The sequence below is a fragment of the Mesoplodon bidens genome, assembly GCF_964165515.1.
Source record: "Mesoplodon bidens genome assembly, chromosome: 20".
NCBI classification, from domain to species: Eukaryota; Metazoa; Chordata; class Mammalia; order Artiodactyla; family Ziphiidae; genus Mesoplodon; species Mesoplodon bidens.
In genome coordinates this window covers 5,388,996-5,461,084 of record NC_138181.1, presented here as the reverse complement: position 1 = coordinate 5,461,084, position 72,089 = coordinate 5,388,996, and positions in this window count along the sequence as shown.

Here is a 72,089-nt window from a genome sequence, read left to right as displayed (position 1 = left end):
TCTCTCCTGTACCCAAAATCTTACCTTTCGCTAACCCTAACCCTACCCTTAAAGCTAAATCTAACTACAACCCTACACCTTACCCTAACATGTAAACTAATCTTAATGCGTACACTAACACTAACCCATTCCCGCACACTTACTTTGACACTAAAACATTTCCGTACACTCACCTGTAACCTAAACCTTATTCATTTGCTAACCCTAAACCTAGCCATAACACTGCACATAATGCCAACGCTACCCATTGGGCTACCTCGTACCCTAATCCTAACCCGTACACTAACACTAATCCGTGCGTTAACACTTACCCTGACCCTAACGCTTTTCCATTCCCACACCTAAACCCTAAACCTTATCATTCACTAACCCTAACCCTATGTCTAAACCTAACCCTAAACCCCACCCCAACCCTACACCAAACCCTAACATGTACCCTAATACTAATCCTTAAACTAACACTAACCTGTGCCCTAACACGAACCCTGTCCCTAACTCGTTTCCATACGCTCACCTGTACTCTAATGTTACCTATTCGCTTACCCTAACACTAGCCCTAAACCTAAACCTAACCCCAACCCTACACATTACCCTAACGCATAACCTAATCATAACCCATACACTAACACAAACTCGTGCCCTAACACCTACCCTAACCCTACCCCTACCCCTAACCCTAACACTTACACTAACCCTAAACTTTACCATTTGTTAACCATAACCCTAACACCGAACCTAAACCTAACTACATCTCTACTCCTTACCCTAACACGTACCCTTATCTTAACCCGTACACTAACACTAACCCAATACAACACACGTACTCTGACAATAAAACATTTCCGCACGCTCAGCTGTAACCTAAACCTTACCCATTCACTAAACTTTACCCTACCCCTAACACTAACCATAACGCCAACCCTACAAATTACCCTAAACCGTACCCTAATCCTAACCTGTAAACCCACACTAACGCCTGCCCTAACACGTACCCTGACCCTAACACTTTTCCGTAACCTCACATGTACCCTAAACTTTACCGTTCGCTAACCCTAACCCTAGCCCTAAACCTAGACCAAACCCCAACCGTACACCTTATCCTAACTAGTATGCTAATCCTAATCCATACACTAACACTGAAATGTGTCCTAGCACATACACTAACACTAACACTTTTCTTAAACATCACCTGTACCCTAAACCTGACATTTCGCTAACCCTAACCCTAGCCATAAAGCTAAACCTAACCACAACCCTACCCCTTACCCTAACCCGTACCCTAACCCCAACTCATACACTAACACTAACCCATGCCCTAACACGTACCCTGACCCTAACACTTTTCCGAATCCTCTCCTGTACCCTAAGTCTTACAGTTCGCTAACCCTAACCCTAGCCCTGAACATAACGCTAACACCAACCCTACAGCATACCCTAACCCCTACACTAAACTTAACCCTTACAAAAAAATTAACCCATGCCCTCACATGTACTTTGACACTAACACGTTTCCGTACCCTGCCGTGTACCGTAAACCATACCCGTTCGCTAACTCTAACCCTAGCGCTAACCCTAACCATAACACCAACCCTACCCATTTCCCTAACCCGTACCCTAATCTTAACACATACACAAACACTAATCCATGCCCTGACACGTACCCTACTCCTAACTCTCTACCATACTCTCTCCTGTACGCTAAATGTTACCGTTCGCTAACCCTAACCCTAGCCCTGAAGCTAAATCTAACGACAACCCTACACCTTACTCTAACATGTACACTATTCTTAATGCGTACCCTAACACTAACCCATTCCCCCACACTTACTTTGACACTAAAATATTTCCATACACTCACCTGTAACCTAAACCTTACTCATTCGCTAACCCTAAACCTAACCCTAACACTACACATAATGCCAACCCTACCCATTGTCCTACACCGTACCCTAATCCTAACCCATTCACTAACACTTATCCATGCCTTAACACTTACCCTCACCGTAACACTTTTCCATACCCACACCTAAACCCTAAAACTTATCATTCACTAACCCTAACCCTAGGTCTAAACCTAACCATAAGCCAACCCCAACCCTACACCTAACCCTAACATGTACCCTAATCCTAATCCTTAAACTAACACTAACCTGTGCCCTAAAACCAACCCTGACCTAACTCGTTTCCATACGCTCACCTGAACTCTAATGTTACCTATTCGCTTACCCTAACACTAGCCCTAAACCTAAACCTAACCCCAAACCTACACCTTACCCTAACCCATACCCTAATCATAACCCAAACACTAACACTAACTCGTGCCCTAACACCTACCCTAACCCTCCGTCTAACCCGAACCCTAACACTAACACTATCACTAAACTTTACCTTTTGTTAACCATAACCCTAGCCCCAAACCTAAACCTAATTACAACCCTACTCCTTAACCTAACACGTACACTAATCTTAACCCGTACAGTAACACTAACCCAATACCGCACACGTACTTTGACAATAAAACATTTCCGTACGCTCAGCTGTAACCTAAACCTTACCCGTTCACTAAACTTAACCCTACACCTAACACTAAACATAACGCCAACCCTACCAATTACCCTAACCCGTACCCTAATCCTAACCTGTAAACCCACACTAACCCCTGCCCTAACAAGACCCTGACCCTAACACTTTTCCGTAACCTCACATGTACCCTAAACCTTACCGTTCGCTAACCCTAACCCTAGCCCTAAACTCAGACCAAACCCCAACCGTACACCTTACCCTAACCAGTATGCTAATCCTAAGACAAGCACGAAGACTGACAATTGTCCTAGCACATACACTAACACTAACACTTTTCTGTATCATCACCTGTACCCTAAACCTGACATTTCGCTAACCCTAAACCTAGCCATAAAGCTAACCCTAACCCCAACCCTACACCTTACCCTAACCCGTACCCTAATCCCAACACGTACACTAACACTAACCCATGCCCTAACATGTACCCAGACCCTAACACTTTTCCGTATCCTCTCCTGTACCCTAAATCTTACCATTCGCTAACCCTAACCCTAGCCCTGAACATAACGCTAACACCAACCCTACAGCATACCCTAACACCTACACTAAACCCGTACAAAAAAATTAGCCCATGCCCTCACATGTACTTTGACACTAACACGTTTCCATACCCTGCCGTCTACCGTAAACCATACCCGTTCGCTAACTCTAACCCTAGCCCTAACCCTAACCATAACACCAACCCTACCCATTTCCCTAACCTGTACCCTAATTCTTACCCATACACAAACACTAATCCATGCCATGACACGTACCCTGACCCTAACTCTTTACCCTACTCTCTCCTGTACCCAAAATCTTACCTTTCGCTAACCCTAACCCTACCCTTAAAGCTAAATCTAACTACAACCTTACACCTTACCCTAACATGTAAACTAATCTTAATGCGTACACTAACACTAACCCATTCCCGCACACTTACTTTGACACTAAAACATTTCCGTACACTCACCTGTAACCTAAATCTTATTCATTTGCTAACCCTAAACCTAGCCATAACACTGCACATAATGCCAACGCTACCAATTGGGCTACTTCGTACCCTAATCCTAACCCGTACACTAACACTAATCCGTGCGTTAACACTTACCCTGACCCTAACGCTTTTCCATACCCACACCTAAACCCTATACCTTATCATTCACTAACCCTAACCCTAGGTCTAAACCTAACCCTAAACGCAACCCCAACCCTACACCAAACCCTAACATGTACCCTAATACTAATCCTTAAACTAACACTAACCTGTGCCCTAACACGAACCCTGTCCCTAACTCGTTTCCATACGCTCACCTGTACTCTAATGTTACCTATTCGCTTACCCTAACACTAGCCCTAAACCTAAACCTAACCCCAACCCTACACATTACCCTAACGCATAACCTAATCATAACCCATACACTAACACAAACTCGTGCCCTAACACCTACCCTAACCCTACCCCTACCCCTAACCCTAACACTTACACTAACCCTAAACTTTACCGTTTGTTAACCATAACCCTAACACCGAACCTAAACCTAACTACATCTCTACTCATTACCCTAACACGTACCCTTATCTTAACCCGTACACTAACACTAACCCAATACAACACACGTACTCTGACAATAAAACATTTCCGCACGCTCAGCTGTAACCTAAACCTTACCCATTCACTAAACTTTACCCTACCCCTAACACTAACCATAACGCCAACCCTACAAATTACCCTAAATCGTACCCTAATCCTAACCTGTAAACCCACACTAACCCCTGCCCTAACACGTACACTGACCCTAACACTTTTCCGTAACCTCACATGTACCCTAAACTTTACCGTTCGCTAACCCTAACCCTAGCCCTAAACCTAGACCAAACCCCAACCGTACACCTTATACTAACTAGTATGCTAATCCTAATCCATACACTAACCCTGACATGTGTCCTAAGACGTACACTAACCCTAACACTTTTCTGTACCATCACCTGTACCGTAAACCTGGCATTTCGTTAACCCTAACCCTAGTTATAAAGCTAACCCTAACCCAAACCCTAAACCTTACCCAAACCGTATCCTAATCCTAACCAGTATACTACTACTAAGCCATGCCCTGACACGTACCCTGACCATAACACTTTTCCGTACCCTCACCTCTACCCTTAACTTTACCCATTCGCTAACCCTAACCCTAGCCCTAGCCGTAGCCCTAACCCTAACCCCAACCCTGCCCCTTACCCTAACCCGTACCCTAATCCCAACCCATACACTAACACTAACCCTTGTCCTAACACGTACACTGACCGTAACACTTTTCCGTATCCTCTACTGTACCATAAATCGTACCGTTCGCTAACCCTAACCCTAGCCCTGAACATAACGCTAACACCAACCCTACACATACCCTAACCCGTACACTAAACTTAACCCGTACAAAACATGTAACCAATGCCCTCACATGTACTTTGACACTAACACGTTTCCGTACCCTCCCGTGTACCGTAAACCTTACCCGTTCGCTAACTCTAACCCTGGCCTTAACCCTAACCATAACACCAACCCTACCCATTTCCCTAACCCGTACCCTATTCCTTACCCGTACGCTAACACTAACCCGTGCCCTCACACATACCCTGACCCTAACACTTTTCCGTATCCTCTCCAGTACCCTAAATCTTACCGTTCGCTAAACCTAGCCCTTTCCCTAAACATAACGCTAACAACAACCTTACAGCCTACCCTAACCCATACACAAATCTTAACACCTACACCAAAATTAAGCAATGCTCTCACATGTACTTTGACACTAACACGTTTCCGTACCCGCCTGTGTACCGTAAACCTTACCTGTTCGCTCACAGTAACCCTAGGTCTAAGCCTAACACCATCCACAACCCTACACAAAATCCTAACACGTACCCTAATCCTATTCCGTACAATAACACTAACCTTTGCCCTAACACCAAGCTTGACCCTAACTCGTTTCCGTATGTTTACCTGTACCCTAAATATTACCTATTCGCTAACCCTAACCCTAACCCTAACCCCAATGCTACACCTTACCCTAATCCGTACTGTAATCCTAACCCATACCCTAAAACTAATCCGTGCCCTGACACGTACACGGACCGTAACACTTTTCTGTACCCTCACATGTACCCTAAACCTTACATTTCGCTAACCCTAACTTTAGCCCTAAAGCTAAATCTAACTCCAACCCTACACCTTACCCTAACACGTACAATAATCTTAAACCGTACACTAACACTAACACATTCCCGCAAGTGTATTTTGACCCTAAAACATTTCCGAACCCTCCCCTGTAACCTAAACCTTACCCGGTCGCTAACCCTAACCCTAGCTCTAAACCTAACCCTAACGACAACCCCACACCTTACCCTAAACTGTATGCTAATCCTGACACGTACACTAACACTAACAGGTGTCCTAACACATACCCTGACACTAAAAGTTTTCCGTACCCACACCCACACCTAAAACTTACTGGTTCGCTAACCTTAACCCTAGCCCTAACACTAAACATAACGCCAACAATACCCATTAGCCTAACCCGTACCCTAATCCTAACCCGTACACTAACACTAATCCGTGCCTTAACACTAACCCAGACCCTAACACTTTTCTATACCCACACCTGAACCCTAAATCTTACCATTCACTAAACCTAACCCTAGGTCTAAACCTAACCCTAAACCCAACCCCAACCCAACACCTAACCCTAACATGTACCCTAATCCTAATCCTTAAACTAACACTAACTTGTGCCCGAACAGGAACCCTGACCCTAACTCGTTTCCATACGCTCACCTGTACTCTAATGTTACCTATGTGCTTACCCTAACGCTAGACCTAAAGCTAAACCTAACCCCAAACCTACACCTTACCCTAACCCATACCCTAATCATAACCCAAACACTAACACTAACTCGTGCCCTAACACCTACCCTAACCCTACCTCTAACCCGAACCCTAACACTAAGACTAACCCTAAACTTTACCATTTGTTAACCATAAACCTAGCCCCACACCTAAACCTAATTACAACACTACTCCTTACCCTAACACGTACACTAATCTTAACCCGTACGTTAACACTAACCCAATACCGCACACGTACTTTGACAATAAAACATTTCCGTACGCTCAGCTGTAACCTAAACCTTACCCATTCACTAAACTTAACTCTACCCCTAACACTAACCATAACGCCAACCCTACCAATTACCCTAAACCGTACCCTAATCCTAACCTGTAAACCCACACTAACCCCTGCCCTAACACGTACCCTGACCCTAACACTTTTCCGTAACCTCACATGTACCCTAAACCTTACCGTTCGCTAACCCTAACCTTAGCCCTAAACCTAGACCTAACCCCAACCGTACACCTTACGCTAAACACTATGTTAATCCTAAGCCATACACTAACACTGACACGTGACCTAGCACATACACTAACACTAACACTTTTCTTAAACATCACCTGTACCCTAAACCTGACATTTCGCTAACCCTAACCCTAGCCATAAAGCTAACCCTAACCACAACCCTACACCTTACCCTAACCCGTACCCTAATCCCAACTCATACACTAACACTAACCCATGCCCTAACACGTACCCTGACCCTAAAACTTTTCCGAATCCTCTCCTGTACCCTAAATCTTACAGTTCGCTAACCCTAACCCTAGCCCTGAACATAACGCTAACACCAACCCTACAGCATACCCTAACCCCTACACTAAACTTAACCCTTACAAAAAAATTAACCCATGCCCTCACATGTACTTTGACACTAACACGTTTCCGTACCCTGCCGTGTACCGTAAACCATACCCGTTCGCTAACTCTAACCCTAGCCCTAACCCTAACCATAACACCAACCCTACCCATTTCCGTAACCCGTACCCTAATCTTAACACATACACAAACACAAATCCATGCCCTGACACGTACACTACTCCTAACTCTCTACCATACTCTCTCCTGTACGCTAAATGTTACCGTTCGCTAACCCTAACCCTAGCCCTGAAGCTAAATCTAACTACAACCCTACACCTTACTCTAACATGTACACTATTCTTAATGCGTACACTAACACTAACCCATTCCCCCACACTTACTTGGACACTAAAATATTTCCATACACTCACCTGTAACCTAAACCTTACTCATTCGCTAACCCTAAACCTAACCCTAACACTACACATAATGCCAACCCTACCCATTTTCCTACGCCGTACCCTAATCCTAACCCATACACTAACACTTATCCATGCCTTAACACTTACCCTCACCGTAACACTTTTCCATACCCACACCTAAACCCTAAAACTTATCATTCACTAACCCTAACCCTAGGTCTAAACCTAACCATAAGCCAACCCCAACCCTACACCTAACCCTAACATGTACCCTAATCCTAATCCTTAAACTAAACTAACCTGTGCCCTAAAACCAACCCTGACCTAACTCGTTTCCATACGCTCACCTGAACTCTAATGTTACCTATTCGCTTACCCTAACACTAGCCCTAAACCTAAACCTAACCCCAAACCTACACCTTACCCTAACCCATACCCTAATCCTAACCCAAACACTAACACTTACTCGTGCCCTAACACCTACCCTAACCCTCCGTCTAACCCGAACCCTAACACTAACACTATCACTAAACTTTACCTTTTGTTAACCATAACCCTAGCCCCAAACCTAAACCTAATTACAACCCTACTCCTTACCCTAACACGTACACTAATCTTAACCCATACAGTAACACTAACCCAATACCGCACACGTACTTTGACAATAAAACATTTCCGTACGCTCAGCTGTAACCTAAACCTTACCCGTTCACTAAACTTAACCCTACCCCTAACACTAAACATAACGCCAACCCTACCAATTACCCTAACCCGTACCCTAATCCTAACCTGTAAACCCACACTAACCCCTGCCCTAAGAAGACCCTGACCCTAACACTTTTCCGTAACCTCACATATACCCTAAACCTTACCGTTCGCTAACCCTAACCCTAGCCCTAAACTCAGACCAAACCCCAACCGTACACCTTACCCTAACCAGTATGCTAATCCTAAGACAAGCACGAAGACTGACAATTGTCCTAGCACATACACTAACACTAACACTTTTCTGTATCATCACCTGTACCCTAAACCTGACATTTCGCTAACCCTAAACCTAGCCATAAAGCTAACCCTAACCCCAACCCTACACCTTACCCTAACCCGTACCCTAATCCCAACCCGTACACTAACATTAACCCATGCCCTAACATGTACCCAGACACTAACACTTTTCCGTATCCTCTCCTGTACCCTAAATCTTACCGTTCGCTAACCCTAACCCTAGCCCTGAACATAACGCTAACACCAACCCTACAGCATACCCTAACACTTACACTAAACCCGTACAAAAAAATTAACTCATGCCCTCACATGTACTTTGACACTAACACGTTTCCATACCCTGCCGTGTACCGTAAACCATACCCGTTCGCTAACTCTAACCCTAGCCCTAACCCTAACCATAACACCAACCCTACCCATTTCCCTAACCCGTACCCTAATCCTTACCCATACACAAACACTAATCCATGCCATGACACGTACCATGACCCTAACTCTTTACCCTTCTCTCTCCTGTACCCAAAATCTTACCTTTCGCTAACCCTAACCCTACCCTTAAAGCTAAATCTAACTACAACCCTACACCTTACCCTAACATGTAAACTAATCTTAATGCGTACACTAACACTAACCCATTCCCGCACACTTACTTTGACACTAAAACATTTCCGTACACTCACCTGTAACCTAAACCTTATTCATTTGCTAACCCTAAACCTAGCCATAACACTGCACATAATGCCAACGCTACCCATTGGGCTACCTCGTACCCTAATCCTAACCCGTACACTAACACTAATCCGTGCGTTAACACTTACCCTGACCCTAACGCTTTTCCATACCCACACCTAAACCCTAAACCTTATCATTCACTAACCCTAACCCTAGGTCTAAACCTAACCCTAAACCCCACCCCAACCCTACACCAAACCCTAACATGTACCCTAATACTAATCCTTAAACTAACACTAACCTGTGCCCTAACACGAACCCTGTCCCTAACTCGTTTCCATACGCTCACCTGTACTCTAATGTTACCTATTCGCTTACCCTAACACTAGCCCTAAACCTAAACCTAACCCCAACCCTACACATTACCCTAACGCATAACCTAATCATAACCCATACACTAACACAAACTCGTGCCCTAACACATACCCTAACCCTACCCCTACCCCTAACCCTAACACTTACACTAACCCTAAACTTTACCATTTGTTAACCATAACCCTAACACCGAACCTAAACCTAACTACATCTCTACTCCTTACCCTAACACGTACCCTTATCTTAACCCGTACACTAACACTAACCCAATACAACACACGTACTCTGACAATAAAACATTTCCGCACGCTCAGCTGTAACCTAAACCTTACCCATTCACTAAACTTTACCCTACCCCTAACACTAACCATAACGCCAACCCTACAAATTACCCTAAACCGTACCCTAATCCTAACCTGTAAACCCACACTAACCCCTGCCCTAACACGTACCCTGACCCTAACACTTTTCCGTAACCTCACATGTACCCTAAACTTTACCGTTCGCTAACCCTAACCCTAGCCCTAAACCTAGACCAAACCCCAACCGTACACCTTATACTAACTAGTATGCTAATCCTAATCCATACACTAACACTGACATGTGTCCTAAGACGTACACTAACCCTAACACTTTTCTGTACCATCACCTGTACCCTAAACCTGGCATTTCGTTAACCCTAACCCTAGTTATAAAGCTAACCCTAAACCAAACCCTAAACCTTACCCAAACCGTATCCTAATCCTAACCAGTATACTACTACTAAGCCATGCCCTGACACGTACCCTGACCCTAACACTTTTCCGTACCCTCACCTGTACCCTTAACTTTACCCATTCGCTAACCCTAACCCTAGCCCTAGCCCTAGCCCTAACCCTAACCCCAACCCTGCCCCTTACCCTAACCCGTACCCTAATCCCAACCCATACACTAACACTAACACTTCTCCTAACACGTACCCTGACCCTAACACTTTTCCGTATCCTCTACTGTACCCTAAATCGTACCGTTCGCTAACCCTAACCCTAGCCCTGAACATAACGCTAACACCAACCCTACACATACCCTAACCCGTACACTAAACTTAACCCGTACAAAACATGTAACCAATGCCCTCACATGTACTTTGACACTAACACGTTTCCGTACCCTCCCGTGTACCGAAAACCTTACCCGTTCGCTAACTCTAACCCTGGCCCTAACCCTAACCATAACACCAACCCTACCCATTTCCCTAACCCGTACCCTATTCCTTACCCGTACGCTAACACTAACCCGTGCCCTCACACATACCCTGACCCTAACACTTTTCCGTATCCTCTCCAGTACCCTAAATCTTACCGTTCGCTAAACCTAGCCCTTTCCCTAAACATAACGCTAACAACAACCTTACAGCCTACCCTAACCCATACACAAATCTTAACACCTACACCAAAATTAAGCAATGCTCTCACATGTACTTTGACACTAACACGTTTCCGTACCCGCCTGTGTACCGTAAACCTTACCTGTTCGCTCACAGTAACCCTAGGTCTAAGCCTAACACCATCCACAACCCTACACAAAATCCTAACACGTACCCTAATCCTATTCCGTACAATAACACTAACCTTTGCCCTAACACCAAGCTTGACCCTAACTCGTTTCCGTATGTTTACCTGTATCCTAAATATTACCTATTCGCTAACCCTAACCCTAACCCTAACCCCAATGCTACACCTTACCCTAATCCGTACTGTAATCCTAACCCATACCCTAAAACTAATCCGTGCCCTGACACGTACACGGACCGTAACACTTTTCTGTATCCTCACATGTACCCTAAACCTTACATTTCGCTAACCCTAACTTTAGCCCTAAAGCTAAACCTAACTCCAACCCTACACCTTACCCTAACACGTACACTAATCTTAACACGTACACTAACACTAACACATTCCCGCAAATGTATTTTGACCCTAAAACATTTCCGAACCCTCCCCTGTAACCTAAAACTTACCCGGTCGCTAACCCTAACCCTAGCTCTAAACCTAACCCTAACGACAACCCCACACCTTACCCTAAACTGTATGCTAATCCTGACACGTACACTAACACTAACAGGTGTCCAAACACATACCCTGACACTAAAAGTTTTCCGTACCCACACCTGTACCCTAAACCTTACTGGTTCGCTATCCTTAACCCTAGCCCTAACACTAAACATAACGCCAACCCTACCCATTAGCCTAACCCGTACCCTAATCCTAACCCGTACACTAACACTAATCCGTGCCTTAACACTAACCCTGACCCTAACACTTTTCTATACCCACACCTGAACCCTAAACCTTACCATTCACTAAACCTAACCCTAGGTCTAAACCTAACCCTAAACCCAACCCCAACCCAAAACCTAACCCTAACATGTACCCTAATCCTAATCCTTAAACTAACACTAACTTGTGCCCGAACAGGAACCCTGACCCTAACTCGTTTCCATACGCTCACCTGTACTCTAATGTTACCTATGTGCTTACCCTAACGCTAGACCTAAACCTAAACCTAACCCCAAACCTACACCTTACCCTAACCCATACCCTAATCATAACCCAAACACTAACACTAACTCGTGCCCTAACACCTACCCTAACCCTACCTCTAACCCGAACCCTAACACTAAGACTAACCCTAAACTTTACCATTTGTTAACCATAAACCTAGCCCCAGACCTAAACCTAATTACAACACTACTCCTTACCCTAACAAGTACACTAATCTTAACCAGTACGTTAACACTAACCCAATACCGCACACGTACTTTGACAATAAAACATTTCCGTACGCTCAGCTGTAACCAAAACCTTACCCATTCACTAAACTTAACTCTACCCCTAACACTAACCATAACGCCAACCCTACCAATTACCCTAAACCGTACCCTAATCCTAACCTGTAAACCCACACTAACGCCTGCCCTAACACGTACCCTGACACTAACACTTTTCCGTAACCTCACATGTACCCTAAACCTACCGTTCGCTAACCCTAACCCTAGCCCTAAACCTAGACCTAACCCCAACCGTACACCTTACGCTAAACACTATGTTAATCCTAAGCCATGCACTAACACTGACACGTGTCCTAGCACATACACTAACACTAACACTTTTCTTAAACATCACCTGTACCCTAAACCTGACATTTCGCAAACACTAACCCTAGCCATAAAGCTAACCCTAACCACAACCCTACCCCTTACCCTAACCCGTACCCTAATCCCAACCCAAACACTAACACTAACCCATGCCCTAACACGTACCCTGACCCTAACACTTTTCCGAATCCTCTCCTGTACCCTAAATCTTACAGTTCGCTCACCCTAAACCTAGCACTGAACATAACGCTAACACCAACCCTAGAGCATACCCTAAACCCTACACTAAACTTAACCGTTACAAAAAAATTAACCCATGCCCTCACATGTACTTTGACACTAACACGTTTCCGTACCCTGCCGTGTACCGTAAACCATACCCGTTCGCTAACTCTAACCCTAGCCCTAACCCTAACCATAACACCAACCCTACCCATTTCCCTAACCCGTACCGTTATCTTAACACATACACAAACACTAATCCATGCCCTGACCCTAACACTTTTCCGTAACCTCACATGTACCCTAAACCTTACCGTTCGCTAACCCTAACCCTAGCCCTAAACCTAGACCAAACCCCAACCGTACACCTTATCCTAACTAGTATGCTAATCCTAATCCATACACTAACACTGACATGTGTCCTAAGACGTACACTAACCCTAACACTTTTCTGTACCATCACCTGTACCCTAAACCTGGCATTTCGTTAACCCTAACCCTAGTTATAAAGCTAACCCTAACCCAAACCCTAAACCTTACCCAAACCGTATCCTAATCCTAACCGGTATACTACTACTAAGCCATGCCCTGACACGTACCCTGACCCTAACACTTTTCCGTACCCTCACCTGTACCCTTAACTTTACCCATTCGCTAACCCTAACCCTAGCCCTAGTCCTAGCCCTAACCCTAACCCCAACCCTGCCCCTTACCCTAACCCGTACCCTAATCCCAACCCATACACTAACACTAACCCTTGTCCTAACACGTACCCTGACCCTAACACTTTTCCGTATCCTCTACTGTACCCTAAATCGTACCGTTCGCTAACCCTAACCCTAGCCCTGAACATAACGCTAACACCAACCCTACACATACCCTAACCCGTACACTAAACTTAACCCGTACAAAACATGTAACCAATGCCCTCACATGTACTTTGACACTAACACGTTTCCGTACCCTCCCGTGTACCGAAAACCTTACCCGTTCGCTAACTCTAACCCTGGCCCTAACCCTAACCATAACACCAACCCTACCCATTTCCCTAACCCGTACCCTATTCCTTACCCGTACGCTAACACTAACCCGTGCCCTCACACATACCCTGACCCTAACACTTTTCCGTATCCTCTCCAGTACCCTAAATCTTACCGTTCGCTAAACCTAGCCCTTTCCCTAAACATAACGCTAACAACAACCTTACAGCCTACCCTAACCCATACACAAATCTTAACACCTACACCAAAATTAAGCAATGCTCTCACATGTACTTTGACACTAACACGTTTCCGTACCCGCCTGTGTACCGTAAACCTTACCTGTTCGCTCACAGTAACCCTAGGTCTAAGCCTAACACCATCCACAACCCTACACAAAATCCTAACACGTACCCTAATCCTATTCCGTACAATAACACTAACCTTTGCCCTAACACCAAGCTTGACCCTAACTCGTTTCCGTATGTTTACCTGTATCCTAAATATTACCTATTCGCTAACCCTAACCCTAACCCTAACCCCAATGCTACACCTTACCCTAATCCGTACTGTAATCCTAACCCATACCCTAAAACTAATCCGTGCCCTGACACGTACACGGACCGTAACACTTTTCTGTATCCTCACATGTACCCTAAACCTTACATTTCGCTAACCCTAACTTTAGCCCTAAAGCTAAACCTAACTCCAACCCTACACCTTACCCTAACACGTACACTAATCTTAACACGTACACTAACACTAACACATTCCCGCAAATGTATTTTGACCCTAAAACATTTCCGAACCCTCCCCTGTAACCTAAAACTTACCCGGTCGCTAACCCTAACCCTAGCTCTAAACCTAACCCTAACGACAACCCCACACCTTACCCTAAACTGTATGCTAATCCTGACACGTACACTAACACTAACAGGTGTCCAAACACATACCCTGACACTAAAAGTTTTCCGTACCCACACCTGTACCCTAAACCTTACTGGTTCGCTATCCTTAACCCTAGCCCTAACACTAAACATAACGCCAACCCTACCCATTAGCCTAACCCGTACCCTAATCCTAACCCGTACACTAACACTAATCCGTGCCTTAACACTAACCCTGACCCTAACACTTTTCTATACCCACACCTGAACCCTAAACCTTACCATTCACTAAACCTAACCCTAGGTCTAAACCTAACCCTAAACCCAACCCCAACCCAAAACCTAACCCTAACATGTACCCTAATCCTAATCCTTAAACTAACACTAACTTGTGCCCGAACAGGAACCCTGACCCTAACTCGTTTCCATACGCTCACCTGTACTCTAATGTTACCTATGTGCTTACCCTAACGCTAGACCTAAACCTAAACCTAACCCCAAACCTACACCTTACCCTAACCCATACCCTAATCATAACCCAAACACTAACACTAACTCGTGCCCTAACACCTACCCTAACCCTACCTCTAACCCGAACCCTAACACTAAGACTAACCCTAAACTTTACCATTTGTTAACCATAAACCTAGCCCCAGACCTAAACCTAATTACAACACTACTCCTTACCCTAACAAGTACACTAATCTTAACCAGTACGTTAACACTAACCCAATACCGCACACGTACTTTGACAATAAAACATTTCCGTACGCTCAGCTGTAACCAAAACCTTACCCATTCACTAAACTTAACTCTACCCCTAACACTAACCATAACGCCAACCCTACCAATTACCCTAAACCGTACCCTAATCCTAACCTGTAAACCCACACTAACGCCTGCCCTAACACGTACCCTGACACTAACACTTTTCCGTAACCTCACATGTACCCTAAACCTACCGTTCGCTAACCCTAACCCTAGCCCTAAACCTAGACCTAACCCCAACCGTACACCTTACGCTAAACACTATGTTAATCCTAAGCCATGCACTAACACTGACACGTGTCCTAGCACATACACTAACACTAACACTTTTCTTAAACATCACCTGTACCCTAAACCTGACATTTCGCAAACACTAACCCTAGCCATAAAGCTAACCCTAACCACAACCCTACCCCTTACCCTAACCCGTACCCTAATCCCAACCCAAACACTAACACTAACCCATGCCCTAACACGTACCCTGACCCTAACACTTTTCCGAATCCTCTCCTGTACCCTAAATCTTACAGTTCGCTCACCCTAAACCTAGCACTGAACATAACGCTAACACCAACCCTAGAGCATACCCTAAACCCTACACTAAACTTAACCGTTACAAAAAAATTAACCCATGCCCTCACATGTACTTTGACACTAACACGTTTCCGTACCCTGCCGTGTACCGTAAACCATACCCGTTCGCTAACTCTAACCCTAGCCCTAACCCTAACCATAACACCAACCCTACCCATTTCCCTAACCCGTACCGTTATCTTAACACATACACAAACACTAATCCATGCCCTGACCCTAACACTTTTCCGTAACCTCACATGTACCCTAAACCTTACCGTTCGCTAACCCTAACCCTAGCCCTAAACCTAGACCAAACCCCAACCGTACACCTTATCCTAACTAGTATGCTAATCCTAATCCATACACTAACACTGACATGTGTCCTAAGACGTACACTAACCCTAACACTTTTCTGTACCATCACCTGTACCCTAAACCTGGCATTTCGTTAACCCTAACCCTAGTTATAAAGCTAACCCTAACCCAAACCCTAAACCTTACCCAAACCGTATCCTAATCCTAACCGGTATACTACTACTAAGCCATGCCCTGACACGTACCCTGACCCTAACACTTTTCCGTACCCTCACCTGTACCCTTAACTTTACCCATTCGCTAACCCTAACCCTAGCCCTAGTCCTAGCCCTAACCCTAACCCCAACCCTGCCCCTTACCCTAACCCGTACCCTAATCCCAACCCATACACTAACACTAACCCTTGTCCTAACACGTACCCTGACCCTAACACTTTTCCGTATCCTCTACTGTACCCTAAATCGTACCGTTCGCTAACCCTAACCCTAGCCCTGAACATAACGCTAACACCAACCCTACACATACCCTAACCCGTACACTAAACTTAACCCGTACAAAACATGTAACCAATGCCCTCACATGTACTTTGACACTAACACGTTTCCGTACCCTCCCGTGTACCGTAAACCTTACCCATTCGCTAACTCTAACCCTGGCCCTAACCCTAACCATAACACCAACCCTACCCATTTCCCTAACCCGTACCCTATTCCTTACCCGTACGCTAACACTAACCCGTGCCCTCACACATACCCTGACCCTAACACTTTTCCGTATCCTATCCAGTACCCTAAATCTTACCGTTCGCTAAACCTAGCCCTTTCCCTAAACATAACGCTAACAACAACCTTACAGCCTACCCTAACCCATACACAAATCTTAACACCTACACCAAAATTAAGCAATGCTCTCACATGTACTTTGACACTAACACGTTTCCGTACCCTCCTGTGTACCGTAAACCTTACCTGTTCGCTCACAGTAACCCTAGGTCTAAGCCTAACACCATCCACAACCCTACACAAAATCCTAACACGTACCCTAATCCTATTCCGTACAATAACACTAACCTGTGCCCTAACACCAAGCTTGTCCCTAACTCGTTTCCGTATGTTTACCTGTACCCTAAATATTACCTATTCGCTAACCCTATCCCTAACCCTAACCCCAATGCTACACCTTACCCTAATCCGTACTGTAATCCTAACCCATACCCTAAAACTAATCCGTGCCCTGACACGTACACGGACCGTAACACTTTTCTGTACCCTCACATGTACCCTAAACCTTACATTTCGCTAACCCTAACTTTAGCCCTAAAGCTAAATCTAACTCCAACCCTACACCTTACCCTAACACGTACACTAATCTTAACCCGTACACTAACACTAACCCATTCCCGCCAATGTATTTTGACCCTAAAACATTTCCGAACCCTCCCCTGTAACCTAAACCTTACCCGGTCGCTAAACATAACCCTAGCTCTAAACCTAAACCTAACGCCAACCCCACACCTTACCCTAAACTGTATGCTAATCCTGACACGTACACTAACACTAACAGGTGTCCTAACACATACCCTGACACTAAAAGTTTTCCGTACCCACACCTTACCCTAAACCTTACTGGTTCGCTAACCTTAACCCTAGCCCTGACACTAAACATAACGACAACCCTACCCATTAACCTAACCCGTACCCGAATCCTAACCCGTACACTAACACTAATCCGTGCCTTAACACTAACCCTGACCCTAACACTTTTCTATACCCACACCTGAACCCTAAACCTTACCATTCACTAAACCTAACCCTAGGTCTAAACCTAACCCTAAACCCAACCCCAACCCAACACCTAACCCTAACATGTACCCTAATCCTAATCCTTAAACTAACACTAACTTGTGCCCGAACAGGAACCCTGACACTAACTCGTTTCCATACGCTCACCTGTACTCTAATGTTACCTATTTGCTTACCCTAACGCTAGACATAAAACTAAACCTAACCCCAAACCTACACCTTACCCTAACCCATACCCTAATCATAACCCAAACACTAACACTAACTCCTGCCCTAACACCTACCCTAACCCTACCTCTAACCCGAACCCTAACACTAAGACTAACCCTAAACTTTACCATTTGTTAACCATAAACCTAGCCCCAAACCTAAACCTAATTACAACACTACACCTTACCCTAACACGTACACTAATCTTAACTCGTACGTTAACACTAACCAAATACCGCACACGTACTCTGACAATAAAACATTTCCGTACGCTCAGCTGTAACCTAAACCTTACCCATTCACTAAACTTTACCCTACCCCTAACACTAACCATAACGCCAACCCTACCAATTACCCTAACCCGTACCATAATCCTAACCTGTAAACACACACTTAGCCCTCCCCTAACACGACCCTGGTCCTAACACTTTTCCGTAACCTCACATGTACCCTAAACCTTACCGTTCGCTAACCCTAACCCTAGCCCTAAACCTAGACCAAACCCCAACCGTACACCTTACCCTAACCAGTATGCTAATCCTAAGACATACACGAAGACTGACACGTGTCCTAGCACATACACTAACACTAACACTTTTCTTCCTCATCACCTGTACCCTAAACCTGACATTTCGCTAACCCTAACCCTAGCCATAAAGCTAACCCTAACCCCAACCCTACACCTTACACTAACCGGTTCCCTTATCCCAACCCATACACTAACACTAACCCATGCCCTAACACGTACCCTGACCCTAACACTTTTCCGTAACCTCACATGTACCATAAACTTTACCGTTCGCTAACCCTAACCCTAGCCCTAAACCTAGACCTAACCCCAACCGTACACCTTACGCTAAACACTATGCTAATCCCAACCCATACACTAACACTAACCCATGCCCTAACATGTACCCTGACCCTAACACTTTTCCGTATCCTCTCCTGTACCCTAAATCTTACCGTTCGCTAACCCTAACCCTAGCCCTGAACACAACGCTAACACCAACCCTAGAGCATACCCTAATCCGTACACTAAACTTAACCCTTACAAAAAAATTAACCCATGCCCTCACATGTACTTTGACACTAACACGTTTCCGTACCCTGCCGTGTACCGTAAACCATACCCGTTCGCTAACTCTAACCCTAGCCCTAACCCTAACCATAACACCAACCCTACCCATTTCCCTAACCCGTACCCTAATCTTAACACATACACAAACACTAATCCATGCCCTGACCCTAACACTTTTCCGTAACCTCACATGTACCCTAAACCTTACCGTTCGCTAACACTAACCCTAGCCCTAAACCTAGACCAAACCCCAATCGTACACCTTATCCTAACTAGTATGCTAATCCTAAGCCATACACTGACACTGACATGTGTCCTAAGACGTACACTAACCCTAACACTTTTCTGTACCATCACCTGTACCCTAAACCTGGCATTTCGTTAACCCTAACCCTAGTTATAAAGCTAACCCTAACCCAAACCCTAAACCTTACCCAAACCGTATCCTAATCCTAACCAATATACTACTACTAAGCCATGCCCTGACACGTACCCTGACCCTAACACTTTTCCGTACCCTCACCTGTACCCTTAATTTTACCCATTCGCTAACCCTAACTCTAGCCCTAGCCCTAGCCCTAACCCTAAACCCAACCCTGCCCCTTACCCTAACCCGTACCCTAATCCCAACCCATACACTAACACTAACCCTTGTCCTAACACGTACCCTGACCCTAACACTTTTCCGTATCCTCTACTGTACCCTAAATCATACCATTCGCTAACCCTAACCCTAGCCCTGAACATAACGCTAACACCAACCCTACACATACCCTAACCCGTACACTAAACTTAACCCGTACAAAAAATGTAACCAATGCCCTCACATGTACTTTGACACTAACACGTTTCGGTACCCTCCCGTGTACAGTAAACCTTACCCGTTCGCTAACTCTAACCCTGGCCCTAACCCTAACCATAACACCAACCCTACCCATTTCCCTAACCCGTACCCTATTCCTTACCCGTACCCTAACACTAACCCTTGCCCTCACACATACCCTGACCCTAACACTTTTCCGTATCCTCTCCAGTACCCTAAATCTTACCGTTCGCTAAACCTAGCCCTTTCCCTAAACATAACGCTAACAACAACCTTACAGCCTACCTTAACCCATACACAAATCTTAACACCTACACCAAAATTAAGCAATGCTCTCACATGTACTTTGACACTAACACGTTTCCGTACCCTCCTGTGTACCGTAAACCTTACCTGTTCGCTCACAGTAACCCTAGGTCTAAGCCTAACACCATCCACAACCCTACACAAAATCCTAACACGTACCCTAATCCTATTCCGTACAATAACACTAACCTTTGCCCTAACACCAAGCTTGACCCTAACTCGTTTCCGTATGTTTACCTGTACCCTAAATATTACCTATTCGCTAACCCTAACCCTAGCCCTAACCCCAATGCTACACCTTACACTAATCCGTACTGTAATCCTAACCCATACCCTAAAACTAATCCGTGCCCTGACACGTACACGGACCGTAACACTTTTCTGTACCCTCACATGTACCCTAAACCTTACATTTCGCTAACCCTAACTTCAGCCCTAAAGCTAAATCTAACTCCAACCCTACACCTTACCCTAACACGTACACTAATCTTAACCCGTACACTAACACTAACACATTCCCGCAAATGTATTTTGACCCTAAAACATTTCCGAACCCTCCCCTGTAACCTAAACCTTACCCGGTCGCTAACCCTAACCCTAGCTCTAAACCTAACCCTAACGACAACCCCACACCTTACCCTAAACTGTATGCTAATCCTGACACGTACACTAACACTAACAGGTGTCCTAACACATACCCTGACACTAAAAGTTTTCCGTACCAACACCTGTACCCTAAACCTTACTGGTTCGCTAACCTTAACCCTAGCCCTAACACTAAACATAACGCCAACCCTACCCATTAGACTAACCCGTACCCTAATCCTAACCCGTACACTAACACTAATCCGTGCCTTAACACTAACCCTGACCCTAACACTTTTCTATACCCACACCTGAACCCTAAATCTTACCATTCACTAAACCTAACCCTAGGTCTAAACCTAAGCCTAAACCCAACCCCAACCCAACACCTAACCCTAACATGTACCCTAATCCTAATCCTTAAACTAACACTAACTTGTGCCCGAACAGGAAACCTGACACTAACTCGTTTCCATACGCTCACCTGTACTCTAATGTTACCTATTTGCTTACCCTAACGCTAGAGCTAAACCTAAACCTAACTCCAAACCTACACCTTACCCTAACCCATACCCTAATCATAACCCAAACACTAACACTAACTCGTGCCCTAACACCTACCCTAACCCTACCTCTAACCCGAACCCTAACACTAAGACTATCCCTAAACTTTACCATTTGTTAACCATAAACCTAGCCCCAAACCTAAACCTAATTACAACACTACTCCTTACCCTAACACGTACACTAATCTTAACCGGTACGTTAACACTAACCCAATACCGCACACGTACTTTGACAATAAAACATTTCCGTACGCTCAGCTGTAACCTAAACCTTACCCATTCACTAAACTTAAACCTACCCCTAACACTAACCATAACGCCAACCCTACCAATTACCCTAAACCGTACCCTAATCCTAACATGTAAACCCACACCAACCCCTGCCCTAATACGTACCCTGACCCTAACACTTTTCCATAACCTCACATGTACCCTAAACCTTACCGTTCGCTAACCCTAACCTTAGCCCTAAACCTAGACCTAACCCCAAACGTACACCTTACGCTAAACACTATGTTAATCCTAAGCCATACACTAACACTGACACGTGACCTAGCACATACACTAACACTAACACTTTTCTTAAACATCACCTGTACCCTAAACCTGACATTTCGCTAACCCTAACCCTAGCCATAAAGCTAAACCTAACCACAACCCTACCCCTTACCCTAACCCGTACCCTAACCCCAACTCATACACTAACACTAACCCATGCCCTAACACGTACCCTGACCCTAACACTTTTCCGAATCCTCTCCTGTACCCTAAATCTTACAGTTCGCTAACGCTAACCCTAGCCCTGAACATAACGCTAACACCAACCCTACAGCCTACCCTAACCCCTACACTAAACTTAACCCTTACAAAAAAATTAACCCATGCCCACACATGTACTTTGACACTAACACGTTTCCGTACCCTGCTGTGTACCGTAAACCATACCCGTTCGCTAACTCTAACCCTAGCCCTAACCCTAACCATAACACCAACCCTACCCATTTCCCTAACCCGTACCCTAATCTTAACACATACACAAACACTAATCCATGCCCTGACACGTACCCTACTCCTAACTCTCTACCATACTCTCTCCTGTACACTAAATGTTACCGTTCGCTAACCCTAACCCTAGCCCTGAAGCTAAATCTAACGACAACCCTACACCTTACTCTAACATGTACACTATTCTTAATGCGTACACTAACACTAACCCATTCCCCCACACTTACTTTGACACTAAAATATTTCCATACACTCACCTGTAACCTAAACCTTACTCATTCGCTAACCCTAAACCTAACCCTAACACTACACATAATGCCAACCCTACCCATTGGCCTATCCCGTACCCTAATCCTAACCCATACACTAACACTTATCCATGCCTTAACACTTACCCTCACCGTAACACTTTTCCATACCCACACCTAAACCCTATAACTTATCATTCACTAACCCTAACCCTAGGTCTAAACCTAACCATAAGCCAACCCCAACCCTACACATAACCCTAACATGTACCCTAATCCTAATCCTTAAACTAACACTAACCTGTGCCCTAAAACCAACCCTGACCTAACTCGTTTCCATACGCTCACCTGAACTCTAATGTTACCTATTCGCTTACCCTAACACTAGCCCTAAACCTAAACCTAACCCCAAACCTACACCTTACCCTAACCCATACCCTAATCATAACCCAAACACTAACACTAACTCGTGCCCTAACACCTACCCTAACCCTCCGTCTAACCCGAACCCTAACACTAACACTATCACTAAACTTTACCTTTTGTTAACCATAACCCTAGCCCCAAACCTAAACCTAATTACAACCCTACTCCTTAACCTAACACGTACACTAATCTTAACCCGTACAGTAACACTAACCCAATACCGCACACGTACTTTGACAATAAAACATTTCCGTACGCTCAGCTGTAACCTAAACCTTACCCGTTCACTAAACTTAACCCTACCCCTAACACTAAACATAACGCCAACCCTACCAATTACCCTAACCCGTACCCTAATCCTAACCTGTAAACCCACACTAAACCCTGCCCTAACAAGACCCTGACCCTAACACTTTTCCGTAACCTCACATGTACCCTAAACCTTACCGTTCGCTAACCCTAACCCTAGCCCTAAACTCAGACCAAACCCCAACCGTACACCTTACCCTAACCAGTATGCTAATCCTAAGACAAGCACGAAGACTGACAATTGTCCTAGCACATACACTAACACTAACACTTTTCTGTATCAACACCTGTACCCTAAACCTGACATTTCACTAACCCTAAACCTAGCCATAAAGCTAACCCTAACCCCAACCCTACACCTTACCCTAACCCGTACCCTAATCCCAACCCGTACACTAACACTAACCCATGCCCTAACATGTACCCTGACCCTAACACTATTCCGTATCCTCTCCTGTACCCTAAATCTTACCGTTCGCTAACCCTAACCCTAGCCCTGAACATAACGCTAACACCAACCCTACAGCATACCCTAACACCTACACTAAACCCGTACAAAAAAATTAACCCATGCCCTCACATGTACTTTGACACTAACACGTTTCCATACCCTGCCGTGTACCGTAAACCATACCCGTTCGCTAACTCTAACCCTAGCCCTAACCCTAACCATAACAGCAACCCTACCCATTTCCCTAACCTGTACCCTAATCCTTACCCATACACAAACACTAATCCATGCCATGACACGTACCCTGACCCTAACTCTTTACCCTACTCTCTCCTGTACCCAAAATCTTACCTTTCGCTAACCCTAACCCTACCTTTAAGCTAAATCTAACTACAACCCTACACCTTACCCTAACGTAAACTAATCTTAATGCGTACACTAACACTAACCCATTCCCGCACACTTACTTTGACACTAAAACATTTCCGTACACTCACCTGTAACCTAAACCTTATTCATTCGCTAACCCTAAACCTAGCCATAACACTGCACATAATGCCAACGCTACCAATTGGGCTACCTCGTACCCTAATCCTAACCCGTACACTAACACTAATCCGTGCGTTAACACTTACCCTGACCCTAACGCTTTTCCATAACCACACCTAAACCCTAAACCTTATCATTCACTAACCCTAACCCTAGGTCTAAACCTAACCCTAAACGCAACCCCAACCCTACACCAAACCCTAACATGTACCCTAATACTAATCCTTAAACTAACACTAACCTATGCCCTAACACGAACCCTGTCCCTAACTCGTTTCCATACCCTCACCTGTACTCTAATGTTACCTATTCGCTTACCCTAACACTAGCCCAAAACCTAAACCTAACCCCAACCCTACACATTACCCTAACGCATAACCTAATCATAACCCATACACTAACACAAACTCGTGCCCTAACACCTACCCTAACCCTACCCCTAACCCTAACCCTAACACTTACACTAACCCTAAACTTTACCATTTGTTAACCATAACCCTAACACCGAACCTAAACCTAACTACATCTCTACTCCTTACCCTAACACGTACCCTTATCTTAACCCGTACACTAACACTAACCCAATACAACACACGTACTCTGACAATAAAACATTTCCGCACGCTCAGCTGTAACCTAAACCTTACCCATTCATTAAACTTTACCCTACCCCTAACACTAACCATAACGCCAACCCTACAAATTACCCTAAACCGTACCCTAATCCTAACCTGTAAACCCACACTAACCCCTGCCCTAACACGTACCCTGACCCTAACACTTTTCCGTAACCTCACATGTACCCTAAACCTTACCATTCGCTAACCCTAACCCTAGCCCTAAACCTAGACCAAACCCCAACCGTACACCTTATCCTAACTAGTATGCTAATCCTAAGCCATACACTGACACTGACATGTGTCCTAAGACGTACACTAACCCTAACACTTTTCTGTACCATCACCTGTACCCTAAACCTGGCATTTCGTTAACCCTAACCCTAGTTATAAAGCTAACCCTAAACCAAACCCTAAACCTTACCCAAACCGTATCCTAATCCTAACCAGTATACTACTACTAAGCCATGCCCTGACACGTACCCTGACCCTAACACTTTTACGTACCCTCACCTGTACCCTTAACTTTACCCATTCGCTAACCCTAACCCTAGCCCTAGCCCTAGCCCTAAACCTAACCCCAACCCTGTCCCTTACCCTAACCCGTACCCTAATCCCAACCCATACACTAACACTAACCCTTGTCCTAACACGTACCCTGACCCTAACACTTTTCCGTATCCTCTACTGTACCCTAAATCATACCATTCGCTAACCCTAACCCTAGCCCTGAACATAACGCTAACACCAACCCTACACATACCCTAACCCGTACACTAAACTTAACCCGTACAAAAAATGTAACCAATGCCCTCACATGTACTTTGACACTAACACGTTTCCGTACCCTCCCGTGTACAGTAAACCTTACCCGTTCGCTAACTCTAACCCTGGCCCTAACCCTAACCATAACACCAACCCTACCCATTTCCCTAACCCGTACCCTATTCCTTACCCGTACCCTAACACTAACCCGTGCCCTCACACATACCCTGACCCTAACACTTTTCCGTATCCTCTCCAGTACCCTAAATCTTACCGTTCGCTAAACCTAGCCCTTTCCCTAAACATAACGCTAACAACAACCTTACAGCCTACCTTAACCCATACACAAATCTTAACACCTACACCAAAATTAAGCAATGCTCTCACATGTACTTTGACACTAACACGTTTCCGTACCCTCCTGTGTACCGTAAACCTTACCTGTTCGCTCACAGTAACCCTAGGTCTAAGCCTAACACCATCCACAACCCTACACAAAATCCTAACACGTACCCTAATCCTATTCCGTACAATAACACTAACCTTTGCCCTAACACCAAGCTTGACCCTAACTCGTTTCCGTATGTTTACCTGTACCCTAAATATTACCTATTCGCTAACCCTAACCCTAGCCCTAACCCCAATGCTACACCTTACACTAATCCGTACTGTAATCCTAACCCATACCCTAAAACTAATCCGTGCCCTGACACGTACACGGACCGTAACACTTTTCTGTACCCTCACATGTACCCTAAACCTTACATTTCGCTAACCCTAACTTCAGCCCTAAAGCTAAATCTAACTCCAACCCTACACCTTACCCTAACACGTACACTAATCTTAACCCGTAAACTAACACTAACACATTCCCGCAAATGTATTTTGACCCTAAAACATTTCCGAACCCTCCCCTGTAACCTAAACCTTACCCGGTCGCTAACCCTAACCCTAGCTCTAAACCTAACCCTAACGACAACCCCACACCTTACCCTAAACTGTATGCTAATCCTGACACGTACACTAACACTAACAGGTGTCCTAACACATACCCTGACACTAAAAGTTTACCGTACCAACACCTGTACCCTAAACCTTACTGGTTCGCTAACCTTAACCCTAGCCCTAACACTAAACATAACGCCAACCCTACCCATTAGCCTAACCCGTACCCTAATCCTAACCCGTACACTAACACTAATCCGTGCCTTAACACTAACCCTGACCCTAACACTTTTCTATACCCACACCTGAACCCTAAACCTTACCATTCACTAAACCTAACCCTAGGTCTAAACCTAAGCCTAAACCCAACCCCAACCCAACACCTAACCCTAACATGTACCCTAATCCTAATCCTTAAACTAACACTAACTTGTGCCCGAACAGGAAACCTGACACTAACTCGTTTCCATACGCTCACCTGTACTCTAATGTTACCTATTTGCTTACCCTAACGCTAGACCTAAACCTAAACCTAACTCCAAACCTACACCTCACCCTAACCCATACCCTAATCATAACCCAAACACTAACACTAACTCGTGCCCTATCACCTACCCTAACCCTACCTCTAACCCGAACCCTAACACTAAGACTAACCCTAAACTTTACCATTTGTTAACCATAAACCTAGCCCCAAACCTAAACCTAATTACAACACTACTCCTTACCCTAACACGTACACTAATCTTAACCGGTACGTTAACACTAACCCAATACCGCACACGTACTTTGACAATAAAACATTTGCGTACGCTCAGCTGTAACCTAAACCTTACCCATTCACTAAACTTAAACCTACCCCTAACACTAACCATAACGCCAACCCTACCAATTACCCTAAACCGTACCCTAATCCTAACCTGTAAACCCACACCAACCCCTGCCCTAACACGTACCCTGACCCTAACACTTTTCCGTAACCTCACATGTACCCTAAACCTTACCGTTCGCTAACCCTAACCTTAGCCCTAAACCTAGACCTAACCCCAAACGTACACCTTACGCTAAACACTATGTTAATCCTAAGCCATACACTAACACTGACACGTGACCTAGCACATACACTAACACTAACACTTTTCTTAAACATCACCTGTACCCTAAACCTGACATTTCGCTAACCCTAACCCTAGCCATAAAGCTAAACCTAACCACAACCCTACCCCTTACCCTAACCCGTACCCTAACCCCAACTCATACACTAACACTAACCCATGCCCTAACACGTACCCTGACCCTAACACTTTTCCGAATCCTCTCCTGTACCCTAAATCTTACAGTTCGCTAACCCTAACCCTAGCCCTGAACATAACGCTAACACCAACCCTACAGCATACCCTAACCCCTACACTAAACTTAACCCTTACAAAAAAATTAACCCATGCCCTCACATGTACTTTGACACTAACACGTTTCCGTACCCTGCCGTGTACCGTAAACCATACCCGTTCGCTAACTCTAACCCTAGCCCTAACCCTAACCATAACACCAACCCTACCCATTTCCCTAACCCGTACCCTAATCTTAACACATACACAAACACTAATCCATGCCCTGACACGTACCCTACTCCTAACTCTCTACCATACTCTCTCCTGTACACTAAATGTTACCGTTCGCTAACCCTAACCCTAGCCCTGAAGATAAATCTAACGACAACCCTACACCTTACTCTAACATGTACACTATTCTTAATGCGTACACTAACACTAACCCATTCCCCCACACTTACTTTGACACTAAAATATTTCCATACACTCACCTGTAACCTAAACCTTACTCATTCGCTAACCCTAAACCTAACCCTAACACTACACATAATGCCAACCCTACCCATTGGCCTACCCCGTACCCTAATCCTAACCCATACACTAACACTTATCCATGCCTTAACTCTTACCCTCACCGTAACACTTTTCCATACCCACACCTAAACCCTATAACTTATCATTCACTAACCCTAACCCTAGGTCTAAACCTAACCATAAGCCAACCCCAACCCTACACCTAACCCTAACATGTACCCTAATCCTAATCCTTAAACTAACACTAACCTGTGCCCTAAAACCAACCCTGACCTAACTCGTTTCCATACGCTCACCTGAACTCTAATGTTACCTATTCGCTTACCCTAACACTAGCCCTAAACCTAAACCTAACCCCAAACCTACACCTTACCCTAACCCATACCCTAATCATAACCCAAACACTAACACTAACTCGTGCCCTAACACCTACCCTAACCCTCCGTCTAACCCGAAACCTAACACTAACACTATCACTAAACTTTACCTTTTGTTAACCATAACCCTAGCCCCAAACCTAAACCTAATTACAACCCTACTCCTTACCCTAACACGTACACTAATCTTAACCCGTACAGTAACACTAACCCAATACCGCACACGTACTTTGACAATAAAACATTTCCGTACGCTCAGCTGTAACCTAAACCTTACCCGTTCACTAAACTTAACCCTACCCCTAACACTAAACATAACGCCAACCCTACCAATTACCCTAACCCGTACCCTAATCCTAACCTGTAAACCCACACTAAACCCTGCCCTAACAAGACCCTGACCCTAACACTTTTCCGTAACCTCACATGTACCCTAAACCTTACCGTTCGCTAACCCTAACCCTAGCCCTAAACTCAGACCAAACCCCAACCGTACACCTTACCCTAACCAGTATGCTAATCCTAAGGCAAGCACGAAGACTGACAATTGTCCTAGCACATACACTAACACTAACACTTTTCTGTATCATCACCTGTACCCTAAACCTGACATTTCACTAACCCTAAACCTAGCCATAAAGCTAACCCTAACCCCAACCCTACACCTTACCCTAACCCGTACCCTAATCCCAACCCGTACACTAACACTAACCCATGCCCTAACATGTACCCAGACCCTAACACTATTCCGTATCCTCTCCTGTACCCTAAATCTTACCGTTCGCTAACCCTAACCCTAGCCCTGAACATAACGCTAACACCAACCCTACAGCATACCCTAACACCTACACTAAACCCGTACAAAAAAATTAACCCATGCCCTCACATGTACTTTGACACTAACACGTTTCCATACCCTGCCGTGTACCGTAAACCATACCCGTTCACTAACTCTAACCCTAGCCCTAACCCTAACCATAACACCAACCCTACCCATTTCCCTAACCTGTACCCTAATCCTTACCCATACACAAACACTAATCCATGCCATGACACGTACCCTGACCCTAACTCTTTACCCTACTCTCTCCTGTACCCAAAATCTTACCTTTCGCTAACCCTAACCCTACCTTTAAGCTAAATCTAACTACAACCCTACACCTTACCCTAACGTAAACTAATATTAATGCGTACACTAACACTAACCCATTCCCGCACACTTACTTTGACACTAAAACATTTCCGTACACTCACCTGTAACCTAAACCTTATTCATTCGCTAACCCTAAACCTAGCCATAACACTGCACATAATGCCAACGCTACCAATTGGGCTACCTCGTACCCTAATCCTAACCCGTACACTAACACTAATCCGTGCGTTAACACTTACCCTGACCCTAACGCTTTTCCATACCCACACCTAAACCCTAAACCTTATCATTCACTAACCCTAACCCTAGGTCTAAACCTAACCCTAAACGCAACCCCAACCCTACACCAAACCCTAACATGTACCCTAATACTAATCCTTAAACTAACACTAACCTATGCCCTAACACGAACCCTGTCCCTAACTCGTTTCCATACCCTCACCTGTACTCTAATGTTACCTATTCGCTTACCCTAACACTAGCCCAAAACCTAAACCTAACCCCAACCCTACACATTACCCTAACGCATAACCTAATCATAACCCATACACTAACACAAACTCGTGCCCTAACACCTACCCTAACCCTACCCCTAACCCTAACCCTAACACTTACACTAACCCTAAACTTTACCATTTGTTAACCATAACCCTAACACCGAACCTAAACCTAACTACATCTCTACTCCTTACCCTAACACGTACCCTTATCTTAACCCGTACACTAACACTAACCCAATACAACACACGTACTCTGACAATAAAACATTTCCGCACGCTCAGCTGTAACCTAAACCTTACCCATTCACTAAACTTTACCCTACCCCTAACACTAACCATAACGCCAACCCTACCAATTACCCTAAACCGTACCCTAATCCTAACCTGTAAACCCACACTAACCCCTGCCCTAACACGTACCCTGAACCTAACACTTTTCCGTAACCTCAAATGTACCCTAAACTTTACCGTTCGCTAACCCTAACCCTAGCCCTAAACCTAGACCAAACCCCAACCGTACACCTTATCCTAACTAGTATGCTAATCCTAATCCATACACTAACCCTGACATGTGTCCTAAGACGTACACTAACCCTAACACTTTTCTGTACCATCACCTGTACCCTAAACCTGGCATTTCGTTAACCCTAACCCTAGTTATAAAGCTAACCCTAACCCAAACCCTAAACCTTACCCAAACCGTATCCTAATCCTAACCAGTATACTACTACTAAGCCATGCCCTGACACGTACCCTGACCCTAACACTTTTCCGTACCCTCACCTGTACCCTTAACTTTACCCATTCGCTAACCCTAACCCTAGCCCTAGCCCTAGCCCTAACCCTAACCCCAACCCTACCCCTTACCCTAACCCGTACCCTAATCCCAACCCATACACTAACACTAACCCTTGTCCTAACACGTACCCTGACCCTAACACTTTTCCGTATCCTCTACTGTACCCTAAATCGTACCGTTCGCTAACCCTAACCCTAGCCCTGAACATAACGCTAACACCAACCCTACACATACCCTAACCCGTACACTAAACTTAAACCGTACAAAACATGTAACCAATGCCCTCACATGTACTTTGACACTAACACGTTTCCGTACCCTCCCGTGTACCGTAAACCTTACCCGTTCGCTAACTCTAACCCTGGCCCTAACCCTAACCATAACACCAACCCTACCCATTTCCCTAACCCGTACCCTATTCCTACCCGTACGCTAACACTAACCCGTGCCCTCACACATACCCTGACCCTAACACTTTTCCGTATCCTCTCCAGTACCCTAAATCTTACCGTTCGCTAAACCTAGCCCTTTCCCTAAACATAACGCTAACAACAACCTTACAGCCTACCCTAACCCATACACAAATCTTAACACCTACACCAAAATTAAGCAATGCTCTCACATGTACTTTGACACTAACACGTTTCCGTACCCGCCTGTGTACCGTAAACCTTACCTGTTCGCTCACAGTAACCCTAGGTCTAAGCCTAACACCATCCACAACCCTACACAAAATCCTAACACGTACCCTAATCCTATTCCGTACAATAACACTAACCTTTGCCCTAACACCAAGCTTGACCCTAACTCGTTTCCGTATGTTTACCTGTACCCTAAATATTACCTATTCGCTAACCCTAACCCTAACCCTAACCCCAATGCTACACCTTACCCTAATCCGTACTGTAATCCTAACCCATACCCTAAAACTAATCCGTGCCCTGACACGTACACGGACCGTAACACTTTTCTGTACCCTCACATGTACCCTAAACCTTACATTTCGCTAACCCTAACTTTAGACCTAAAGCTAAATCTAACTCCACCCCTACACCTTACCCTAACACGTACACAAATCTTAACCCGTACACTAACACTAACACATTCCCGCAAATGTATTTTGACCCTAAAACATTTCCGAACCCTCCCCTGTAACCTAAACCTTACCCGGTCGCTAACCCTAACCCTAGCTCTAAACCTAACCCTAACGACAACCCCACACCTTACCCTAAACTGTATGCTAATCCTGACACGTACACTAACACTAACAGGTGTCCTAACACATACCCTGACACTAAAAGTTTTCCGTACCCACACCCACACCTAAAACTTACTGGTTCGCTAACCTTAACCCTAGCCTTAACACTAAACATAACGCCAACCCTACCCATGAGCCTAACCCGTACCATAATCCTAACCCGTACACTAACACTAATCCGTGCCTTAACACTAACCCTGACCCTAACACTTTTCTATACCCACACCTGAACCCTAAATCTTACCATTCACTAAACCTAACCCTAGGTCTAAACCTAAGCCTAAACCCAACCCCAACCCAACACCTAACCCTAACATGTACCCTAATCCTAATCCTTAAACTAACACTAACTTGTTCCCGAACAGGAACCCTGACCCTAACTCGTTTCCATACGCTCACCTGTACTCTAATGTTAACTATGTGCTTACCCTAACGCTAGACCTAAACATAAACCTAACCCCAAACCTACACCTTACCCTAACCCATACCCTAATCATAACCCAAACACTAACACTAACTCGTGCCCTAACACCTACCCTAACCCTACCTCTAACCCGAACCCTAACACTAAGACTAACCCTAAACTTTACCATTTGTTAACCATAAACCTAGCCCCAAACCTAAACCTAATTACAACACTACTCCTTACCCTAACACGTACACTAATCTTAACCCGTACGTTAACACTAACCCAATACCGCACACGTACTTTGACAATAAAACATTTCCGTACGCTCAGCTGTAACCAAAACCTTACCCATTCACTAAACTTAAACCTACCCCTAACACTAACCATAACGCCAACCCTACCAATTACCCTAAACCGTACGCTAATCCTAACCTGTAAACCCACACTAACCCCTGCCCTAACACGTACCCTGACCCTAACACTTTTCCGTAACCTCACATGTACCCTAAACCTTACCGTTCGCTAACCCTAACCCAAGCCCTAAACCTAGACCTAACCCCAAACGTACACCTTACGCTAAACACTATGTTAATCCTAAGCCATACACTAACACTGACACGTGTCCTAGCACATACACTAACACTAACACTTTTCTTAAACATCACCTGTACCCTAAACCTGACATTTCGCTAACCCTAACCCTAGCCATAAAGCTAAACCTAACCACAACCCTACACCTTACCCTAACCCGTACCCTAACCCCAACTCATACACTAACACTAACCCATGCCCTAACACGTACCCTGACCCTAACACTTTTCCGAATCCTCTCCTGTACCCTAAATCTTACAGTTCGCTAACCCTAACCCTAGCCCTGAACATAACGCTAACACCAACCCTACAGCATACCCTAACCCCTACACTAAACTTAACCCTTACAAAAAAATTAACCCATGCCCTCACATGTACTTTGACACTAACACGTTTCCGTACCCTGCCGTGTACCGTAAACCATACCCGTTCGCTAACTCTAACCCTAGCGCTAACCCTAACCATAACACCAACCCTACCCATTTCCCTAACCCGTACCCTAATCTTAACACATACACAAACACTAATCCATGCCCTGACACGTACCCTACTCCTAACTCTCTACCATACTCTCTCCTGTACGCTAAATGTTACCGTTCGCTAACCCTAACCCTAGCCCTGAAGCTAAATCTAACGACAACCCTACACCTTACTCTAACATGTACACTATTCTTAATGCGTACCCTAACACTAACCCATTCCCCCACACTTACTTTGACACTAAAATATTTCCATACACTCACCTGTAACCTAAACCTTACTCATTCGCTAACCCTAAACCTAACCCTAACACTACACATAATGCCAACCCTACCCATTGTCCTACACCGTACCCTAATCCTAACCCATTCACTAACACTTATCCATGCCTTAACACTTACCCTCACCGTAACACTTTTCCATACCCACACCTAAACCCTAAAACTTATCATTCACTAACCCTAACCCTAGGTCTAAACCTAACCATAAGCCAACCCCAACCCTACACCTAACCCTAACATGTACCCTAATCCTAATCCTTAAACTAACACTAACCTGTGCCCTAAAACCAACCCTGACCTAACTCGTTTCCATACGCTCACCTGAACTCTAATGTTACCTATTCGCTTACCCTAACACTAGCCCTAAACCTAAACCTAACCCCAAACCTACACCTTACCCTAACCCATACCCTAATCATAACCCAAACACTAACACTAACTCGTGCCCTAACACCTACCCTAACCCTCCGTCTAACCCGAACCCTAACACTAACACTATCACTAAACTTTACCTTTTGTTAACCATAACCCTAGCCCCAAACCTAAACCTAATTACAACCCTACTCCTTACCCTAACACGTACACTAATCTTAACCCGTACAGTAACACTAACCCAATACCGCACACGTACTTTGACAATAAAACATTTCCGTACGCTCAGCTGTAACCTAAACCTTACCCGTTCACTAAACTTAACCCTACCCCTAACACTAAACATAACGCCAACCCTACCAATTACCCTAACCCGTACCCTAATCCTAACCTGTAAACCCACACTAACCCCTGCCCTAACAAGACCCTGACCCTAACACTTTTCCGTAACCTCACATGTACCCTAAACCTTACCGTTCGCTAACCCTAACCCTAGCCCTAAACTCAGACCAAACCCCAACCGTACACCTTACCCTAACCAGTATGCTAATCCTAAGACAAGCACGAAGACTGACAATTGTCCTAGCACATACACTAACACTAACACTTTTCTGTATCATCACCTGTACCCTAAACCTGACATTTCGCTAACCCTAAACCTAGCCATAAAGCTAACCCTAACCCCAACCCTACACCTTACCCTAACCCGTACCCTAATCCCAACCCGTACACTAACACTAACCCATGCCCTAACATGTACCCAGACCCTAACACTTTTCCGTATCCTCTCCTGTACCCTAAATCTTACCGTTCGCTAACCCTAACTCTAGCCCTGAACATAACGCTAACACCAACCCTACAGCATACCCTAACACCTACACTAAACCCGTACAAAAAAATTAGCCCATGCCCTCACATGTACTTTGACACTAACACGTTTCCATACCCTGCCGTCTACCGTAAACCATACCCGTTCGCTAACTCTAACCCTAGCCCTAACCCTAACCATAACACCAACCCTACCCATTTCCCTAACCTGTACCCTAATTCTTACCCATACACAAACACTAATCCATGCCATGACACGTACCCTGACCCTAACTCTTTACCCTACTCTCTCCTGTACCCAAAATCTTACCTTTCGCTAACCCTAACCCTACCCTTAAAGCTAAATCTAACTACAACCTTACACCTTACCCTAACATGTAAACTAATCTTAATGCGTACACTAACACTAACCCATTCCCGCACACTTACTTTGACACTAAAACATTTCCGTACACTCACCTGTAACCTAAATCTTATTCATTTGCTAACCCTAAACCTAACCATAACACTGCACATAATGCCAACGGTACCAATTGGGCTACTTCGTACCCTAATCCTAACCCGTACACTAACACTAATCCGTGCGTTAACACTTACCCTGACCCTAACGCTTTTCCATACCCACACCTAAACCCTATACCTTATCATTCACTAACCCTAACCCTAGGTCTAAACCTAACCCTAAACGCAACCCCAACCCTACACCAAACCCTAACATGTACCCTAATACTAATCCTTAAACTAACACTAACCTGTGCCCTAACACGAACCCTGTCCCTAACTCGTTTCCATACGCTCACCTGTACTCTAATGTTACCTATTCGCTTACCCTAACACTAGCCCTAAACCTAAACCTAACCCCAACCCTACACATTACCCTAACGCATAACCTAATCATAACCCATACACTAACACAAACTCGTGCCCTAACACCTACCCTAACCCTACCCCTACCCCTAACCCTAACACTTACACTAACCCTAAACTTTACCATTTGTTAACCATAACCCTAACACCGAACCTAAACCTAACTACATCTCTACTCATTACCCTAACACGTACCCTTATCTTAACCCGTACACTAACACTAACCCAATACAACACACGTACTCTGACAATAAAACATTTCCGCACGCTGAGCTGTAACCTAAACCTTACCCATTCACTAAACTTTACCCTACCCCTAACACTAACCATAACGCCAACCCTACAAATTACCCTAAATCGTACCCTAATCCTAACCTGTAAACCCACACTAACCCCTGCCCTAACACGTACCCTGACCCTAACACTTTTCCGTAACCTCACATGTACCCTAAACTTTACCGTTCGCTAACCCTAACCCTAGCCCTAAACCTAGACCAAACCCCAACCGTACACCTTATACTAACTAGTATGCTAATCCTAATCCATACACTAACCCTGACATGTGTCCTAAGACGTACACTAACCCTAACACTTTTCTGTACCATCACCTGTACCCTAAACCTGGCATTTCGTTAACCCTAACCCTAGTTATAAAGCTAACCCTAACCCAAACCCTAAACCTTACCCAAACCGTATCCTAATCCTAACCAGTATACTACTACTAAGCCATGCCCTGACACGTACCCTGACCCTAACACTTTTCCGTACCCTCACCTGTACCCTTAACTTTACCCATTCGCTAACCCTAACCCTAGCCCTAGCCGTAGCCCTAACCCTAACCCCAACCCTGCCCCTTACCCTAACCCGTACCCTAATCCCAACCCATACACTAACACTAACCCTTGTCCTAACACGTACACTGACCCTAACACTTTTCCGTATCCTCTACTGTACCATAAATCGTACCGTTCGCTAACCCTAACCCTAGCCCTGAACATAACGCTAACACCAACCCTACACATACCCTAACCCGTACACTAAACTTAACCCGTACAAAACATGTAACCAATGCCCTCACATGTACTTTGACACTAACACGTTTCCGTACCCTCCCGTGTACCGTAAACCTTACCCGTTCGCTAACTCTAACCCTGGCCTTAACCCTAACCATAACACCAACCCTACCCATTTCCCTAACCCGTACCCTATTCCTTACCCGTACGCTAACACTAACCCGTGCCCTCACACATACCCTGACCCTAACACTTTTCCGTATCCTCTCCAGTACCCTAAATCTTACCGTTCGCTAAACCTAGCCCTTTCCCTAAACATAACGCTAACAACAACCTTACAGCCTACCCTAACCCATACACAAATCTTAACACCTACACCAAAATTAAGCAATGCTCTCACATGTACTTTGACACTAACACGTTTCCGTACCCGCCTGTGTACCGTAAACCTTACCTGTTCGCTCACAGTAACCCTAGGTCTAAGCCTAACACCATCCACAACCCTACACAAAATCCTAACACGTACCCTAATCCTATTCCGTACAATAACACTAACCTTTGCCCTAACACCAAGCTTGACCCTAACTCGTTTCCGTATGTTTACCTGTACCCTAAATATTACCTATTCGCTAACCCTAACCCTAACCCTAACCCCAATGCTACACCTTACCCTAATCCGTACTGTAATCCTAACCCATACCCTAAAACTAATCCGTGCCCTGACACGTACACGGACCGTAACACTTTTCTGTACCCTCACATGTACCCTAAACCTTACATTTCGCTAACCCTAACTTTAGCCCTAAAGCTAAATCTAACTCCAACCCTACACCTTACCCTAACACGTACAATAATCTTAAACCGTACACTAACACTAACACATTCCCGCAAATGTATTTTGACCCTAAAACATTTCCGAAACCTCCCCTGTAACCTAAACCTTACCCGGTCGCTAACCCTAACCCTAGCTCTAAACCTAACCCTAACGACAACCCCACACCTTACCCTAAACTGTATGCTAATCCTGACACGTACACTAACACTAACAGGTGTCCTAACACATACCCTGACACTAAAAGTTTTCCGTACCCACACCCACACCTAAAACTTACTGGTTCGCTAACCTTAACCCTAGCCCTAACACTAAACATAACGCCAATGATACCCATTAGCCTAACCCGTACCCTAATCCTAACCCGTACACTAACACTAATCCGTGCCTTAACACTAACCCAGACCCTAACACTTTTCTATACCCACACCTGAACCCTAAATCTTACCATTCACTAAACCTAACCCTAGGTCTAAACCTAACCCTAAACCCAACCCCAACCCAACACCTAACCCTAACAGGTACCCTAATCCTAATCCTTAAACTAACACTAACTTGTGCCCGAACAGGAACCCTGACCCTAACTCGTTTCCATACGCTCACCTGTACTCTAATGTTACCTATGTGCTTAACCTAACGCTAGACCTAAAGCTAAACCTAACCCCAAACCTACACCTTACCCTAACCCATACCCTAATCATAACCCAAACACTAACACTAACTCGTGCCCTAACACCTACCCTAACCCTACCTCTAACCCGAACCCTAACAGTAAGACTAACCCTAAACTTTACCATTTGTTAACCATAAACCTAGCCCCACATCTAAACCTAATTACAACACTACTCCTTACCCTAACACGTACACTAATCTTAACCCGTACGTTAACACTAACCCAATACCGCACACGTACTTTGACAATAAAACATTTCCGTACGCTCAGCTGTAACCTAAACCTTACCCATTCACTAAACTTAACTCTACCCCTAACACTAACCATAACGCCAACCCTACCAATTACCCTAAACCGTACCCTAATCCTAACCTGTAAACCCACACTAACCCCTGCCCTAACACGTACCCTGACCCTAACACTTTTCCGTAACCTCACATGTACCCTAAACCTTACCGTTCGCTAACCCTAACCTTAGCCCTAAACCTAGACCTAACCCCAACCGTACACCTTACGCTAAACACTATGTTAATCCTAAGCCATACACTAACACTGACACGTGACCTAGCACATACACTAACACTAACACTTTTCTTAAACATCACCTGTACCCTAAACCTGACATTTCGCTAACCCTAACCCTAGCCATAAAGCTAACCCTAACCACAACCCTACCCCTTACCCTAACCCGTACCCTAATCCCAACTCATACACTAACACTAACCCATGCCCTAACACGTACCCTGACCCTAAAACTTTTCCGAATCCTCTCCTGTACCCTAAATCTTACAGTTCGCTAACCCTAACCCTAGCCCTGAACATAACGCTAACACCAACCCTACAGCTTACCCTAACCCCTACACTAAACTTAACCCTTACAAAAAAATTAACCCATGCCCTCACATGTACTTTGACACTAACACGTTTCCGTACCCTGCCGTGTACCGTAAACCATACCCGTTCGCTAACTCTAACCCTAGCCCTAACCCTAACCATAACACCAACCCTACCCATTTCCATAACCCGTACCCTAATCTTAACACATACACAAACACAAATCCATGCCCTGACACGTACCCTACTCCTAACTCTCTACCATACTCTCTCCTGTACGCTAAATGTTACCGTTCGCTAACCCTAACCCTAGCCCTGAAGCTAAATCTAACTACAACCCTACACCTTACTCTAACATGTACACTATTCTTAATGCGTACACTAACACTAACCCATTCCCCCACACTTACTTGGACACTAAAATATTTCCATACACTCACCTGTAACCTAAACCTTACTCATTCGCTAACCCTAAACCTAACCCTAACACTACACATAATGCCAACCCTACCCATTTTCCTACGCCGTACCCTAATCCTAACCCATACACTAACACTTATCCATGCCTTAACACTTACCCTCACCGTAACACTTTTCCATACCCACACCTAAACCCTAAAACTTATCATTCACTAACCCTAACCCTAGGTCTAAACCTAACCATAAGCCAACCCCAACCCTACACCTAACCCTAACATGTACCCTAATCCTAATCCTTAAACTAACACTAACCTGTGCCCTAAAACCAACCCTGACCTAACTCGTTTCCATACGCTCACCTGAACTCTAATGTTACCTATTCGCTTACCCTAACACTAGCCCTAAACCTAAACCTAACCCCAAACCTACACCTTACCCTAACCCATACCCTAATCCTAACCCAAACACTAACACTTACTCGTGCCCTAACACCTACCCTAACCCTCCGTCTAACCCGAACCCTAACACTAACACTATCACTAAACTTTACCTTTTGTTAACCATAACCCTAGCCCCAAACCTAAACCTAATTACAACCCTACTCCTTACCATAACACATACTCTAATCTTAACCCGTACAGTAACACTAACCCAATACCGCAAACGTACTTTGACAATAAAACATTTCCGTACGCTCAGCTGTAACCTAAACCTTACCCGTTCACTAAACTTAACCCTACCCCTAACACTAAACATAACGCCAACCCTACCAATTACCCTAACCCGTACCCTAATCCTAACCTGTAAACCCACACTAACCCCTGCCCTAACAAGACCCTGACCCTAACACTTTTCCGTAACCTCACATGTACCCTAAACCTTACCATTCGCTAACCCTAACCCTAGCCCTAAACTCAGACCAAACCCCAACCGTACACCTTACCCTAACCAGTATGCTAATCCTAAGACAAGCACGAAGACTGACAATTGTCCTAGCACATACACTAACACTAACACTTTTCTGTATCATCACCTGTACCCTAAACCTGACATTTCGCTAACCCTAAACCTAGCCATAAAGCTAACCCTAACCCCAACCCTACACCTTACCCTAACCCGTACCCTAATCCCAACCCATACACTAACATTAACCCATGCCCTAACATGTACCCAGACACTAACACTTTTCCGTATCCTCTCCTGTACCCTAAATCTTACCGTTCGCTAACCCTAACCCTAGCCCTGAACATGACGCTAACACCAACCCTACAGCATACCCTAACACTTACACTAAACCCGTACAAAAAAATTAACTCATGCCCTCACATGTACTTTGACACTAACACGTTTCCATACCCTGCCGTGTACCGTAAACCATACCCGTTCGCTAACTCTAACCCTAGCCCTAACCCTAACCATAACACCAACCCTACCCATTTCCCTAACCCGTACCCTAATCCTTACCCATACACAAACACTAATCCATGCCATGACACGTACCATGACCCTAACTCTTTACCCTTCTCTCTCCTGTACCCAAAATCTTACCTTTCGCTAACCCTAACCCTACCCTTAAAGCTAAATCTAACTACAACCCTACACCTTACCCTAACATGTAAACTAATCTTAATGCGTACACTAACACTAACCCATTCCCGCACACTTACTTTGACACTAAAACATTTCCGTACACTCACCTGTAACCTAAACCTTATTCATTTGCTAACCCTAAACCTAGACATAACACTGCACATAATGCCAACGCTACCCATTGGGCTACCTCGTACCCTAATCCTAACCCGTACACTAACACTAATCCGTGCGTTAACACTTACCCTGACCCTAACGCTTTTCCATACCCACACCTAAACCCTAAACCTTATCATTCACTAACCCTAACCCTAGGTCTAAACCTAACCCTAAACCCCACCCCAACCCTACACCAAACCCTAACATGTACCCTAATACTAATCCTTAAACTAACACTAACCTGTGCCCTAACACGAACCCTGTCCCTAACTCGTTTCCATACGCTCACCTGTACTCTAATGTTACCTATTCGCTTACCCTAACACTAGCCCTAAACCTAAACCTAACCCCAACCCTACACATTACCCTAACGCATAACCTAATCATAACCCATACACTAACACAAACTCGTGCCCTAACACCTACCCTAACCCTACCCCTACCCCTAACCCTAACACTTACACTAACCCTAAACTTTACCATTTGTTAACCATAACCCTAACACCGAACCTAAACCTAACTACATCTCTACTCCTTACCCTAACACGTACCCTTATCTTAACCCGTACACTAACACTAACCCAATACAACACACGTACTCTGACAATAAAACATTTCCGCACACTCAGCTGTAACCTAAACCTTACCCATTCACTAAACTTTACCCTACCCCTAACACTAACCATAACGCCAACCCTACAAATTACCCTAAACCGTACCCTAATCCTAACCTGTAAACCCACACTAACCCCTGCCCTAACACGTACCCTGACCCTAACACTTTTCCGTAACCTCACATGTACCCTAAACTTTACCGTTCGCTAACCCTAACCCTAGCCCTAAACCTAGACCAAACCCCAACCGTACACCTTATCCTAACTAGTATGCTAATCCTAATCCATACACTAACACTGACATGTGTCCTAAGACGTACACTAACCCTAACACTTTTCTGTACCATCACCTGTACCCTAAACCTGGCATTTCGTTAACCCTAACCCTAGTTATAAAGCTAACCCTAACTCAAACCCTAAACCTTACCCAAACCGTATCCTAATCCTAACCAGTATACTACTACTAAGCCATGCCCTGACACGTACCCTGACCCTAACACTTTTCCGTACCCTCACCTGTACCCTTAACTTTACCCATTCGCTAACCCTAACCCTAGCCCTAGCCCTAGCCCTAACCCTAACCCCAACGCTGCCCCTTACCCTAACCCGTACCCTAATCCCAACCCATACACTAACACTAACACTTCTCCTAACACGTACCCTGACCCTAACACTTTTCCGTATCCTCTACTGTACCCTAAATCATACCGTTCGCTAACCCTAACCCTAGCCCTGAACATAACGCTAACACCAACCCTACACATACCCTAACCCGTACACTAAACTTAACCCGTACAAAACATGTAACCAATGCCCTCACATGTACTTTGACACTAACACGTTTCCGTACCCTCCCGTGTACCGAAAACCTTACCCGTTCGCTAACTCTAACCCTGGCCCTAACCCTAACCATAACACCAACCCTACCCATTTCCCTAACCCGTACCCTATTCCTTACCCGTACGCTAACACTAACCCGTGCCCTCACACATACCCTGACCCTAACACTTTTCCGTATCCTCTCCAGTACCCTAAATCTTACCGTTCGCTAAACCTAGCCCTTTCCCTAAACATAACGCTAACAACAACCTTACAGCCTACCCTAACCCATACACAAATCTTAACACCTACACCAAAATTAAGCAATGCTCTCACATGTACTTTGACACTAACACGTTTCCGTACCCGCCTGTGTACCGTAAACCTTACCTGTTCGCTCACAGTAACCCTAGGTCTAAGCCTAACACCATCCACAACCCTACACAAAATCCTAACACGTACCCTAATCCTATTCCGTACAATAACACTAACCTTTGCCCTAACACCAAGCTTGACCCTAACTCGTTTCCGTATGTTTACCTGTACCCTAAATATTACCTATTCGCTAACCCTAACCCTAACCCTAACCCCAATGCTACACCTTACCCTAATCCGTACTGTAATCCTAACCCATACCCTAAAACTAATCCGTGCCCTGACACGTACACGGACCGTAACACTTTTCTGTACCCTCACATGTACCCTAAACCTTACATTTCGCTAACCCTAACTTTAGCCCTAAAGCTAAACCTAACTCCAACCCTACACCTTACCCTAACACGTACACTAATCTTAACACGTACACTAACACTAACACATTCCCGCAAATGTATTTTGACCCTAAAACATTTCCGAACCCTCCCCTGTAACCTAAAACTTACCCGGTCGCTAACCCTAACCCTAGCTCTAAACCTAACCCTAACGACAACCGCACACCTTACCCTAAACTGTATGCTAATCCTGACACGTACACTAACACTAACAGGTGTCCAAACACATACCCTGACACTAAAAGTTTTCCGTACCCACACCTGTACCCTAAACCTTACTGGTTCGCTATCCTTAACCCTAGCCCTAACACTAAACATAACGCCAACCCTACCCATTAGCCTAACCCGTACCCTAATCCTAACCCGTACACTAACACTAATCCGTGCCTTAACACTAACCCTGACCCTAACACTTTTCTATACCCACACCTGAACCCTAAACCTTACCATTCACTAAACCTAACCCTAGGTCTAAACCTAACCCTAAACCCAACCCCAACCCAACACCTAACACTAACATGTACCCTAATCCTAATCCTTAAACTAACACTAACTTGTGCCCGAACAGGAACCCTGACCCTAACTCGTTTCCATACGCTCACCTGTACTCTAATGTTACCTATGTGCTTACCCTAACGCTAGACCTAAACCTAAACCTAACCCCAAACCTACACCTTACCCTAACCCATACCCTAATCATAACCCAAACACTAACACTAACTCGTGCCCTAACACCTACCCTAACCCTACCTCTAACCCGAACCCTAACACTAAGACTAACCCTAAACTTTACCATTTGTTAACCATAAACCTAGCCCCAGACCTAAACCTAATTACAACACTACTCCTTACCCTAACAAGTACACTAATCTTAACCAGTACGTTAACACTAACCCAATACCGCACACGTACTTTGACAATAAAACATTTCCGTACGCTCAGCTGTAACCAAAACCTTACCCATTCACTAAACTTAACTCTACCCCTAACACTAACCATAACGCCAACCCTACAAATTACCCTAAACCGTACCCTAATCCTAACCTGTAAACCCACACTAACGCCTGCCCTAACACGTACCCTGACACTAACACTTTTCCGTAACCTCACATGTACCCTAAACCTACCGTTCGCTAACCCTAACCCTAGCCCTAAACCTAGACCTAACCCCAACCGTACACCTTACGCTAAACACTATGTTAATCCTAAGCCATGCACTAACACTGACACGTGTCCTAGCACATACACTAACACTAACACTTTTCTTAAACATCACCTGTACCCTAAACCTGACATTTCGCAAACACTAACCCTAGCCATAAAGCTAACCCTAACCACAACCCTACCCCTTACCCTAACCCGTACCCTAATCCCAACCCAAACACTAACACTAACCCATGCCCTAACACGTACCCTGACCCTAACACTTTTCCGAATCCTCTCCTGTACCCTAAATCTTACAGTTCGCTCACCCTAAACCTAGCACTGAACATAACGCTAACACCAACCCTAGAGCATACCCTAAACCCTACACTAAACTTAACCGTTACAAAAAAATTAACCCATGCCCTCACATGTACATTGACACTAACACGTTTCCGTACCCTGCCGTGTACCGTAAACCATACCCGTTCGCTAACTCTAACCCTAGCCCTAACCCTAACCATAACACCAACCCTACCCATTTCCCTAACCCGTACCGTTATCTTAACACATACACAAACACTAATCCATGCCCTGACCCTAACACTTTTCCGTAACCTCACATGTACCCTAAACCTTACCGTTCGCTAACCCTAACCCTAGCCCGAAACCTAGACCAAACCCCAACCGTACACCTTATCCTAACTAGTATGCTAATCCTAATCCATACACTAACACTGACATGTGTCCTAAGACGTACACTAACCCTAACACTTTTCTGTACCATCACCTGTACCCTAAACCTGGCATTTCGTTAACCCTAACCCTAGTTATAAAGCTAACCCTAACCCAAACCCTAAACCTTACCCAAACCGTATCCTAATCCTAACCAGTATACTACTACTAAGCCATGCCCTGACACGTACCCTGACCCTAACACTTTTCCGTACCCTCACCTGTACCCTTAACTTTACCCATTCGCTAACCCTAACCCTAGCCCTAGCCCTAGCCCTAACCCTAACCCCAACCCTGCCCCTTACCCTAACCCGTACCCTAATCCCAACCCATACACTAACACTAACCCTTGTCCTAACACGTACCCTGACCCTAACACTTTTCCATATCCTCTACTGTACCCTAAATCGTACCATTCGCTAACCCTAACCCTAGCCCTGAACATAACGCTAACACCAACCCTACACATACCCTAACCCGTACACTAAACTTAACCCGTACAAAACATGTAACCAATGCCCTCACATGTACTTTGACACTAACACGTTTCCGTACCCTCCCGTGTACCGTAAACCTTACCCGTTCGCTAACTCTAACCCTGTCCCTAACCCTAACCATAACACCAACCCTACCCATTTCCCTAACCCGTACCCTATTCCTTACCCGTACGCTAACACTAACCCGTGCCCTCACACATACCCTGACCCTAACACTTTTCCGTATCCTATCCAGTACCCTAAATCTTACCGTTCGCTAAACCTAGCCCTTTCCCTAAACATAACGCTAACAACAACCTTACAGCCTACCCTAACCCATACACAAATCTTAACACCTACACCAAAATTAAGCAATGCTCTCACATGTACTTTGACACTAACACGTTTCCGTACCCTCCTGTGTACCGTAAACCTTACCTGTTCGCTCACAGTAACCCTAGGTCTAAGCCTAACACCATCCACAACCCTACACAAAATCCTAACACGTATCCTAATCCTATTCCGTACAATAACACTAACCTTTGCCCTAACACCAAGCTTGTCCCTAACTCGTTTCCGTATGTTTACCTGTAACCTAAATATTACCTATTCGCTAACCCTATCCCTAACCCTAACCCCAATGCTACACCTTACCCTAATCCGTACTGTAATCCTAACCCATACCCTAAAACTAATCCGTGCCCTGACACGTACACGGACCGTAACACTTTTCTGTACCCTCACATGTACCCTAAACCTTACATTTCGCTAACCCTAACTTTAGCCCTAAAGCTAAATCTAACTCCAACCCTACACCTTACCCTAACACGTACACTAATCTTAACCCGTACACTAACACTAACCCATTCCCGCAAATGTATTTTGACCCTAAAACATTTCCGAACCCTCCCCTGTAACCTAAACCTTACCCGGTCGCTAAACATAACCCTAGCTCTAAACCTAACCCTAACGCCAACCCCACACCTTACCCTAAACTGTATGCTAATCCTGACACGTACACTAACACTAACAGGTGTCCTAACACATACCCTGACACTAAAAGTTTTCCGTACCCACACCTTACCCTAAACCTTACTGGTTCGCTAACCTTAACCCTAGCCCTGACACTAAACATAACGACAACCCTACCCATTAACCTAACCCGTACCCGAATCCTAACCCGTACACTAACACTAATCCGTGCCTTAACACTAACCCTGACCCTAACACTTTTCTATACCCACACCTGAACCCTAAACCTTACCATTCACTAAACCTAACCCTAGGTCTAAACCTAACCCTAAACCCAACCCCAACCCAACACCTAACCCTAACATGTACCCTAATCCTAATCCTTAAACTAACACTAACTTGTGCCCGAACAGGAACCCTGACACTAACTCGTTTCCATACGCTCACCTGTACTCTAATGTTACCTATTTGCTTACCCTAACGCTAGACATAAAACTAAACCTAACCCCAAACCTACACCTTACCCTAACCCATACCCTAATCATAACCCAAACACTAACACTAACTCCTGCCCTAACACCTACCCTAACCCTACCTCTAACCCGAACCCTAACACTAAGACTAACCCTAAACTTTACCATTTGTTAACCATAAATCTAGCCCCAAACCTAAACCTAATTACAACACTACACCTTACCCTAACACGTACACTAATCTTAACTCGTACGTTAACACTAACCCAATACCGCACACGTACTTTGACAATAAAACATTTCCGTACGCTCAGCTGTAACCTAAACCTTACCCATTCACTAAACTTAACTCTACCCCTAACACTAACCATAACGCCAACCCTACCAATTACCCTAAACCGTACCCTAATCCTAACCTGTAAACCCACACTAACCCCTGCCCTAACACGTACCCTGACCCTAACACTTTTCCGTAACCTCACATGTACCCTAAACCTTACCGTTCGCTAACCCTAACCCTAGCCCTAAACCTAGACCTAACCACAGCCGTAAACCTTACGCTAAACAGTATGTTAATCCTAAGCCATACACTAACACTGACACGTGTCCTAGCACATACACTAACACTAACACTTTTCTTAAACATCACCTGTACCCTAAACCTGACATTTCGCTAACCCTAACCCTAGCCATAAAGCTAACACTAACCACAACCCTACCCCTTACCCTAACCCGTACCCTAATCCCAACCCAAACACTAACACTAACCCATGCCCTAACACGTACCCTGACCCTAACACTTTTCCGAATCCTCTCCTTTACCCTAAATCTTACAGTTCGCTAAACCTAACCCTAGCCCTGAACATAACGCTAACACCAACCCTAGAGCATACCCTAAACCCTACACTAAACTTAACCCTTACAAAAAAATTAACCCATGCCCTCACATGTACTTTGACACTAACAAGTTTCCGTACCCTGCCGTGTACTGTAAACCATACCCGTTCGCTAACTCTAACCCTAGCCCTAACCCTAACCATAACACCAACACTACCCATTTCCCTAACCCGTACCCTAATCTTAACACATACACAAACACTAATCCATGCCCTGACCCTAACACTTTTCCGTAACCTCACATGTACCCTAAACCTTACCGTTCGCTAACCCTAACCCTAGCCCTAAACCTAGACCAAACCCCAACCGTACACCTTATCCTAACTAGTATGCTAATCCTAATCCATACACTAACACTGACATGTGTCCTAAGACGTACACTAACCCTAACACTTTTCTGTACCATCACCTGTACCCTAAACCTGGCATTTCGTTAACCCTAACCCTAGTTATAAAGCTAACCCTAACCCAAACCCTAAACCTTACCCAAACCGTATCCTAATCCTAACCAGTATACTACTACTAAGCCATGCCCTGACACGTACCCTGACCCTAACACTTTTCCGTACCCTCACCTGTACCCTTAATTTTACCCATTCGCTAACCCTAACCCTAGCCCTAGCCCTAGCCCTAACCCTAACCCCAACCCTACCCCTTACCCTAACCCGTACCCTAATCCCAACCCATACACTAACACTAACCCTTGTCCTAACACGTACCCTGACCCTAACACTTTTCCGTATCCTCTACTGTACCCTAAATCGTACCGTTCGCTAACCCTAACCCTAGCCCTGAACATAACGCTAACACCAACCCTACACATACCCTAACCCGTACACTAAACTTAACCCGTACAAAACATGTAACCAATGCCCTCACATGTACTTTGACACTAACACGTTTCCGTACCCTCCCGTGTACCGTAAACCTTACCCGTTCGCTAACTCTAACCCTGGCCCTAACCCTAACCATAACACCAACCCTACCCATTTCCCTAACCCGTACCCTATTCCTTACCCGTACGCTAACACTAACCCGTGCCCTCACACATACCCTGACCCTAACACTTTTCCGTATCCTCTCCAGTACCCTAAATCTTACCGTTCGCTAAACCTAGCCCTTTCCCTAAACATAACGCTAACAACAACCTTACAGCCTACCCTAACCCATACACAAATCTTAACACCTACACCAAAATTAAGCAATGCTCTCACATGTACTTTGACACTAACACGTTTCCGTACCCTCCTGTGTACCGTAAACCTTACCTGTTCGCTCACAGTAACCCTAGGTCTAAGCCTAACACCATCCACAACCCTACACAAAATCCTAACACGTACCCTAATCCTATTCCGTACAATAACACTAACCTTTGCCCTAACACCAAGCTTGTCCCTAACTCGTTTCCGTATGTTTACCTGTACCCTAAATATTACCTATTCGCTAACCCTATCCCTAACCCTAACCCCAATGCTACACCTTACCCTAATCAGTACTGTAATCCTAACCCATACCCTAAAACTAATCCGTGCCCTGACACGTACACGGACCGTAACACTTTTCTGTACCCTCACATGTACCCTAAACCTTACATTTCGCTAACCCTAACTTTAGCCCTAAAGCTAAATCTAACTCCAACCCTACACCTTACCCTAACACGTACACTAATCTTAACCCGTACACTAACACTAACCCATTCCCGCAAATGTATTTTGACCCTAAAACATTTCCGAATCCTCCCCTGTAACCTAAACCTTACCCGGTCGCTAAACATAACCCTAGCTCTAAACCTAACCCTAACGCCAACCCCACACCTTACCCTAAACTGTATGCTAATCCTGACACGTACACTAACACTAACAGGTGTCCTAATACATACCCTGACACTAAAAGTTTTCCGTACCCACACCTTACCCTAAACCTTACTGGTTCGCTAACCTTAACCCTAGCCCTGACACTAAACATAACGACAACCCTACCCATTAACCTAACCCGTACCCGAATCCTAACCCGTACACTAACACTAATCCGTGCCTTAACACTAACCCTGACCCTAACACTTTTCTATACCCACACCTGAACCCTAAACCTTACCATTCACTAAACCTAACCCTAGGTCTAAACCTAACCCTAAACCCAACCCCAACCCAACACCTAACCCTAACATGTACCCTAATCCTAATCCTTAAACTAACACTAACTTGTGCCCGAACAGGAACCCTGACACTAACTCGTTTCCATACGCTCACCTGTACTCTAATGTTACCTATTTGCTTACCCTAACGCTAGACATAAAACTAAACCTAACCCCAAACCTACACCTTACCCTAACCCATACCCTAATCATAACCCAAACACTAACACTAACTCCTGCCCTAACACCTACCCTAACCCTACCTCTAACCCGAACCCTAACACTAAGACTAACCCTAAACTTTACCATTTGTTAACCATAAATCTAGCCCCAAACCTAAACCTAATTACAACACTACACCTTACCCTAACACGTACACTAATCTTAACTCGTACGTTAACACTAACCCAATACCGCACACGTACTTTGACAATAAAACATTTCCGTACGCTCAGCTGTAACCTAAACCTTACCCATTCACTAAACTTAACTCTACCCCTAACACTAACCATAACGCCAACCCTACGAATTACCCTAAACCGTACCCTAATCCTAACCTGTAAACCCACACTAACCCCTGCCCTAACACGTACCCTGACCCTAACACTTTTCCGTAACCTCACATGTACCCTAAACCTTACCGTTCGCTAACCCTAACCCTAGCCCTAAACCTAGACCTAACCACAGCCGTAAACCTTACGCTAAACAGTATGTTAATCCTAAGCCATACACTAACACTGACACGTGTCCTAGCACATACACTAACACTAACACTTTTCTTAAACATCACCTGTACCCTAAACCTGACATTTCGCTAACACTAACCCTAGCCATAAAGCTAACACTAACCACAACCCTACCCCTTACCCTAACCCGTACCCTAATCCCAACCCAAACACTAACACTAACCCATGCCCTAACACGTACCCTGACCCTAACACTTTTCCGAATCCTCTCCTTTACCCTAAATCTTACAGTTCGCTAAACCTAACCCTAGCCCTGAACATAACGCTAACACCAACCCTAGAGCATACCCTAAACCCTACACTAAACTTAACCCTTACAAAAAAATTAACCCATGCCCTCACATGTACTTTGACACTAACAAGTTTCCGTACCCTGCCGTGTACTGTAAACCATACCCGTTCGCTAACTCTAACCCTAGCCCTAACCCTAACCATAACACCAACACTACCCATTTCCCTAACCCGTACCCTAATCTTAACACATACACAAACACTAATCCATGCCCTGACCCTAACACTTTTCCGTAACCTCACATGTACCCTAAACCTTACCGTTCGCTAACCCTAACCCTAGCCCTAAACCTAGACCAAACCCCAACCGTACACCTTATCCTAACTAGTATGCTAATCCTAATCCATACACTAACACTGACATGTGTCCTAAGACGTACACTAACCCTAACACTTTTCTGTACCATCACCTGTACCCTAAACCTGGCATTTCGTTAACCCTAACCCTAGTTATAAAGCTAACCCTAACCCAAACCCTAAACCTTACCCAAACCGTATCCTAATCCTAACCAGTATACTACTACTAAGCCATGCCCTGACACGTACCCTGACCCTAACACTTTTCCGTACCCTCACCTGTACCCTTAACTTTACCCATTCGCTAACCCTAACCCTAGCCCTAGCCCTAGCCCTAACCCTAACCCCAACCCTGCCCCTTACCCTAACCCGTACCCTAATCCCAACCCATACACTAACACTAACCCTTGTCCTAACACGTACCCTGACCCTAACACTTTTCCGTATCCTCTACTGTACCCTAAATCGTACCGTTCGCTAACCCTAACCCTAGCCCTGAACATAACGCTAACACCAACCCTACACATAACCTAACCCGTACACTAAACTTAACCCGTACAAAACATGTAACCAATGCCCTCACATGTACTTTGACACTAACACATTTCCGTACCCTCCCGTGTACCGTAAATCTTACCCGTTCGCTAACTCTAACCCTGGCCCTAACCCTAACCATAACACCAACCCTACCCATTTCCCTAACCCGTACCCTATTCCTTACCCGTACGCTAACACTAACCCGTGCCCTCACACATACCCTGACCCTAACACTTTTCCGTATCCTCTCCAGTTCCCTAAATCTTACCGTTCGCTAAACCTAGCCCTTTCCCTAAACATAACGCTAACAACAACCTTACAGCCTACCCTAACCCATACACAAATCTTAAAACCTACACCAAAATTAAGCAATGCTCTCACATGTACTTTGACACTAACACGTTTCCGTATCTGCCTGTGTACCGTAAACCTTACCTGTTCGCTCACAGTAACCCTAGGTCTAAGCCTAACACCATCCACAACCCTACACAAAATGCTAACCCGTACCCTAATCCTATTCCGTACAATAACACTAACCTGTGCCCTAACACCAAGCTTGACCCTAACTCGTTTCCGTATGTTTACCTGTAACCTAAATATTACCTATTCGCTAACCCTAACCCTAAGCCTAACCCCAATGCTACACCTTACCCTAATCCGTACTGTAATCCTAACCCATACCCTAAAACTAATCCGTGCCCTGACACGTACACGGACCGTAACACTTTTCTCTACCCTCACATCTGCGCTAAACCTTACATTTCGCTAACCCTAACTTTAGCCCTAAAGCTAAATCTAACTCCAACCCTACACCTTACCCTAACACGTACACTAATCTTAACCCGTACACTAACACTAACCCATTCCCGCAAATGTATTTTGACCCTAAAACATTTCCGAACCCTCCCCTGTAACCTAAACCTTACCCGGTCGCTAACCCTAACCCTACCTGTAAACCTAACCCTAACGCCAACCCTACATCTTACCCTAACCCATACCCTAATCCTAAACCGTACACTAACACTAACCAGAGCCCTGAAACGTACCCTGACCCTAACACTTTTCCATACCCTCACCTGTACGCTAAACCTAATCGTTAGCTAACCCTAACTGTAGACTTAAACCTAACCCTAACACCAACCCTACACCTTATTCTAACCCGTACCCTATTTTTAACACCTAGCCTAACACTAACCCATGCCATCACACGTACTTTGACACTAACACGTCTCCATAAACTCACATGGACCATAAGCCTTAACCATTTGCTAAGCCTACACCTAACCCTAACGCCAACCCTAACCATTACACTAACCCATACCCTAATCCTAAACATACATTAACACTAACACATTTCCTAACTCATAACCTGACCCAAACGATTTTCCGTACCCTCACATGTACCCTAAAACTTACCCGTTCACTAGCCCTAAGCCTAGCCCCACACCTAACCCTAACCCCAACCCCACACCTTACCCTAAACTGTATGCTAATCCTGACATGTACACTAACACTAACAGGTGTCCTAACACATACCCTGACCCTAAAAGTTTTCCGTACCCTCACCTGTACCCTAAACCTTACTGGTTCGCTAACCTTAACCCTAGCCCTAACACTAAACATAACGCCAACCCTACCCATTAGCCTAACCCGTACCCTAATCCTAACCCGTACACTAACACTAATCCGTGCCTTAACACTAACCCTGACCCTAACACTTTTCTATACCCACACCTGAACCCTAAACCTTACCATTCACTAACCCTAACCCTAGGTCTAAACCTAACCCTAAACCCAACCCCAACCCTACACCTAACCCTAACATGTACCCTAATCCTAATCCTTAAACTAACACTAACTTGTGCCCTAACAGGAACCCTGGGCCTAACTCGTTTCCATACGCTCACCTGTACTCTAATGTTACCTATTTGCTTACCCTAACGCTAGACCTAAACCTAAACCTAACCCCAAACCTACACCTTACCCTAACCCATACCCTAATCATAACCCAAACACTAACACTAACTCGTGCCCTAACACCTACCCTAACCCTACCTCTAACCCGAACCCTAACACTAAGACTAACCCTAAACTTTACCATTTGTTAACCATAAACCTAGCCCCAAAGCTAAACCTAATTACAACACTACTCCTTACCCTAACACGTACACTAATCTTAACCCGTACGTTAACACTAACCCAATACCGCACACGTACTTTGACAATAAAACATTTCCGTACGCTCAGCTGTAACCTAAACCTTACCCATTCACTAAACTTAACTCCACCCCTAACACTAACCATAACGCCAACCCTACCAATTACCCTAAACCGTACCCTAATCCTAAGCTGTAAACCCACACTAACCCCTGCCCTAACACGTACCCTGAACCTAACACTTTGCCGTAACCTCACATGTACCCTAAACCTTACCGTTCGCTAACCCTAACCTTAGCCCTAAACCTAGACCTAACCCCAACCGTACACCTTACGCTAAACACTATGTTAATCCTAAGCCATACACTAACACTGACACGTGACCTAGCACATACACTAACACTAAAACTTTTCTTAAACATCACCTGTACCCTAAACCTGGCATTTCGCTAACCCTAAACCTAGCCATAAAGCTAACCCTAACCACAACCCTACACCTTACCCTAACCCGTACCCTAATCCCAACTCATACACTAACACTAACCCATGCCCTAACACGTACCCTGACCCTAAAACTTTTCCAAATCCTCTCCTGTACCCTAAATCTTACAGTTCGCTAACCCTAACCCTAGCCCTGAACATAACGCTAACACCAACCCTACAGCATACCCTAACCCCTACACTAAACTTAACCCTTACAAAAAAATTAACCCATGCCCTCACATGTACTTTGACACTAACACGTTTCCGTACCCTGCCATGTACCGTAAACCATACCCGTTCGCTAACTCTAACCCTAGCCCTAACCCTAACCATAACACCAACCCTACCCATTTCCCTAACCCGTACCCTAATCTTAACACATATACAAACACTAATCCATGCCCTGACACGTACCCTACTCCTAACTCTCTACCATACTCTCTCCTGTACGCTAAATGTTACCGTTCGCTAACCCTAACCCTAGCCCTGAAGCTAAATCTAACTACAACCCTACAACTTACTCTAACATGTACACTATTCTTAATGCGTACACTAACACTAACCCATTCCCCCACACTTACTTGGACACTAAAATATTTCCATACACTCACCTGTAACCTAAACCTTACTCATTCGCTAACCCTAAACCTAACCCTAACACTACATATAATGGCAACCCTACCCATTTTCCTACGCCGTACCCTAATCCTAACCCATACACTAACACTTATCCATGCCTTAACACTTACCCTCACCGTAACACTTTTCCATACCCACACCTAAACCCTAAAACTTATCATTCACTAACCCTAACCCTAGGTCTAAACCTAACCATAAGCCAACCCCAACCCTACACCTAACCCTAACATGTACCCTAATCCTAATCCTTAAACTAACACTAACCTGTGCCCTAAAACCAACCCTGACCTAACTCGTTTCCATACGCTCACCTGAACTCTAATGTTACCTATTCGCTTACCCTAACACTAGCCCTAAACCTAAACCTAACCCCAAACCTACACCTTACCCTAACCCATACCCTAATCATAACCCAAACACTAACACTAACTCGTGCCCTAACACCTACCCTAACCCTCCGTCTAACCCAAACCCTAACACTAACACTATCACTAAACTTTACCTTTTGTTAACCATAACCCTAGCCCCAAACCTAAACCTAATTACAACCCTACTCCTTACCCTAACACGTACACTAATCTTAACCCGTACAGTAACACTAACCCAATACCGCACACGTACTTTGACAATAAAACATTTCCGTACGCTCAGCTGTAACCTAAACCTTACCCGTTCACTAAACTTAACCCTACCCCTAACACTAAACATAACGCCAACCCTACCAATTACCCTAACCCGTACCCTAATCCTAACCTGTAAACCCACACTAACCCCTGCCCTAACAAGACCCTGACCCTAACACTTTTCCGTAACCTCACATGTACCCTAAACCTTACCGTTCGCTAACCCTAACCCTAGCCCTAAACTCAGACCAAACCCCAACCGTACACCTTACCCTAACCAGTATGCTAATCCTAAGACAAGCACGAAGACTGACAATTGTCCTAGCACATACACTAACACTAACACTTTTCTGTATCATCACCTGTACCCTAAACCTGACATTTCGCTAACCCTAAACCTAGCCATAAAGCTAACCCTAACCCCAACCCTACACCTTACCCTAACCCGTACCCTAATCCCAACCCGTACACTAACACTAACCCATGCCCTAACATGTACCCAGACCCTAACACTTTTCCGTATCCTCTCCTGTACCCTAAATCTTACCGTTCGCTAACCCTAACTCTAGCCCTGAACATAACGCTAACACCAACCCTACAGCATACCCTAACACCTACACTAAACCCGTAAAAAAAAATTAGCCCATGCCCTCACATGTACTTTGACACTAACACGTTTCCATACCCTGCCGTCTACCGTAAACCATACCCGTTCGCTAACTCTAACCCTAGCCCTAACCCTAACCATAACACCAACCCTACCCATTTCCCTAACCTGTACCCTAATTCTTACCCATACACAAACACTAATCCATGCCATGACACGTACCCTGACCCTAACTCTTTACCCTACTCTCTCCTGTACCCAAAATCTTACCTTTCGCTAACCCTAACCCTACCCTTAAAGCTAAATCTAACTACAACCTTACACCTTACCCTAACATGTAAACTAATCTTAATGCGTACACTAACACTAACCCATTCCCGCACACTTACTTTGACACTAAAACATTTCCGTACACTCACCTGTAACCTAAATCTTATTCATTTGCTAACCCTAAACCTAACCATAACACTGCACATAATGCCAACGGTACCAATTGGGCTACTTCGTACCCTAATCCTAACCCGTACACTAACACTAATCCGTGCGTTAACACTTACCCTGACCCTAACGCTTTTCCATACCCACACCTAAACCCTATACCTTATCATTCACTAACCCTAACCCTAGGTCTAAACCTAACCCTAAACGCAACCCCAACCCTACACCAAACCCTAACATGTACCCTAATACTAATCCTTAAACTAACACTAACCTGTGCCCTAACACGAACCCTGTCCCTAACTCGTTTCCATACGCTCACCTGTACTCTAATGTTACCTATTCGCTTACCCTAACACTAGCCCTAAACCTAAACCTAACCCCAACCCTACACATTACCCTAACGCATAACCTAATCATAACCCATACACTAACACAAACTCGTGCCCTAACACCTACCCTAACCCTACCCCTACCCCTAACCCTAACACTTACACTAACCCTAAACTTTACCATTTGTTAACCATAACCCTAACACCGAACCTAAACCTAACTACATCTCTACTCATTACCCTAACACGTACCCTTATCTTAACCCGTACACTAACACTAACCCAATACAACACACGTACTCTGACAATAAAACATTTCCGCACGCTGAGCTGTAACCTAAACCTTACCCATTCACTAAACTTTACCCTACCCCTAACACTAACCATAACGCCAACCCTACAAATTACCCTAAATCGTACCCTAATCCTAACCTGTAAACCCACACTAACCCCTGCCCTAACACGTACCCTGACCCTAACACTTTTCCGTAACCTCACATGTACCCTAAACTTTACCGTTCGCTAACCCTAACCCTAGCCCTAAACCTAGACCAAACCCCAACCGTACACCTTATACTAACTAGTATGCTAATCCTAATCCATACACTAACCCTGACATGTGTCCTAAGACGTACACTAACCCTAACACTTTTCTGTACCATCACCTGTACCCTAAACCTGGCATTTCGTTAACCCTAACCCTAGTTATAAAGCTAACCCTAACCCAAACCCTAAACCTTACCCAAACCGTATCCTAATCCTAACCAGTATACTACTACTAAGCCATGCCCTGACACGTACCCTGACCCTAACACTTTTCCGTACCCTCACCTGTACCCTTAACTTTACCCATTCGCTAACCCTAACCCTAGCCCTAGCCGTAGCCCTAACCCTAACCCCAACCCTGCCCCTTACCCTAACCCGTACCCTAATCCCAACCCATACACTAACACTAACCCTTGTCCTAACACGTACACTGACCCTAACACTTTTCCGTATCCTCTACTGTACCATAAATCGTACCGTTCGCTAACCCTAACCCTAGCCCTGAACATAACGCTAACACCAACCCTACACATACCCTAACCCGTACACTAAACTTAACCCGTACAAAACATGTAACCAATGCCCTCACATGTACTTTGACACTAACACGTTTCCGTACCCTCCCGTGTACCGTAAACCTTACCCGTTCGCTAACTCTAACCCTGGCCTTAACCCTAACCATAACACCAACCCTACCCATTTCCCTAACCCGTACCCTATTCCTTACCCGTACGCTAACACTAACCCGTGCCCTCACACATACCCTGACCCTAACACTTTTCCGTATCCTCTCCAGTACCCTAAATCTTACCGTTCGCTAAACCTAGCCCTTTCCCTAAACATAACGCTAACAACAACCTTACAGCCTACCCTAACCCATACACAAATCTTAACACCTACACCAAAATTAAGCAATGCTCTCACATGTACTTTGACACTAACACGTTTCCGTACCCGCCTGTGTACCGTAAACCTTACCTGTTCGCTCACAGTAACCCTAGGTCTAAGCCTAACACCATCCACAACCCTACACAAAATCCTAACACGTACCCTAATCCTATTCCGTACAATAACACTAACCTTTGCCCTAACACCAAGCTTGACCCTAACTCGTTTCCGTATGTTTACCTGTACCCTAAATATTACCTATTCGCTAACCCTAACCCTAACCCTAACCCCAATGCTACACCTTACCCTAATCCGTACTGTAATCCTAACCCATACCCTAAAACTAATCCGTGCCCTGACACGTACACGGACCGTAACACTTTTCTGTACCCTCACATGTACCCTAAACCTTACATTTCGCTAACCCTAACTTTAGCCCTAAAGCTAAATCTAACTCCAACCCTACACCTTACCCTAACACGTACAATAATCTTAAACCGTACACTAACACTAACACATTCCCGCAAATGTATTTTGACCCTAAAACATTTCCGAAACCTCCCCTGTAACCTAAACCTTACCCGGTCGCTAACCCTAACCCTAGCTCTAAACCTAACCCTAACGACAACCCCACACCTTACCCTAAACTGTATGCTAATCCTGACACGTACACTAACACTAACAGGTGTCCTAACACATACCCTGACACTAAAAGTTTTCCGTACCCACACCCACACCTAAAACTTACTGGTTCGCTAACCTTAACCCTAGCCCTAACACTAAACATAACGCCAATGATACCCATTAGCCTAACCCGTACCCTAATCCTAACCCGTACACTAACACTAATCCGTGCCTTAACACTAACCCAGACCCTAACACTTTTCTATACCCACACCTGAACCCTAAATCTTACCATTCACTAAACCTAACCCTAGGTCTAAACCTAACCCTAAACCCAACCCCAACCCAACACCTAACCCTAACAGGTACCCTAATCCTAATCCTTAAACTAACACTAACTTGTGCCCGAACAGGAACCCTGACCCTAACTCGTTTCCATACGCTCACCTGTACTCTAATGTTACCTATGTGCTTAACCTAACGCTAGACCTAAAGCTAAACCTAACCCCAAACCTACACCTTACCCTAACCCATACCCTAATCATAACCCAAACACTAACACTAACTCGTGCCCTAACACCTACCCTAACCCTACCTCTAACCCGAACCCTAACAGTAAGACTAACCCTAAACTTTACCATTTGTTAACCATAAACCTAGCCCCACACCTAAACCTAATTACAACACTACTCCTTACCCTAACACGTACACTAATCTTAACCCGTACGTTAACACTAACCCAATACCGCACACGTACTTTGACAATAAAACATTTCCGTACGCTCAGCTGTAACCTAAACCTTACCCATTCACTAAACTTAACTCTACCCCTAACACTAACCATAACGCCAACCCTACCAATTACCCTAAACCGTACCCTAATCCTAACCTGTAAACCCACACTAACCCCTGCCCTAACACGTACCCTGACCCTAACACTTTTCCGTAACCTCACATGTACCCTAAACCTTACCGTTCGCTAACCCTAACCTTAGCCCTAAACCTAGACCTAACCCCAACCGTACACCTTACGCTAAACACTATGTTAATCCTAAGCCATACACTAACACTGACACGTGACCTAGCACATACACTAACACTAACACTTTTCTTAAACATCACCTGTACCCTAAACCTGACATTTCGCTAACCCTAACCCTAGCCATAAAGCTAACCCTAACCACAACCCTACCCCTTACCCTAACCCGTACCCTAATCCCAACTCATACACTAACACTAACCCATGCCCTAACACGTACCCTGACCCTAAAACTTTTCCGAATCCTCTCCTGTACCCTAAATCTTACAGTTCGCTAACCCTAACCCTAGCCCTGAACATAACGCTAACACCAACCCTACAGCTTACCCTAACCCCTACACTAAACTTAACCCTTACAAAAAAATTAACCCATGCCCTCACATGTACTTTGACACTAACACGTTTCCGTACCCTGCCGTGTACCGTAAACCATACCCGTTCGCTAACTCTAACCCTAGCCCTAACCCTAACCATAACACCAACCCTACCCATTTCCATAACCCGTACCCTAATCTTAACACATACACAAACACAAATCCATGCCCTGACACGTACCCTACTCCTAACTCTCTACCATACTCTCTCCTGTACGCTAAATGTTACCGTTCGCTAACCCTAACCCTAGCCCTGAAGCTAAATCTAACTACAACCCTACACCTTACTCTAACATGTACACTATTCTTAATGCGTACACTAACACTAACCCATTCCCCCACACTTACTTGGACACTAAAATATTTCCATACACTCACCTGTAACCTAAACCTTACTCATTCGCTAACCCTAAACCTAACCCTAACACTACACATAATGCCAACCCTACCCATTTTCCTACGCCGTACCCTAATCCTAACACATACACTAACACTTATCCATGCCTTAACACTTACCCTCACCGTAACACTTTTCCATACCCACACCTAAACCCTAAAACTTATCATTCACTAACCCTAACCCTAGGTCTAAACCTAACCATAAGCCAACCCCAACCCTACACCTAACCCTAACATGTACCCTAATCCTAATCCTTAAACTAACACTAACCTGTGCCCTAAAACCAACCCTGACCTAACTCGTTTCCATACGCTCACCTGAACTCTAATGTTACCTATTCGCTTACCCTAACACTAGCCCTAAACCTAAACCTAACCCCAAACCTACACCTTACCCTAACCCATACCCTAATCCTAACCCAAACACTAACACTTACTCGTGCCCTAACACCTACCCTAACCCTCCGTCTAACCCGAACCCTAACACTAACACTATCACTAAACTTTACCTTTTGTTAACCATAACCCTAGCCCCAAACCTAAACCTAATTACAACCCTACTCCTTACCATAACACATACTCTAATCTTAACCCGTACAGTAACACTAACCCAATACCGCAAACGTACTTTGACAATAAAACATTTCCGTACGCTCAGCTGTAACCTAAACCTTACCCGTTCACTAAACTTAACCCTACCCCTAACACTAAACATAACGCCAACCCTACCAATTACCCTAACCCGTACCCTAATCCTAACCTGTAAACCCACACTAACCCCTGCCCTAACAAGACCCTGACCCTAACACTTTTCCGTAACCTCACATGTACCCTAAACCTTACCATTCGCTAACCCTAACCCTAGCCCTAAACTCAGACCAAACCCCAACCGTACACCTTACCCTAACCAGTATGCTAATCCTAAGACAAGCACGAAGACTGACAATTGTCCTAGCACATACACTAACACTAACACTTTTCTGTATCATCACCTGTACCCTAAACCTGACATTTCGCTAACCCTAAACCTAGCCATAAAGCTAACCCTAACCCCAACCCTACACCTTACCCTAACCCGTACCCTAATCCCAACCCGTACACTAACATTAACCCATGCCCTAACATGTACCCAGACACTAACACTTTTCCGTATCCTCTCCTGTACCCTAAATCTTACCGTTCGCTAACCCTAACCCTAGCCCTGAACATGACGCTAACACCAACCCTACAGCATACCCTAACACTTACACTAAACCCGTACAAAAAAATTAACTCATGCCCTCACATGTACTTTGACACTAACACGTTTCCATACCCTGCCGTGTACCGTAAACCATACCCGTTCGCTAACTCTAACCCTAGCCCTAACCCTAACCATAACACCAACCCTACCCATTTCCCTAACCCGTACCCTAATCCTTACCCATACACAAACACTAATCCATGCCATGACACGTACCATGACCCTAACTCTTTACCCTTCTCTCTCCTGTACCCAAAATCTTACCTTTCGCTAACCCTAACCCTACCCTTAAAGCTAAATCTAACTACAACCCTACACCTTACCCTAACATGTAAACTAATCTTAATGCGTACACTAACACTAACCCATTCCCGCACACTTACTTTGACACTAAAACATTTCCGTACACTCACCTGTAACCTAAACCTTATTCATTTGCTAACCCTAAACCTAGACATAACACTGCACATAATGCCAACGCTACCCATTGGGCTACCTCGTACCCTAATCCTAACCCGTACACTAACACTAATCCGTGCGTTAACACTTACCCTGACCCTAACGCTTTTCCATACCCACACCTAAACCCTAAACCTTATCATTCACTAACCCTAACCCTAGGTCTAAACCTAACCCTAAACCCCACCCCAACCCTACACCAAACCCTAACATGTACCCTAATACTAATCCTTAAACTAACACTAACCTGTGCCCTAACACGAACCCTGTCCCTAACTCGTTTCCATACGCTCACCTGTACTCTAATGTTACCTATTCGCTTACCCTAACACTAGCCCTAAACCTAAACCTAACCCCAACCCTACACATTACCCTAACGCATAACCTAATCATAACCCATACACTAACACAAACTCGTGCCCTAACACCTACCCTAACCCTACCCCTACCCCTACCCCTAACACTTACACTAACCCTAAACTTTACCATTTGTTAACCATAACCCTAACACCGAACCTAAACCTAACTACATCTCTACTCCTTACCCTAACACGTACCCTTATCTTAACCCGTACACTAACACTAACCCAATACAACACACGTACTCTGACAATAAAACATTTCCGCACGCTCAGCTGTAACCTAAACCTTACCCATTCACTAAACTTTACCCTACCCCTAACACTAACCATAACGCCAACCCTACAAATTACCCTAAACCGTACCCTAATCCTAACCTGTAAACCCACACTAACCCCTGCCCTAACACGTACCCTGACCCTAACACTTTTCCGTAACCTCACATGTACCCTAAACTTTACCGTTCGCTAACCCTAACCCTAGCCCTAAACCTAGACCAAACCCCAACCGTACACCTTATCCTAACTAGTATGCTAATCCTAATCCATACACTAACACTGACATGTGTCCTAAGACGTACACTAACCCTAACACTTTTCTGTACCATCACCTGTACCCTAAACCTGGCATTTCGTTAACCCTAACCCTAGTTATAAAGCTAACCCTAACTCAAACCCTAAACCTTACCCAAACCGTATCCTAATCCTAACCAGTATACTACTACTAAGCCATGCCCTGACACGTACCCTGACCCTAACACTTTTCCGTACCCTCACCTGTACCCTTAACTTTACCCATTCGCTAACCCTAACCCTAGCCCTAGCCCTAGCCCTAACCCTAACCCCAACCCTGCCCATTACCCTAACCCGTACCCTAATCCCAACCCATACACTAACACTAACACTTCTCCTAACACGTACCCTGACCCTAACACTTTTCCGTATCCTCTACTGTACCCTAAATCATACCGTTCGCTAACCCTAACCCTAGCCCTGAACATAACGCTAACACCAACCCTACACATACCCTAACCCGTACACTAAACTTAACCCGTACAAAACATGTAACCAATGCCCTCACATGTACTTTGACACTAACACGTTTCCGTACCCTCCCGTGTACCGAAAACCTTACCCGTTCGCTAACTCTAACCCTGGCCCTAACCCTAACCATAACACCAACCCTACCCATTTCCCTAACCCGTACCCTATTCCTTACCCGTACGCTAACACTAACCCGTGCCCTCACACATACCCTGACCCTAACACTTTTCCGTATCCTCTCCAGTACCCTAAATCTTACCGTTCGCTAAACCTAGCCCTTTCCCTAAACATAACGCTAACAACAACCTTACAGCCTACCCTAACCCATACACAAATCTTAACACCTACACCAAAATTAAGCAATGCTCTCACATGTACTTTGACACTAACACGTTTCCGTACCCGCCTGTGTACCGTAAACCTTACCTGTTCGCTCACAGTAACCCTAGGTCTAAGCCTAACACCATCCACAACCCTACACAAAATCCTAACACGTACCCTAATCCTATTCCGTACAATAACACTAACCTTTGCCCTAACACCAAGCTTGACCCTAACTCGTTTCCGTATGTTTACCTGTACCCTAAATATTACCTATTCGCTAACCCTAACCCTAACCCTAACCCCAATGCTACACCTTACCCTAATCCGTACTGTAATCCTAACCCATACCCTAAAACTAATCCGTGCCCTGACACGTACACGGACCGTAACACTTTTCTGTACCCTCACATGTACCCTAAACCTTACATTTCGCTAACCCTAACTTTAGCCCTAAAGCTAAACCTAACTCCAACCCTACACCTTACCCTAACACGTACACTAATCTTAACACGTACACTAACACTAACACATTCCCGCAAATGTATTTTGACCCTAAAACATTTCCGAACCCTCCCCTGTAACCTAAAACTTACCCGGTCGCTAACCCTAACCCTAGCTCTAAACCTAACCCTAACGACAACCCCACACCTTACCCTAAACTGTATGCTAATCCTGACACGTACACTAACACTAACAGGTGTCCAAACACATACCCTGACACTAAAAGTTTTCCGTACCCACACCTGTACCCTAAACCTTACTGGTTCGCTATCCTTAACCCTAGCCCTAACACTAAACATAACGCCAACCCTACCCATTAGCCTAACCCGTACCCTAATCCTAACCCGTACACTAACACTAATCCGTGCCTTAACACTAACCCTGACCCTAACACTTTTCTATACCCACACCTGAACCCTAAACCTTACCATTCACTAAACCTAACCCTAGGTCTAAACCTAACCCTAAACCCAACCCCAACCCAACACCTAACACTAACATGTACCCTAATCCTAATCCTTAAACTAACACTAACTTGTGCCCGAACAGGAACCCTGACCCTAACTCGTTTCCATACGCTCACCTGTACTCTAATGTTACCTATGTGCTTACCCTAACGCTAGACCTAAACCTAAACCTAACCCCAAACCTACACCTTACCCTAACCCATACCCTAATCATAACCCAAACACTAACACTAACTCGTGCCCTAACACCTACCCTAACCCTACCTCTAACCCGAACCCTAACACTAAGACTAACCCTAAACTTTACCATTTGTTAACCATAAACCTAGCCCCAGACCTAAACCTAATTACAACACTACTCCTTACCCTAACAAGTACACTAATCTTAACCAGTACGTTAACACTAACCCAATACCGCACACGTACTTTGACAATAAAACATTTCCGTACGCTCAGCTGTAACCAAAACCTTACCCATTCACTAAACTTAACTCTACCCCTAACACTAACCATAACGCCAACCCTACAAATTACCCTAAACCGTACCCTAATCCTAACCTGTAAACCCACACTAACGCCTGCCCTAACACGTACCCTGACACTAACACTTTTCCGTAACCTCACATGTACCCTAAACCTACCGTTCGCTAACCCTAACCCTAGCCCTAAACCTAGACCTAACCCCAACCGTACACCTTACGCTAAACACTATGTTAATCCTAAGCCATGCACTAACACTGACACGTGTCCTAGCACATACACTAACACTAACACTTTTCTTAAACATCACCTGTACCCTAAACCTGACATTTCGCAAACACTAACCCTAGCCATAAAGCTAACCCTAACCACAACCCTACCCCTTACCCTAACCCGTACCCTAATCCCAACCCAAACACTAACACTAACCCATGCCCTAACACGTACCCTGACCCTAACACTTTTCCGAATCCTCTCCTGTACCCTAAATCTTACAGTTCGCTCACCCTAAACCTAGCACTGAACATAACGCTAACACCAACCCTAGAGCATACCCTAAACCCTACACTAAACTTAACCGTTACAAAAAAATTAACCCATGCCCTCACATGTACATTGACACTAACACGTTTCCGTACCCTGCCGTGTACCGTAAACCATACCCGTTCGCTAACTCTAACCCTAGCCCTAACCCTAACCATAACACCAACCCTACCCATTTCCCTAACCCGTACCGTTATCTTAACACATACACAAACACTAATCCATGCCCTGACCCTAACACTTTTCCGTAACCTCACATGTACCCTAAACCTTACCGTTCGCTAACCCTAACCCTAGCCCGAAACCTAGACCAAACCCCAACCGTACACCTTATCCTAACTAGTATGCTAATCCTAATCCATACACTAACACTGACATGTGTCCTAAGACGTACACTAACCCTAACACTTTTCTGTACCATCACCTGTACCCTAAACCTGGCATTTCGTTAACCCTAACCCTAGTTATAAAGCTAACCCTAACCCAAACCCTAAACCTTACCCAAACCGTATCCTAATCCTAACCAGTATACTACTACTAAGCCATGCCCTGACACGTACCCTGACCCTAACACTTTTCCGTACCCTCACCTGTACCCTTAACTTTACCCATTCGCTAACCCTAACCCTAGCCCTAGCCCTAGCCCTAACCCTAACCCCAACCCTGCCCCTTACCCTAACCCGTACCCTAATCCCAACCCATACACTAACACTAACCCTTGTCCTAACACGTACCCTGACCCTAACACTTTTCCATATCCTCTACTGTACCCTAAATCGTACCATTCGCTAACCCTAACCCTAGCCCTGAACATAACGCTAACACCAACCCTACACATACCCTAACCCGTACACTAAACTTAACCCGTACAAAACATGTAACCAATGCCCTCACATGTACTTTGACACTAACACGTTTCCGTACCCTCCCGTGTACCGTAAACCTTACCCGTTCGCTAACTCTAACCCTGTCCCTAACCCTAACCATAACACCAACCCTACCCATTTCCCTAACCCGTACCCTATTCCTTACCCGTACGCTAACACTAACCCGTGCCCTCACACATACCCTGACCCTAACACTTTTCCGTATCCTATCCAGTACCCTAAATCTTACCGTTCGCTAAACCTAGCCCTTTCCCTAAACATAACGCTAACAACAACCTTACAGCCTACCCTAACCCATACACAAATCTTAACACCTACACCAAAATTAAGCAATGCTCTCACATGTACTTTGACACTAACACGTTTCCGTACCCTCCTGTGTACCGTAAACCTTACCTGTTCGCTCACAGTAACCCTAGGTCTAAGCCTAACACCATCCACAACCCTACACAAAATCCTAACACGTATCCTAATCCTATTCCGTACAATAACACTAACCTTTGCCCTAACACCAAGCTTGTCCCTAACTCGTTTCCGTATGTTTACCTGTACCCTAAATATTACCTATTCGCTAACCCTATCCCTAACCCTAACCCCAATGCTACACCTTACCCTAATCCGTACTGTAATCCTAACCCATACCCTAAAACTAATCCGTGCCCTGACACGTACACGGACCGTAACACTTTTCTGTACCCTCACATGTACCCTAAACCTTACATTTCGCTAACCCTAACTTTAGCCCTAAAGCTAAATCTAACTCCAACCCTACACCTTACCCTAACACGTACACTAATCTTAACCCGTACACTAACACTAACCCATTCCCGCAAATGTATTTTGACCCTAAAACATTTCCGAACCCTCCCCTGTAACCTAAACCTTACCCGGTCGCTAAACATAACCCTAGCTCTAAACCTAACCCTAACGCCAACCCCACACCTTACCCTAAACTGTATGCTAATCCTGACACGTACACTAACACTAACAGGTGTCCTAACACATACCCTGACACTAAAAGTTTTCCGTACCCACACCTTACCCTAAACCTTACTGGTTCGCTAACCTTAACCCTAGCCCTGACACTAAACATAACGACAACCCTACCCATTAACCTAACCCGTACCCGAATCCTAACCCGTACACTAACACTAATCCGTGCCTTAACACTAACCCTGACCCTAACACTTTTCTATACCCACACCTGAACCCTAAACCTTACCATTCACTAAACCTAACCCTAGGTCTAAACCTAACCCTAAACCCAACCCCAACCCAACACCTAACCCTAACATGTACCCTAATCCTAATCCTTAAACTAACACTAACTTGTGCCCGAACAGGAACCCTGACACTAACTCGTTTCCATACGCTCACCTGTACTCTAATGTTACCTATTTGCTTACCCTAACGCTAGACATAAAACTAAACCTAACCCCAAACCTACACCTTACCCTAACCCATACCCTAATCATAACCCAAACACTAACACTAACTCCTGCCCTAACACCTACCCTAACCCTACCTCTAACCCGAACCCTAACACTAAGACTAACCCTAAACTTTACCATTTGTTAACCATAAATCTAGCCCCAAACCTAAACCTAATTACAACACTACACCTTACCCTAACACGTACACTAATCTTAACTCGTACGTTAACACTAACCCAATACCGCACACGTACTTTGACAATAAAACATTTCCGTACGCTCAGCTGTAACCTAAACCTTACCCATTCACTAAACTTAACTCTACCCCTAACACTAACCATAACGCCAACCCTACGAATTACCCTAAACCGTACCCTAATCCTAACCTGTAAACCCACACTAACCCCTGCCCTAACACGTACCCTGACCCTAACACTTTTCCGTAACCTCACATGTACCCTAAACCTTACCGTTCGCTAACCCTAACCCTAGCCCTAAACCTAGACCTAACCACAGCCGTAAACCTTACGCTAAACAGTATGTTAATCCTAAGCCATACACTAACACTGACACGTGTCCTAGCACATACACTAACACTAACACTTTTCTTAAACATCACCTGTACCCTAAACCTGACATTTCGCTAACCCTAACCCTAGCCATAAAGCTAACACTAACCACAACCCTACCCCTTACCCTAACCCGTACCCTAATCCCAACCCAAACACTAACACTAACCCATGCCCTAACACGTACCCTGACCCTAACACTTTTCCGAATCCTCTCCTTTACCCTAAATCTTACAGTTCGCTAAACCTAACCCTAGCCCTGAACATAACGCTAACACCAACCCTAGAGCATACCCTAAACCCTACACTAAACTTAACCCTTACAAAAAAATTAACCCATGCCCTCACATGTACTTTGACACTAACAAGTTTCCGTACCCTGCCGTGTACTGTAAACCATACCCGTTCGCTAACTCTAACCCTAGCCCTAACCCTAACCATAACACCAACACTACCCATTTCCCTAACCCGTACCCTAATCTTAACACATACACAAACACTAATCCATGCCCTGACCCTAACACTTTTCCGTAACCTCACATGTACCCTAAACCTTACCGTTCGCTAACCCTAACCCTAGCCCTAAACCTAGACCAAACCCCAACCGTACACCTTATCCTAACTAGTATGCTAATCCTAATCCATACACTAACACTGACATGTGTCCTAAGACGTACACTAACCCTAACACTTTTCTGTACCATCACCTGTACCCTAAACCTGGCATTTCGTTAACCCTAACCCTAGTTATAAAGCTAACCCTAACCCAAACCCTAAACCTTACCCAAACCGTATCCTAATCCTAACCAGTATACTACTACTAAGCCATGCCCTGACACGTACCCTGACCCTAACACTTTTCCGTACCCTCACCTGTACCCTTAATTTTACCCATTCGCTAACCCTAACCCTAGCCCTAGCCCTAGCCCTAACCCTAACCCCAACCCTGCCCCTTACCCTAACCCGTACCCTAATCCCAACCCATACACTAACACTAACCCTTGTCCTAACACGTACCCTGACCCTAACACTTTTCCGTATCCTCTACTGTACCCTAAATCGTACCGTTCGCTAACCCT